The following is a 72089-nucleotide window of genomic DNA, read 5'->3' as shown; positions in this document are numbered from 1 at the left end:
CATTGAGCTGGCTTTTTCCCTGCCCCCTGCATAATTCTTCTCTTCCTGGAAAACTCCTACTCATCCTTTAAAAGGCGGCTTGCATATCCCTGCATTCTTTTGCTGTTGTGCTTCCTCAGCATTCTGTGCTTATCTCTGGTACAACATAGATTGCAATACAGTTACAGCTCTGCCTCTTCCACTATGACTTAACCTACCCAAAAGGCAGGCGTTGTCATCTTTAGATTCTCCACCTAGGGTATTGTCTGGCTCATAGGAGGAGCTCAACAATTCATTCTGCAATAAATGAGTATTTTTATTTTAATTTATTCAAGTGTTTCTTTCTAAAACGTTGCTCTATGCTTCACTTAAAGCCAAAAGCAGTTAAAACTAGGGCAGGTGGGCTGGAAGAAATAGGATAGGCAAAAATTTAGATGCTCGACATTTGGGGCTAAGAGGGCACTATTATAACCTGCCATTTATTATATAGCTCAGTAGTTACGTAGATAGTCTTATAAGCCAGAAAAACTTGATACAAATTCTGGCTATGCCATTCTCTAGCAGTGTGACTGTCAGGGAAGGTACTCACAAAACTAAGTTTCCTTAACTTTAAAAGGTAAAAATAGGCCAGGTGTGGTGGCTCACACCTGCAATCCCAGCACTTTGGAAGGCTGAGGTGGGTGGATCACGATGTCAGGAGTTCAAGACCAGCTTGGCCAATATAGTGAAACCCCGTCTCTATGAAAAATACAAAAAATTAGCTGAGCATGGTGGCGAGAACCTGTAATCCCAGCTACTCGGGAGGCTGAGGCAGAGAATTGCTTGAACCCAGGAGGCCAAGGTTGCAGTGAGCCGAGACCGCACCACTGTACTCCAGCCTGGGCAACGCAGCAAGTCTCTGTCTAAAAAAAAAAAAAGTTAAAAAGAATAATGCAAATTGCTTTTTTGAAATGATGAGTACAGTAGTTATCATGGAGTAAGTGATCAATAAATGGTAGATATTATTGTGATTAATAAATCATTTTGTTTCTCTGAACTACATTTCCAAAAATATGACTTCAACTGTAACTACTGAAATCAGATACAGGGACTGTTATAAGTGGTAGTGAATAAATGTGTGATATTTAATTCAAAGTTAATGTTGCATTTTTTAAAATTTAAAAAAATAATGATTATATAAAAGAAATTAGCCTTCCATGCACAGAAAATCTCACGGCTCTGGCCAAAAGCTGGCAATTGGGCAACTCCTGAGGCATTCAGCCTAAGAATACTAAGGTAATAATTTCCTAAATAAAGATGAGGCAAAAACCAGAAGTGGGGGAAGGGCTTGGAATGTGAATCAAGTAAATGTCATTAAGAAAAAGACTTGCCTGGAACTCAAACTATTTTTGCCCTTTGACCATTTGGAGAACAGGTATTATCTACTTACTGCCTTTTCTCTAAAGACAAGATAGTACAGCCGGGCGCGGTGGTATGTGCCTGTAGTCCCAGCTACTCGGGAGGCTGAGGTGGGAGGATCGCTTAAGCCCAGGGTTCTGGGCTGTAGTGCGCTATGCCGATTGGTTGTCCGCACTAAGTTCGGCATCAATATGGTGACCTCCCGGGAGCGGCGGACCGCCAGGTTGCCTAAGGAGGAGTGAACCGACTCAGGTTCAGAAACGGAGCTGGTCAAAACTCCCATGCTGATCAGTAGTGGGATGGCGCCTGTGAATAGCCACTGCACTCCAGCCTGGGCAACATAGCAAGACCCTGTCTCTTTATATAAAATTAAAAAAAAAAAAAAAAAAAAAGACAAGGTAGCACAGATCCTCACTTAACATTTCATTGATGTGTAGAGCAAACGTGGAGGCTGTTAGTCCCATGAATTCTATGCATCTAAGAGGATTGGAAGGTAAACCATCTGTTCCTGGGTAGAACTATTTAGCTGCTGTAAGAAAAAAACCAATGATTCTCATATTTGAGGGTTATTGACAAATATGATCAATCCATGAGCACATTAAATAATAAAAACAAGTGGGTCTCTAGTAAATTTTTAAGTGAAATTATGTAACTGATACACTATATGCTTCATTTTCCTTGATGGCTTATACAACTCTTTGCCTTAGCAAGTCATGAGGTTTTAGACTTCATGCACCAGAGGATTTATGAATGTACAGTGAATCTAGGAACACAACGTAATTACCAGGTTGTCTTCCATAAGCCCCAGCTGTGACTCAGCCAGGTAACACAATTGCAGCCTGTGCTCACTAGGAAAATAGGTCAGTGGCTTGCCAAGAGGCAGAGGTTAATGGGGAGCATGGGTGGCAGGGGTATGCGCACAACTACTTTTTCCTTGCAAGGCACATTAGTTGTATTTTCTTTGGAGTCAACTCTCAAACATATTCCTACTAAAAATGAACACTTGATTTGAGATTCTTCTCATTATAAAATAGATTTCACAACAAAAGCAATAGGAGAAATAACTTGATCACCTAAAACTTCTAAACTTATAAAGCAAAAAATACATTAATTGAAAATATTGGCCAGGCACGGTGGCTCTCGCCTGTAATCTCAGCACTACAGGAGGCCGAGGTGGGCAGATCACTTGAGGTCAGGCATTGGAGACCAGCCTGGCCAACATGGAGAAACCCCATTTCTACTAAAAATACAAAAAATTAGCAGGGTGTGATGGTGGGTGCTTGTAATCACAGCTACCCTCCGGGAGGCTGAGGCTGGAGATCTATTTGAGTCCGGGAGGTGGAGGTTGCAGTGAGCCATTGCACTCCAGCCTGGATGACAAATCAAGACTCCATCAGAAAAAAAAAAAATTTGTCAGAAATGCAACACATAATTGGGAATGTCAACATTTCAAAAGTAGAATTGAGTTAGTTCACATGATACAAAGTTAATGAGGGAAACTTAACATATGTGCAAACAACGGCATGGAAGTGAAAAAACAATTCACTTTTTTGCCCAAGGGTATCTTAAACCAAGATTGGCCATGTTCTGAACTACACAATGTGTTAGTCAAAACTCTGTATGCCAAGTATGCAGAAAATAAATCATAAAATTGGAAATAACAATATAAAAATGCTCAATCACACAGAAAACATGGAAAGGAAAACTTAATCTTCACTGAACAATGTCTGTGTGAGAGAGGAAACCCCAAAGTATAGTAAACAGTATTTTAAAATAAAAATAAGCTGGGCATGGTGGCTCACATCTATTATCCCAGCACTTTGAGAGGCTGAGATGGGAGGATTATTTAAGACCAGGAGTTGGAGACCAACCTAGGCAGCATAGTGAGACACCCCATCTCCACAAAAGTTTAAAAATTAGTTGGGAGTGGTCGTGCATTCCTGTAGTCTTAGCTACTTGAGAGGCTGAGGCGGGAGGATTGCTTGAGACCAGGAGTTTGAGTCTGCAGAGTTATGATTGCACCACTGCACTCCAGCCTGGGGGACATAGTGAGACCCTGTTTCTAAATTTTAAAAAAGGAAGAAAGAAGGCTGGGCATGGTGACTCACACCTGTTATCCCAGCACTTTGGGAGGCTGAGGCAGGCAGATCACGTGAGGTAAGGAGCTTGAGACCAGCCTGGCCAATGTGGCGAAACCCAGTGTCTACTACAAATACAAAAATTAGTTGGGCATGTTCGCAGGCACCTGTAATCCAAGGTACTGGGGAGACTGAGGCAGGAAAATCGCTTGGACCCAGGAGGTGGAGGCTGCAATGAGCCAATATCATGCCACTGCACTCCAGCCTGGGTGACAAGAGTGAGTGAGACTCCATCTCAAAATAAAGGGAGGGAGGAAGGGAAGAAGGAAAGGAGAGAGGGAGGGAGGGAGGGAAAGAAGGAAGGAAAATTAATCATGTCTTTGTCTCCCTCTGATCCTTTCATGAACTCAAAACCAAGACATGGCAGAATGAGAGAGCATCTGTGGGTTTTTAAGTATTTATTTCAGAATGCTTTCAATACATTAAAAACTTTTTTTGAGACGGAGTATTACTGTGTTGCCCAGGCTGGAGTGCATTGGCGCAGTCTTGGCTCACTGCAACTTCCATCTCCTGGGTTCAATCAGATTCTTCTGCCTCAGCCTCCTGAATAGCTGCGATTACAGGCACCCACCATGACCAGTTAATTTTTGTGTTTTTAGTAGAGATGGGGTTTTACCATGTTGGCCAAGCTGGTCTCAGACTCCTGACCTCAAGTGATCCGCCTGCCTCGGCCTTCCAAAGTGCTGGGATTACAGGTGTGAGCCACGGCACCTGGCCTACATTAAAAACTTTCGAAAAATACAAAGAAAAAGGAAACAAAATACTACCAAGTATCACTTTGCGATGAGACACCCTTATTTAAGAAACCACTACTATTTACCTAAGATACTTGTGTGACCAGGAGAAAGGAGAATAAGAAAGCTCAGCACGGAAAGGATTTGTGGAGCTTGATGCCAGATACGGAGGGGGGAGCCATCCAAGGTTGTGGACAAGGACTTCTTGCTGAGATCTGCATCTCTTAATTCTAATGAAACATTATCACTACCCTAGGTTGTTTCCTCTCCTTAATCCCCGGAGGAAATCCCTTTACTTTTCAGAGATAAAAAGTTAGCAGAACAAAGAGAAAGTCAGGGGAAGCGCCTGGGCCTTTTGCTACAGAATTCCACTGAAGCCTTTCCAAGCCCAGAGGATAGAACCCGAGGGCTATACTATTTATTTCCACACCTGGATTGAATATCAAGGTCTGTGAGAAGATAAATCATTTAGAAACCTGATGTTCTTACAGGGGGCTGTTGCTTTTTCAGAACTCTAATAACTGTGTCAAAGGCAAAAATCACATGAAAAGTTCAAAGTTGTTAAATCCCCCTTCTGCACCACTTTCAGCAAGCCAGAGTCGGAGAGTCTCACAACTGTTGATGTTGATCATTCCTTCTCTGAAAAGGACAGATTAAAGATGCAACATCTAGGTGGGAGGAAAAGAATCAACCGCTTGAAGTGGCAGTTCTTACTCAAGAGAACACCTGTGTAAGACTTTCACTATGTACACTTCAAACAGAGTGATTTAGGCAAAAGACACAGGCCTTGATTTTGAATCATATGTGATCCTGAAAAATACATTTAAAAAGAGTTGAGGAGGGTCCTGATTTAGTAGTTTCCAATCCAGTACAGACTTATTCAAGACAGCACGTCAAAGCTCAGCCCATTCCCAAGGGCATTTCATTTTTGGAATCAGCAATAGGAAGTAATTATAATGTGAATATAAAGAAAAACAGATGATAAAAATCCTAGGCAGCCTGATGCCTCCAGCTTTGTTCTTTTTTTCTTAGGATTGTCTTGGCTATACGAGTTCTTTTTTGGTTCTATATGAAATTTAAAGTATTTTTTTCTAAATCTGTGAAGAAAATCTATGGTAGCTTGATGGGAATAGCATTAAATCTATAAATTACTTTGGGCAGTATGGCCATTTTCACGATATTGATTCTTCCTATCCATGAGCATGGAATGTTTTTCCATTTGTTTGTGTCCTCTCTTATTTCCTTGAGCAGTGGTTTGTAGTTCTCCTTGAAGAGGTCCTTCCCATTCCTTGTAAGTTGTATTCCTAGGTATGTTATTCTCTCTGCAGCAATTGTGAATGGAAGTTTGCTCATGATTTGGCTGTTTGTCTATTATTGGTGTATAGGAATGCTTGTGATTTTTGCACATTGATTTTGTAATCTGAGACTTTGCCAAAGTTGCTTATCAGCTTAAGGAGTTCTTGGGCTGAGAAAATGGGATTTTCTTTTTTCTTTTTTTAGACAGGATTTTGCTCTTGCTGCCCAGGCTCACTGCAACCTCCTAGGTTCAAGCGATTCTCCCTGCCTCAGCCTCTCGAGTAGCTGAGACTACAGGGGCCCACCACCATGCCTGGCCAAGAAGTATGTTTTCTTAGGTCTCCCATTTCTGGGTCTGCAAAAGCATGAGAACTATGCCTTTGAGACACACAAATCACATTGTTTAGATACTGATTCAACAAAGCAGAACAGGTAAACTGGAGGTTATTGCAATGGGAAACTGTATGCCTGACATATAATAATATGATATGTAATACATGATATATAAGATAATATGAGGTTTTCCAATTTTTCAACTGAAACTAGAAATCTAGGCCAGGAGCAGTGGCTCAAACCTGTAATCCCAGCACTTTGGAAAGCCAAGGTGGGCAGATCACAAGGTCAGGAGTTCGAGACCAGCCTGGCCAATTTGGTGAAACCCCGTCTCTACTAAAAATACAAAAAAATTAGCCAGATGTGGTGGCACATGCTGGTAGTCCCAGCTACTTGGGAGGCTGAGGCCGAAGAATCGCTTAAACCCATGAGGCAGAGGTTGCAGTGTGCCAAGATCGCTCATTGCACTCCAGCTGGGTGACAGAGTGAGACTGTCTAGAAAAATAAAATAAATAAAAAATCCTTCTTTATTTTGAGGAAATGTAAATACTGCGATGGACTGGTGCTAGAACCCAGACAACAAGCACCGTCTCTTTATTCTCAAGCCAGTCGCCTCTCCACTGCTCTATGCCGCCTCCTTTAGTTTACGTTTTATTTCAAAATGGTAAACATCTTTCCAAAACCATAGATCCTTAAGTTAATCATATATCAAGTGGAGAAGAAGAAAGAAAAGATCACACTCTATGTGCAATATGATTAGAACAGTATTCAAAGGGTGTATCGGGAAGTCTTTGAATAGCAGCGTTTGGGAATCATTTCCTTCTGTTTTCTAAACTTTCTCTAAAAAATGTGTATTAACTTTTGTAATAAAGTAAAACTCTATTTTTAAAGATTCTAAACACATTAAAACAGACACTTTGCCTAGTCATGGCAATCCACTTCCCTTTGCCAGACACTCACTTCCCTGCCTCCCTTGCAACTCAGCTTGGCCATGTGCCTCTGCCTTGTCTAATGAGACGTGGGGGGAAGTCTGCTGGTGCCTCAGGATTTCCAGGACTTTCAGTCTTGAACATAGTTATGTGAAAATGTCAAGCAGAATTGTAACATCAAGTGAAGAAAACAATAAAAAAAAACCACCACCACCACTCAAAACCTGCACTCTCTCGCTCCTTTTTTTTTTTTGAAGGATAGGATCTCACTCTGCTGCCCAGGCTGGAGTGCAGTGGCACAATCATATCTCACTACACCCTCAAATTCTTGGGCTTAATCAAGGGATCCTCCCATCTCAGCCTCCCAAGTATCTGGGACTACTGATGTGTGGCACCACACCTGGCTAATATTTAAAATTTTTTGCAGAGGCAAGGTCTCACCATGTTGCTCATGCTGATCTGGAACTCCTAGGCTCAAGCCATCCTCCCACCTTGGCCTCCCAAAGTGCAGAATTACAGATGTAAGCCACCGCCCCTTGCTCTGCACTCATTTTTAGATATCTCGTTAAATAATATCCTTATGGCTTAAGCAACTGTTCGGGTTTTTTAAATTACTTGCGGCCAAAAAATAGCTATACAAAAGAGCATTTACTTTTTTTTTTCAGATATTAAATGTAAAAACATTAGCTGGAGTTTAGGATTTTCTGGTTTTTTTGAGACGGAGTCTCACTGTCACCCAGGTTGGAGTACAGTGGTGCTATCTTGACTCACTGCAACCTCTGCCTCCTGGGTTCAAGCAATTCTCTTGTCTCAGCCTCCTGAGTAGCTGAGACTACAGGTGCACACCACCACACTTGGCTAATTTTTTGTATTTTTTAGTACAGACAGAGTTTCACCCTGTTGCCTAGGCTGCTTGCAAACTCCTGAGCTCAGGCAACCTACCTGTCTCGGCCTCCCAAAGTGCTAGGATTACAGGCGTGAGCCACTGCACCCAGTCTGAGGGTAGGCTTTAAGAGGTCACTCATACCCCAAAGTGACTATAAAAAATTTCAAACTCAGTATACTTTGAGGGTTGATTTCAGAGAGTACCAAGCACTAGATGTTGAAGAGAAGGCTCGAGATTCCCAGCTGTCATTACTTTTTTGAATTGAGGCATACAAAACCTCAAGTTAAAAATGTATGTGTGTTGGGGCCAGGCGTGGTGGCTCACAACTATAATCCCAGCACTTTGGGAGGCCTAGGTCAGTGGACACTTGAAGTCAGGAGTTCGAAACCAGCCTGGCCAACATGATGAAACCCCATCTCTACCAAAAATACAAAAATTAGCCAGGTATGGTGGTGGGTGTCTATAATCTCAGCTACTCGGGAGGCTGAGGCAGGAGAATTGCTTGAACCTGGGAGGTGGAGGTTGCAGTGAGCTGAGATTGAGATACTGTATTCTAGCCTGGGTGACAGAGCAAGACTGCATCTTAAAAAAAAACCCAAAAAACAAAAATGTATGTGTGTTGGCCAGGTGCGGATAGCTCACGCCTGTAATCCCATCACTGTGGGAGGCGGAGGCAGGTAATTCATTTGAGGTCAGGAGTTCCAGACCAGCCTGGCCCCAACACACATACATTTTAACATGGGGAAACCCTATCTCTACTAAAAATACAAAAATTAGCCAGGTGTTTGGGAGGAGGCTGAGGCATGAGAATTGCTTGAACCTGGGAGGCAGAGGTTGCAGTGAGCCAAGATTGTGCCACTGCACTCCAGCCTGGGTGACAGAGCAAGACCTTGTCTCAAAAAAAAAAAAAAAAAGTAAGTATGTCCATGGAATACTATACAAACATAAAAAAGAATGAGATTACGTCTTTTGTGGGAACATGAATGGAGCTGGAGGCCATTATTCTCAGCAAACCAATGCAGGAACAGAAAACCAAATACCACATGTTCTGACTTACAAGTTGGAGCTAATGATAAGAACTTATGAACACAAAGAAGGAGACAACAGACACTGGGGTCTTCTTGTGGGGGGGGTAGAGTGAGAGGAAGGAGAGAAGCAGAAAAGGTAACTATTGGGTACTGGGCTTAATACCCGGGTGACAAAATCTGTCCAACAACTTCCTGTGACATGAGTTTACCTATGTAACAAACCTTCACATGTACCCCGAACCTAAAAAAAAGCTTAAAAAGTTGTGTCTGTGTGTGTGTGTGTGTGTGTGTGTGTGTGTATTTGTGATAATACATCTTGTCATATAGTAATTAATTAAATAGGCAATAGTCTAATCACAGGGGGCTGATGACTTCAAGAAGGACAATAGGAGAACAGCTGCAGGAATAACTCGTTACAGTAATTTTCAGTAATTTTTGGATCTTTTCTTCTGGGACAGTGTTTTGGGGGATGAGAGGGTAGGGAGAAATAAAAAAGAGAAGGAAGGAGAGAGATAACACTTAACTGGACACCTGCTGTGGAACAGGCACTGGCCACTTCCCAGGCTTCCTATGGTGAGCAGACCTGAGCACCAGAATCTCGCATCTCCTCGGGTTGATAAATGAGTGATGGCTCACTTTCCACACTAGTGGTAGTCACATGAAAGCACTGTACTTGTGACATTAACTGTTTCTTGGGAAAAAAGAGAAAGTTTGTTCATTGTTTGCATTAGGTTAACCTAATGCTCCAGTGTTAACCTAGGACTGTAGTTTTCTTGATTACAGCATGGCTGACCCATGCAAAGTTACTTACAAATACTTTAATTCACTAATGCTATTTGGAAATTACTGCCAAGTGTCATAATGACACATTGTTCAGTTCTTAGGACTTTGTGAGGGCCCATCTTGAGAAGGATTTGACTTCAAAAGATTGAGATTAAGGCTTAAAGAAAATAACCTTTGGAATTCAACCTCTGGTGAGGGAGCTGGCAAGCAATCTTTGTTGGATATTTTCTTCAGAAGTGTCCTGAATGTAGGTGAACAGTAACCAGTGTGCTCCAGAGCCAGGGCTCACAGGAAATCTGGGTGAGTCTAAAGAAAAAGAAAAATCTAATTGTGAGAAAGCATGGGAATTAAAAAAAAAAAAATGAAAAAGGCAACACAATACACTGTTATTCTTTTTTTTTTTTTTTTTTTAGATGGAGTCTCACTCTGTCCCTCAGGCTGCAGTGCAGTCGCAGTGGCGCCAAGTCAGCTCACTGCAGCCTCTGCCTCCCAGTTTCAACCTCTGCCTCAGCCTCCTCAGTAGCTGGGACTACAGGTATGTGCCACCATGCCCAGCTAATTTTTTGTATTTTTGGTAGAGACAGGGTTTCACTGTGTTAGCCAGGATGGTCTCGATGTCCTGATGTCATGATCTGCCCGCCTCGGCCTCCCAAAGTGCTGGGATTACAGGCATGAGCCACCTCACCCTGCCAGTACACTGTATTCTTATCATTTCCTCAGTTCTCCGTCTCCGCCTCTGGCCCTGCCCTCCCCATTCCACTCTAGGAGAGGACTATATTTAAAGGGCTCCTTCCTTGCCCAGGACAGGTAAGCAGGGTAAAGAATGGTGCAATGCCCTGCTGGCTTCCATTCCACATTGTGGAGGACATTCAGATGAAGAACATTCTGATTTCCTCCTCAACATCCATTGTATAGCCACCATGTATGGATGGGACCCTAGAAGCCATCAGGATGAGCGCAGATGGGTGTAAGCCAACAGAACAATCCTATTTTTCTTGATCCAGTAATTGAATCAGGGGTGGTACAACCAGAGTGGACAAAATACAAATACATTCTTTCCCTCACTATGAAGGGAGAAGCCTTAGATCCAGTTGCCTGCTGCTCACGGCATCTGAAAATTCACAAGGGAAGTCACTCTGAGGATAAAGCTGACCCACACACAAGAAGGCAGAGCTGTGAGAACAACAGACGACTTGAGCCAGGTGACTGCGTCGTGCCTGAGCCTTATTACCTTTAGGTGTTTCCCTTCGGCATCCTAAGGGGTTCAGTTCATGCAGCTTTCTGGAGGAAGTAAACCTGGAGAACACAAGTGTCACTGGATGTTATGTGGCAGGTGTGAAGGTGGGCCAGGGGAGTGTTTCATGCTAAAAATGTTTGCAAAGTACGGAATCAGACAAAATGAAGTAGGCTAATTTAGAGCCATTTATAAAATCTAATACATAGTACACATTTCCAGGAAGGAACTACAGAGTGAAGCATTATACAGACATATTTAACCCAAGAGCCAGATGGGTTGTCTGCTTTTGTATTCATTTGTTTTCTGGGAACACATTAGTGTTGAGGAACACAATTTGGGAAACTACACTAAGTTATTATCAGGTATTTACACCTTCATGTGTGAAATGGCGAGACAGAAAAGAGAGTGGGCGCAGGACTTGAAATGTGAGAGAAAAACAAGGACAGGAAGCAGAATTTCCTCCTTCCCAAGCCTACTCCAGAGCTCCTGGAACTGGGAGCACTCGATTCAAGGTTGGTTTGCCATGCTGGCTATGTACCACAATAATCTTTGAAGCTTCAGATTCATATTCAGCAAGTCTGTAGGATCCCAGATGAATTATATGCATATGCATAGATAAGATATCAATAAATGGGCCAGGCATGGTGGCTCATGCCTATAATCATAGTGCTTTGGGAGGCTGAGGCAGGAGGTTCACTTGAGGCCAGGAGTTTATGACCAGCCTGGGCAGCATAGTGAAACCCCCATCACTAAAAAAAAAAATTTTTTTTATTAGCCATGTGTGAGGGAATGCACCTGCAGTCCCAACTACTTGGGAGGCTGAGGCAGGAGAATTGCTTGAGCCCAGGAGCTCAAGGCTGCAGTGAGCTATGATCACAGCACTGCACTCCAGCTGGGTTGCAGAACAAGATTCTGTCTCAAAAAAAAAAAAGATTATTTGCTTATATCTTATATATGTATATCTATCTACAGATATACGTATTTTCAACTTGTTTTATGGAGATAGCATTATCATTTTAATAGTAATGGTAAATAAGTAACCTAATGACTCTTGCTTCATGAGGCATTTCAATAGTTCTCTTTTTTTAACTTTTTATTTTGAAAAGAATTTCAAACTTATAGAAAAGATGACACAGTAACACGAAGAACTGCCATATACCTTTTACCCAGGTTCCCCAATTGTTAACATTTTGTCACTTTATTATTAGCTATGTATCTTATCTATTTTCTGAAACAGTTGAAAGTTGGAGACATAATACTCCAGCCCCACTAGGAATGTCAGTGTGAATTTCTTAAAAGACAAGTGCATTCTCCTATGTAGCCACAGTTGTCAAGAGCAGGAAGTTGAGATTTCCACAGTATCACCATCTAGTAACACAATCTCATCCACTCATCCCATCCTAATTAACCTATTGTTTCAATAGGTACAGACATTTTTTTCTCCTGTTTTTGAATCCAATCCATGATCATGCGATACATTTACTTTTGATGTTTCTTCAGTCTTCTTCAATCTAGAATAATTCTTCAATCTTTCCTTATCTTTTGTGATCTCAGTATTTTTGAAGATTTCATGCCAGTTATTTTGTAGGACTCTCAGTTTGGGTTTGGGTAATGTTTCCTATTGTTGGCCAGAAATACCTCAGATATCACCTTGTGGTGCTGTGTTCCTCTCAAAGAATAAATTAGTCCCATTATTTGTAATGTTCACTTTGATCTCTGGTCAGAATCAGGCAGGTATATTGAAAACAAACTTGAGGTTAAACGCCACCATTTGGAGTATGAGGGTTGCTTTTGCTCCATCTCTGCATGAGAAGATGAAAAAAAAGAAGACTGGTGAAAAGAAAAGTGAAATAAAGTGTATAACTGAGGGCACACTGTTTTCTCAGTTTAATAATTTCCTTGATTGTGAACAGGAAGTAAAAATATGATTTTTTTTCTCTCTTCTAACAGAAAAGGGTATGCTAATGACAGACACATTCAGGAAGTATCAAGTTTGCTATTGAACAGATTATGAAACACGTTTATGCAGTATCAAATCATAAGATTATTCTAGGTCATGTTTCTTTTTTCTTTGTTTTTGTTTTTGAGATGGAGTCTCGCTCTTACGCCAGGCTGGAGTGCAGTGGCACAATCTTGGCTCACTGCAGCCTCCACCTCCTGGGTTCAAGCGATTCTTCTGCCTCAGCCTCCTGAGTGACAGGGACCTACAGGTACGCGCCACCACGTCCAGCTAATTTTTGTATTTTTAGTAGAGATGGGGTTTCACCATGTTGGCTAGGATAGTCTCGATGTCTTGACCTTGAGATCTGCTCACCTGGGACTCCCAAAGTGCTGGGATTACAGGCGTGAGCCACCGCACCTGGGCTGTAGGTCATGTTTCTACTGCCTACTTGGGTATCCATTTGCATGAATTTATTTTAACCTCCAAAGTTATCTACTGTAATCCAAACATTAATAGTGCATGAATTGCAAACAGATCAGAGAAATGCCAACTTGCAGCTAGAAATTCACATTCTGGAGAAGCCATTTCAAAGGAAGTGGCATGTTGTGGAAACAGGCAGATGATAGCCAGGACACTTTTTAAACTTCAGTTATACATGACAAAGTAGCAACATTCTCAAAATATGATTTCATATAGTACTGAGACAATGTCAATTGTATGTATCGAAGAATAGTGGCAGTGGTTTTTTTTTTTTTTTCTGTTTTTTATTTTTATTTATTTATTTTTTTTGGGATGGAGTCTTGCTCTGTCTCCCAGCCTGGAGTGCAGTGACACAATCTCAGCTCACTGCAACCTCTGCCTCCCATGTTCAAGTGATTCTTCTACCTCAGCCTACCGAGTAGCAGGTACTACAGGCACGCACCACCATGCCCAGCTAATTTTTTTCTATTTTTAATAGAGACAGGGTTTCACTATGTTGGCCAGGCTGGTCTTGAACTCCTGATCTCAAGTGATCTGCCCACCTTGGCCAGTATTGTTTTTATTTATAGCAAATGGCCTAAATTTTATAGCCAAAAGACAATTATAGGCTTCTTTCTGGTAAATTTTGGTAGTTTCCTCTAACAGGCCAGTGGGTGTTATTTGAATCAAACCAGTTGGTGGGTCACAATCCAAGTAAGTCCCAGAACAAATAGGGCAAGCATATAAACACATGTCGGCAGGAAGGCAGTTACCAGCACTCATCATGTCTCTGGACTGCTCCCTCTGTGCTGCTGTGTATGCCAATCAGTATCTTACAGGAAAGACACAGTCCCAAACGGACCTGTGGACATATGGCAGGATTGTAAAAGTGACATTGAAGTTGGATCATGCAAGAGGATCCTCTTTGGAGTGAAGGGACCCGGGGCTAAGAGACCCCACACCTGAATGAGTGTGTGTTGCTGGACTTGCCCAACTCATAATCTTGCCCATGCAAGGGCAATGGGTTCTGTCTCACCACTGCCAGCTCACAACACTGCCAGCTCACGACTTACGCATCAAAAATCCTTTCCGATATTTATGCTAACCGACTACCTTCAAGTGTTGCTTTATATAAGTGTGGTGCATTCTGCATATGCTAAGTAACCAGCTGTAAAAAGTTGATTTAGATTTGGCTGCTTCATATGCTAACTAATTATTCCTTGAGTTGTTGATTAGAGTTAATGCCTACACACACAAACTACTTACATTAAAGTAGTTTAAAATAAATTATCACATATAAAATATCACATTATTTTTAGTTGGAGTGGTTTTAGTGGTAATGGTGGGGCTGACAGTAATGAGAGCTTTCCCATGCATTACCAGGGTTTGCTTTAGTTTTTAGGAAGCTCAGAGCAGGCTGAGGCAGTACACAAAACATAAACATTGTGGACAAGCTTTTAGTGTCGTTTTTTCACTACAAATTTCTCATTCTGATTACTATAGAAAAATCAAAATGCGGTAAACAAAAAGAATGGGCAGTCCCTAACCTATCCCAAGGATTACCAATTTTAAACACACAGAAACATATTAATCAATACAGATAGACATACAAATGAATTATTTTACAAACCTGGGGACTTTTCTTCTAAATGTATGAGTAATAGCTTCCAATATCAACATATACACCAAATACATTGGAAAGGCTGCACCAATTAAGAAATGGGTTAAATATAACCAATCTACTACTGTGAGGCTCTTAGATTTGTTTCTAACTGCCTGCTCTTACAAACAGTCCAGCCAGTGAACATTCAGGCAAAGTTCCTTAGTCACTTCCTTAAAAAAAAATCCCAGAAGTGGCGTTGCCAAGTGAAAGATTGTGCATATTTAAGTTTTCACTCTTTACTGATTTCCTTGCCCTTAAGTTACATGTTCTGGCCAGGTGCGGCAGCTCACTTTGGGAAGCCGAGGTAGACTGACTTGAGATCAGGAGTTTGAGATCAGCCTGGCCAACATGGCAAAACCCCGTCTTTACTAAACATACAAAAATTAGCCAGGTGTGGTGGTGCGCACCTGTAATCTCAGCTACTCGGGAGGCTGAGGCAGGAGAGTTGCTTGAACCTGGGAGGCAGAGGTTGCAGTGAGCTGAGATGATGTCGCTGCACTCCAGCCTGGGCAACAGAGCCAGATTCCATTTCAAAAAAAAAAAAAATTATACCTATTCATCTCTTTCATATTTCCTAATAATCATATACCATTTCCCTACTCAGCTCATTCTTTTACTCTTTCAGGACATCAGCAATGCCCACTCCGCTGATGGCATTGCTTCCTATTTTGGTGAGAAAATAGATGCCACTGGAAGTTTTTGAAATCTCCCCCAACCCTTCTACCCAACTTCCAGTATCTACGGCCCTATACCTTGCCTCCCTTTCTCTTGACATTGAAGAACTGCTTCATTTTGGGCACTGGATCCCGGCCCCTTTTGCCTATCCAAGGACGTAGCTCCAGCAAGTCTCTTTTTAATTTAATTTTATTTTGGTGAATTTCTCTTTCTTGCACTATCAAGTTTTTCTTCTTTTTCTTCTGTGGTACATTGTCATCAGCATACAGCCTTAATTTTTTCCATCTACAAATAGGCAAGCTGGGCTTAGTGGCTGTCACCTTTAGTCCCAGCTATTTGGGAGGCTGAGGCAGGAAGATTACTTGAGTACAAGAATTCAAGACCAACATGGGCAACACAGCGAGACCCCATGCCAAAACAAACACAAAACCTGAATAGACAAAACCCTTCTCTAAGCCCCATTTCCATTTTCAGCTACAGATTCATGTCTCTTCTCTTTGCAGAAAAACCCCTAGAAAGTGCTGTCTCCAGTTTCACCCATTCTTTGTTAAACTCACTCCAATCAGACTTTCACCTGCATACTCCACCAAAACCTTTTTTATCAAGGTCACCAGTGTCCTCCCACTTGCTGTAGCTAATGGACAACTTTCAGTCTCAAGTTACATAACTAACCAGCAGCAGTTGACACAGATCATCAACCCTCTTCCTCAGATTTGTTTCACTGGGTTGCAGAGCACTACAAGCTGGGGATTGTCCTTTTCCTTCACCTTCTTTCTCAGCACCCTTGCTGACTCTCCCTCATCTGCGTGGTCTTAACTCTAGAGTGCTCCAAGCAGCCGGCTTTGCACACTTCACTGTCTAAACCCAGTCTTTCAGTTATCTCCTCCAGATTCTTGGCTAAATATCATAGCTACATTAACAAACTCCCGAATGCAACTCTACAGCCCTGACCTTCTTGTCTGCCTTCTTTTTCCTATATTAACATGTATTTTTGTTGTTGTTGTTGCAGTAATTTTATTTTATTTTGTTTTGCTTTCTTTGAGACAATGTCTCACTCTGTCTCCCAGGCTGGGGTGCAGTGGTACAATCTTGGCTCACTGAAACCTCTGCCTCCTGGGCTCTGGCGATCCTCCTGCCTCAGCCTCTGGTGCAACTGGGACCACAGGCATGTGCCACCACACTCAGCACTTTTTGTATTTTTTATAGAAACAGGATTTCATGATGTTGGCCAGGCTGGTCTCGAACCGCTGACCCCAAGTGACCCTCCTGCCTTGGCCTCCCCAAGTGCTGGAATTACAAACGTGAGCCACCACATCTGCCCTAGAGTCATTTTATACATAGTTTTTAAGCCTACTTTAAATTTTTTGTATATACATGCAGTTTAGACTTTAAATGCACACACCCTAAATAACCTTTCAGAAATACCATATTACATCTTGACGGCAGTGTATAAGAGTCAAATTTTGATTCCCCAGTACATGGCCATATCAGATTATTTTTGGTATATAAACCAAACAAAGCATATTAAGTTAGAATCTGACCTTGATATCTTTCTTTCTTTGTTTTTTTGAGATGGAGTCTCACTCTGTCACCCAGGCTGGAGTGCAGTGGCACGATCTCAGCTCGCTGCAATCTCTGCCTCCTGGATTCAAGCAATTCTTCTGCCTCAGCCTCCTGAGTACCTGGGACTACAGGCCCGTGCCACCATAACTTTTTGTATTTTTAGTAGAGACAGGGTTTTACCATGTTAGCCAGGATGGTCTCGATTTCCTGACCTCATGATTTGCCTGCCTCAGCCTCCCAAAGTGCTGGGATTACAGGCATGGGCCACCACGCCTGGCCTTTTTTTTTTTTTTTTTTTTTTTTTTTTTTTTTTTTTTTTTGGCAGTGAGCAACCTCTACCTCCTGGGTTCATGCAATTCTTCTGTCTCAGCCTCCCAGGTAGCTGGGATTATAGGCACCCACCATCATGCCCAGCTAATTTTTGTATTTTTAGTAGATAAGGGATTTCACCATGTTGGCCAGGCTGGTCTCGAACTCCTGACCTCATGATTTGTCCGCCTCAGCCTCCCAAAGTGCTGGGATTTCAGGCATGAGCCACCATGCCCAGCATGATCTTGAAATCTTTCTTAGCAGACTTTATTTTCAGCATCTTCCCAAATTCCCCTGTCACCTTGATCATTTGTCAGTACCCACCACCACACACACACACAAACACATACGCACACACACACAAACACATCTCCTTTTCCTTTAATAACTGCAGGGATTCAAGATAATGAAAATCTCTTCTGAAAATTATTGAATGATCTTGCTAGAGAAAATTTCTGGAATCTGAGAAGCCAGCTTGTTAAAACCAAGCAATCCTAATTGTTTGAATTAGGATTCGCAAATTGGCCAAATGTAGACACAAGCCGCCATTCCCTGTGGATATTTAGAGGATTGTCATGAACTGTTTCTGCCCCATATAGTCAACTGGTTGTGCACTGTATGACTCCAGGGGAAACAACGTTTACACGCAGATGACAATGAGAAGTCTCTCTCTGGTGCTGGGCAGTGTGACAACCCCCCAAAATGTCTGGCTGGATTAATTCAATTTTATGAATCATTTCTAGGATATTTTCTTTTTCTGGCTCTACTCTTCTCCCTCCCCATATATTAAGCATTTGTCTAAGAAAAGAAGACTCTAGGCCGGGCATGATGGCTCATGCCTATAATCCCAGCACTTTAGGAGGCGGAGGCAGGTGGATTACCTGAGGTCGGGAGTTCAAGACCAGCCTGAACAACATGGAGAAGTCCTGTCTCTACTGAAAATACAAAATTAGCTGGGAGTAGTGGTGTATGCCTGTGATCCCAGCCTTGGGAGGCTGAGGCAGAATTGCTTGAACCTGGGAGACGGAGGTTGCTGTGAGTCAAGAGCATGCTATCACACTCTAGCCTGGGCAACGAGAGCGAAACTCTGTCTCAAAAAAAGAAAAAAGAAAAAGAAAAGACTCTGTTGTGATAGTCAATTTTTAAAAATTATTCATTCATCCCTCTCTCCTACAGAGTGGGGATGCAAGTCATTTGGTCTACGAAAATGACTAAACATGCCGTAGAATGAGTTTGCTGACAGGACTCTACAGAGGAAGCTTTAAAGGAAAGCAAACAGCTGACCTTTGAAACCCATGGCACCTGTGGTAGAACAGGCAGCATCTGCTGTGCCTCTTCAGATTCTTCTGCCTTGCCTGTTTACTCTCTCCCCCAGATGACCTGCTCACACTGCATGATGTATGTGATGGGCCTTACGTATTTGAATCTAATTGTTTCTTATTATTGTTAGAACTTTTCAAACTTTTTTTTAAACCTGAGAATCTCTTTCTTACAAATAAGGAATACAACAAACTGTCACATAAAATGTTAAAGCATATCAAGGCACAGCCGCTCTGTTAGCCTTTTGGAATCTGAATTAAAAACCTTGAACTTCTATGGAACACACACAGCAGCCCCATCCTCGCCTCTGGTAGATTCTCCCAGAGAGGAGAGTGAGGCCCTTGCCTAGGCTACAAAATTTTAGAGGGAAGCAGGGGGGAAGTGGCACCAAAAAAACTCAGTAACTAAGATAAAGACTATTTTAATGCATTTATTTATTTATTTATTTTTCAAGATGGAGTCTTGCTCTCTTGCCCAGGCTGGAGTGCAGTGGCATGATCTCGGCTCACTGCAACCTCCGCCTCTTGGGTTCAAGCGATTCTCCTGCCTCAGCCTCCCAAGTAGTTGGGATTAAAGGCACGTGCCACCACACCCAGCTAATTTTTGTATTTTTAGTAGAGAGTTGGTTTCACCATGTTGGCCAGGCTGTCTTGAACTCATGACCTCAGGTGATCCGCCCACCTCGACCTCCCAAAGTGCTGGGATTACAGGCATGAGCCACCTTGCCCGGCCTGCAATATTTATTAAATAATCAAAATTAATACAAAAAAATGCACGTGAATAAATTATTAAAATGTTAATGACAGGATCAGCAATAGTGTCTTACCGAGCCATACTGGAAGCTGAGCCTAAAGAAAAAAATTAGTAATGCTGATGATACTGTCTTTATCTTGATAACATTCTTTGATTACTGAGTTTTTGGTGTCCCTTTAAATTTGGGGCTCAAAGTGAGTGCCTCACTCTCCTTAACTGAACTTTGGCTCTCACCCTATCCTATCCTTTACATTCATCATTCTGCGTTGTTGTGTAGCTGAATATTTCTAGTCTCTCATTCCTTCTCAGAATGCTTGCTCCCTGAGTGCGAGGACCATGTCCTCATTTTTGCATCTCCAGCACATGTAACTTCTCTGGCTTCAGTTTGCTCATCTGTGAAATGAAAAAATGGGTAATCTTGAATGTCCTTCTCTCTCTCTCTATAGAAGTCTATCTATAGAAGTTCAAGTCACCCCAAACTTTCTCTGCCTGGTGGTTGATGGTATCAATGACGCAGCCACAAGGGTGCTGGTATTTTGCAACAGATTAGAGAGCTGTGTTCAGTAAAGCTAAGGGGTTATCTGTAAAATGCACTCGTGGATGGCTAATTGCTTTAAACTTCCATTTTGCTGGGACTATACTTGAAAAGCCATTTCTTGGGTTATCTCTCCAGTAATGCTGCCCTGGTTGGGAAATTCAGGCATTGGCCTTTAATTAAGTCAAATATGTGAAGAAATGCTTTCCCTCTTCTTTTTCCTTTCCTGTTGGCCTTGTTGTCTTTAAATGTGGGGAAAGGCCATGAAGTATTGGAGAAGATTTTATATTTCCTTATCATCCTTTGTGTGTAATTAAGAGGGAAGAAATGTCTGAAAAGAGGGAAGCAGATTATTGCAGGTATAAAAAGAAATGCAGCGAGCACCTACTGTGCACCTACTATGTCCAGCCCTCTGTGGGAACGACAGCCTATCAAACAAGGTTTCTGTTCTTCATGAGTTTTCAAGACCCTGCTGGGAATACAAACATGAACATAGAAAAGCCAGAAGTTGGTTTTATGGCCAATTGCCAAGATGGTAAGAACATGGAGTCAGAATTGTGGAGGAAAAGGAAAAAGCAAATTGCCTTTAGGTGCCTACCGTGTGAGGACTCAGAAACATTGCATGTCTGGCCAGGCGTGGTGGCTCACACCTATAACCTCAGCACTTTGGGAGGCCAAGGTAGGCAGATCACCTGAGGTCAGGAGTTCAAGACCAGCCTGGCCAACATGGTGAATCCCTGTCCTTAAAACAAAAAATAAAGACATTGCATGTCTTTTATATGAAGACATGCCCTCACTGTCTTTTGAGTTAAGTGCTAATATTAATATCTCTGATAGACTAATAAGGACACAGGGGCTTGGAGTTAAGATCATTCATGAATATTATTTGCTTTCCCAAAGTATTTGCATAAAGTTCTTCTAATATGTTTGAAATGGATAACTGGATCTGAGTACTATTTAGTTTGACTAAATTAGGAAGTGTTGCTCGTCTTTCTTCCTCCTCCGTGGCACAGCCTTGGGTTTGGAAGTGGCTGTTACTTAGCCATCTCCTCCATGTGGGGTTTGCTTGTTAGGACACCAGTGACCAGAGTTTGGAAACTCTAGTTGGGGAATTTAAAATAGGCCATCAATTTCATTTTCACACTCAAATGTGATTTAGGCCCTGCTACTGGGTTATCAGAAACAAAGTACCCATGTATTTTATTTGTAAGTTCTAAAAGCTTTGTGTTCAATGACCAGCTTTTCCCAGCTGGCTTCATGCTCCAAATTGTCCTTTCTTCTTTCCAAAGGTAGGCTAGATTCTGGCTGTTTCCATTAAGGAGGACTCAGGTGAAAGCTGCTTCCTCCATAAGTTTAAAGCCATAACTTTGAAATGATGGCTTTGGAGCAACAGAGCCTGTGAAACTGGCTTAGTACTTTTTTTCCTATCTTTTTTTTGTTTGTTTTCAGTTTACCCTGTTGTTCTACCTCTCCTCCCTCCTCCACCCCTGACCCCAGGCAGTGGGGGAGGGACTGGGATTTAACTATCCATGAAAGATGTGGCAGCCTTGAAATGTGGATGTGTATTTACCTAGGGGCCAAATATGAGGCTGGAAACAAAGCACACATACCCACTCTCAACCTTAACCTGGATCAGATCTTCTCATTGCAAAGCAGAGGAACTCAACAAAACTCTCTGAGGCTCCTGAGGGCCACTAAGTATTTCCACCGCTAATGAAAGTCACGTGACTCAAGGGAGGACAGTGAGGTGCCCAGCAGTGGCAACTTTTGAGTCAGTGACCACATCAATAAAAGTATCCACCACATCAATTTTAAGATCTGAATTTTAAAAATGATTTCTCTTTCTGTGAGATGAGTAGAAAATCCATTCCATACAGTACTTGCTTAGCGACTTTTGAAATTATCCAATGAAATCGTAATAGAAATATTGGCACAGAGCTCATTGAATGTCAAATTTAAATCACCAACCAAAGGCTAAGAACATGAAATAGTGGAAGGATGGCATGTTGGCATATGAAGGGCTTGTGGAACTTCTGGGTAGGTGGTTTGGGTGGTTTCTTACCACAGGCAGTACATACATGCTTTGAGTCAGACCTGCGTGTCTTCCTGGGTCTATCCTGACAGCTGATAAAAGGCTTGCAGCTGAGAGCCTTACACATCTTCCCATGGCCACACAGTCTTGTTAACACACGGTGGGCAGAGTGGCTGGGAGGTGGTCAGTGAGTCAGCAATGTGCTTCTTAGAATGGTGAAACACACTCTTTAAAAATTTCTGGGGATTGTAACAGACCCAAGGGGGAACAGGCAAAATAAATAGAAAGCATGGTCCCTGCGAGAGCTTGTAATTCAATTCTAGGAAAATAACTCAAACACAGGGAACTTCTCATGAAGTGAAAGTCATGAATATACCCAAGCATGCCATGGGACACAGGGCCATCTCAACGATTCATGGATTAATGGATTACACTACCTACCATCTGTGCCTCCTCCACCTTCCTTTACTCGAAAACCCAGCTCAGTCATCAGCTTTTCCAGGAACCCTTCTGACACCCTAGAGGATGAATGACTTGTCCTCATACTTCTGCACACCTATTTTGACCATTGCCCTTATCACAGTTTATTAGGATGTTTTTTTCATGTGAACTGTGACCTCCATGAAGGCAGTGATGAGGGTTTACTCATCAGTGTAGCCCCAGAACCAAGCCTAATGCCAGGCACAAGTGAACACACCACCTTAGTGAGCAAATCAATCAACAATAATTGCTGAGGGTTTATAGTGACAAGGAATGATCGTAAGGTTATCAGGCATAGCTCAGATGAGTTGAGCTTTGAATAAAGTTTGAAGGAAGTAGAACTAATTGGATTGTTAGGAAGAAGATTGTGCATATCATTTACGGGAAATGTCAGTAGCTGCCTTGAGCTGGCTCTCATGGAACATTGTACAGGGGATTTTAATGAGAAATGGAATTAATAAAAGAGTAAAGAGGATAGTCGGAGGACTGAAAGCACTTTGTATTCTAGACTTGATAGGCAGACTGTAATTCTTTCCACTACTGTAGATGAGAGGGTGAGCCAATGCCAGCAGTGCCCTGATCAAATCCTCACCAGAGAACCTATATTCGGCTTATTTAAATCCCAAACTGCTTTTAGTTTAATGCAGCATTTCCTTCATTTCCTGTTTGAAATCCTTACACATATTTCAGTGGTAGCTGTGGGTTATTTCCACAAACTACAATAAACCTGCCCCCGCAGAGGTCCAAGCCAACTCAAGTTTTTCCTTAAGGCTGCAACTTTCTTATCTTCAAGTGACTTTAATCTCACATTTATTATGACTTGAGCATCATTTCTCATGTATTCTCATGTGGTGAAAAGCTCTTACTTGAGTTCTGCAGCACCATTAGGAAGAGGAAATGAGCAGAGCTGTTAACCAGAATGTGCTGTACCTTTTTAAACATTAACCATTGTTCAGGTCTGTGTACCGGGCTGCTGAAAGCAATGGTGGGAATCAGGAACTACCTGCAAAAAATCCACCAATGGAAAATTTTAGCATTCCCTTAATCTGTCTTGGTCCCCAAAGTTATATGGGCTTTTATTTTTAAAGACATAGACGTGTAGTTAAGCTGACTTATCTCTTATCTAAAAATAGCTGTATCTGACCCATGTCATGTTCAGAAGAGGACAGTCATGCTGTCTGACAGCATTTAAGTTGGTTTGACCTCACGCTATTAGAATATCACTATAGAAGTAGTTTGTGTTCTATAAGGAACTTTGCCTTAGCAATAAGAAGGAACTTAATAATTTTTGCTATTTGCTGGCATAGCCTAGACATATAGTGTGTTAGCAATGATTCTTATAATTCATGAAAAACTTTTTGTTGCTGTCTTGATTTTGTTTTTCTATAAATGAGAATCATGGAAACCAGCATTTAAATGATTCTATTAGAAATATGGTGGCTGGCTGGGTCCAGTGGCTTACGCCTGTAATCCTAGCAATTTGGGAGGCCAAGGCGAGCAATCACCTGAGGTCAGGAGTTCGAGACCAGCCTGGTCAACATGGTGAAACACCATCTCTCCTAAAAATACAAAAATCAGCTGGGCATGGTGACACATGCCTGTAATTCCAGCTACCCAGCAGGCTGAGGCAGGAGAATCGCTGGAACCGGGAGGCAGAGGATGCAATGAGCTGAGATCGTGCCACTGCACTCCAGCCTGGGCAACAGAGCAAGACTCCATCTCAAAAAAAAAAAAAAAAAATGGTGGCTATAGTCATCATCATTGCCATCATTTTGTTACTAGGCACTTACTGTATACTATATACTACTACTATAAGCCAAGTACAGAACAAATGATTTCTGTACAGTAGATCCTGGTACCTCTATTGTAGTACTTCTCAAGGTGAACTTAGAGGTGTGGTATAAGTATCTATCTCTGCTATATGAGTACAGTCTCCAGAGTACAGGTCTATGTTTTATTCTGTTAGATATTCTAGCATTCTGCATATATCAAGGCACTCATTAAACATCTGTTACATAAATAGAAACAACTTGAAATTTAAAAAAATGATACCACTTTCAGGATCTTTAAACACTTTTATTAGGGTAGTACTGTCGACACAATAGTATTTCTAATAACAAATTCTGGAAACAAACTAAATCTTAACTCTAGGTAAATAGTTGAATGTAAGCAACAATATAACTACTCTATGTAGTATTAGGGTGCTGGTAGAAATGAAAGTTTTTGAAAAGAAAACTTGTAACCCTGCAAAAGTTTGTGATGATTTCAGGCAAAAGTATCACAATGCTAAATTGTATATCCAGTTTGGTTGCTGCCATGTTAAAGGAGGAATGTTATTCATAGAGACAAAAAAGAACCTAAGGAAAAAAAAAATACCAAAATTTTGATAGTAGTTAAGGTGGAATAATTATGGACTTTTTTCTTCTTTTCCATTTCCCACATTTTCTAGGTCACTTTTATATTGAAAATGTAAACATAATGTTGAAAGAAAAAGAAAACAGCAATGTTTATAGCATTATCCTTGGTTAATGAGGTAATGGGCGATATTTATTTAGATGGTTCTTACTTTCAGCATTTTCTGCCATAAACATGTATAACACTTTTTGTTAAAAAAAAATTTCTAAATTACATAGCAAAGGGACAGGTGCAGTGGCTCACATCTGTAACACCAGCACTCTGGAAAGCCAAGGCGAGAGGATAGCTTAGCTCACGAGTTTGAGACCAGCCTGGGCAACATGGCAAAACCTCGTCTCTACAAAAAATATACAAAAATTTGCTGGGCATGGTGGTGTGTGCCTGTAGCCCCAGCTACTCGGGAGGCTGAGAGGTGGAAGGATCATGTGGGCCTGGGAGGTCAAGGCTGCGGTGAGCCATGTTTCAGCTACTTTACCCAGCCTGGGCGACAGAGCGAGACCCTGTCTCAATAATAATAGTAATAAAGCAAAGAACATTTGGTAGTAAAACCCTTAAAATTCGTGTTTCCTCACTGACCCCAATGGTACAGAGGACTCCTCAGAAGACTCTGTTGGGTCAAATATGGAAAGATCTCTGTGGAACTCCTCAAACTCACGTTTGGCCCAAATGATGGATTGCTCGACAGTGCCACTGTTATGTAGTGATGCAGACTGTGAATAATGATAATAACAATAACAATAATGAAAGTCAATTGAACTTGAATGCTGATTTAGTTTGCTGAAAGGCAGAAGCTTTCTATGTGGGTTAGATGTAAACTGCACAGTTCGGCAGGCCACACTCTGAGGATAGGCCTAGAATAAGAGATGCCCTTGTTTCACTTATCATGACAAAAATACATTTACTGTGAAGGCAGCTGTCATTCAAAATTATAAAAGGCCTGGATGTTGGGAAATCTTTCCCTTTGATGTCCCTATGAAGGTTTCAGAAACAGCTTTCTCCAGTTTTTTTACTGCTTGACTGTCTCTGTATTGAGGGGTCTCCCTATTTACCCTGCCTGCCTGCCTGCTTGCTCTGTTTTTCTCCTTCTCCTCCCCACCACTCTTAGCTCTCTTAGGCACCTTGCTTCTTGCTTATTTCTCACAATTCTACTAAGATCTCCTGACATCTCTGGCTGCAAGGCATCTATTAGCAGACAGTTCCCATCTTGTTTTAAATAATCCTCTTTAAGTGTCTACTTTGCATAGCTCCTGGGCTCCATTTGCTTTAAATATCCAGCTGGAGAGCCACCTAGACAATTTCTGGTGAGATAAAATTGGACCTTTCCACTGAATAACAACAAAATAATAATAAATAAATTTAAACCCTGAAAGAGCATTACGTTCTTGGTTCTGCACAAATCAGGAGAGATTATTTGCAAACCTCAGGATTAATAATCAATGAATTAGAAGAATTCCTGATCCTATTAGAAATGCTAATCTCGTGAGAACAGAGAGAACGATTTGTGAGAGGGGCTGAGCTGCCAGACTGTGCCTGTCTCCACTGTCCTGCTCTGTGAGAAAGGAAGGAAAGAGCGAAAAGAAAGAACATTTGTTCAATACCTACTGTGTTCTAGACATTGGGCAAAGGACTCTCACACACTCCCTCTAGCTAATCCTCACAGCAATCCTTCAAGGCAGTATTATGATCAGCCTTGTTTCTGATGAAAAACTGGAAGATCAGCAAGATTAAATAGGCTGACCTGGGCCACACATCCAGGAAGTGGCAAATTTGGATGTGGGGGACTTGAATGCAGGACTTTATGAGTCCAAAGTTCATCACTTTCTCATTACAACAGTTGCAGAGCTTGGTTAAGTAGCTGGCAGCAATATCTCAAGTTATTAAAGACCAAAAAGCAAGGTACAGATCATCTCTTAGAGGCTGGCCTCTTGCTGTCATGGCTCCAGGACTCACTCCCACACTGACTGTATCTCATATGCCTGAGAAATCACATTATCCCTGGTTGTCTCCATGAAGCCATGCCCTTAAGTCCCAGAATTGATGGCCGCTGCCCTAATACTAGCTGGCTATCCTGTGTTGTTTAGGTAGGGGCTGACCCAGTGACCAGAATGAGCTTGAGGACAAATGAAATCATCTAACTCTTTCTTTATTGGAAATTCTACCAAAATAAAATCATTCTTCAGCACCCATTTTCTCTCTTCAAAATATCCCATTAAAATACATAAACTCTTACAAAGGTAACACCCAAAACGCTTTTATTATCCATTATCTTAGCGGAAGCTAATTAGACAGTGGCCAGAGGCCAGGTGCTTGAGTGGAGAGCCAGGTAGAGGAGTTCCGGAAGAGAAATTCTCCTTTGTCACATCAGCCCTCACCTTGAGTTCAGCCCTGTCTTTATGTTTCAATTTTCCTCTTGGTAAAATTCCAATAAAAATAGGACGCTGGGAACAGGAATCTAAACTAACCATGATTTGAAACCTGAAATGGATTCAAATTACTTTTGAATTTTGCAGAATCATGAGACTAACTTTTGACGTTTTTTTTGAGACAAGATCTCGCTCTGTTGACCAGGCTGGAGTGTGGTGGCACAATCTGGGCTCACTGCAAGCTCTGCCCCCCAGGCTCAAATCATCCTCCCACCTGAGCCTTTAGAGTAGCTGGGACTACAGGCATGCACCACCATACCCAGCTACGTTTTGCATTTTTTGTAGAGACAGGGTTTTACCATGTTGCACAGGCTGGTCTTAAACACCTGAGCTCATACAATCCTCCTGCCTTGGCCTCCCAGAGGGTTGGGATGATTACAGGCATGATATTTATTTTTTAATAAGCATTTAATTTTAGAATAGATCTGTAGAAAAGTTGTGAAGCTAATATAGAAGGTTTCCATGTATTGCACATCTAGTTTGCTTACTGTTATGTTAATATCCCGTATTATCTATACTTGTCACAATGAAGGACCCAAAATTGATATATTATTATTGACTACAGACCACACTTTATTCAGATTGCCTTGTTCTCTCTCGAATATCCTTTCCTGTTTCAGGAAAGGTCAATAGTAACATATCAATAGGATATTGTGTTACAGTTAGTTGTCATGCCTCTTTAGGCTTCTCTGGACTGTGACAGTTTTTCAGATTTTCCTGGTGTGGGGTGACCTTGAGAACTAGTGAGGTAATCTGTAGAATGTTATTCAATTTAGGTTTATCTAATGTTCTTCCTGTGGTTAGACAGGAGTTATGGGTTTTTGGAAGCACAACTGCAGAGGTAAAGTGCCCTTCTCATCACATTGTATCAAGCATACATGACTTATCACTGTTGATTTAACATTTATTTTTATGGAAAATAAATCATGTGGCAGATAAGCCAGTCTGAATCAGAACTGGACCTGTATGTTTTCTAAAGTGATTAAACTGGCACAAAATCAGATTGCCAAACTCTTGAAACAACAAACTAATGTTTCATTCAGTCTAAGCCCATGGTTGTAAGGTTTATGTAAGCGCCTTTGCAAAAAGTATTTGGAGTTCCTTAGAGAAAACAGCTTCCTGAAATATAGAATGTAGTTAGGATGCCATGTATGAAGAATTTTACTGAACTGAGAGCGAGCAAGTGCTCAGTCATTGCACAATACCAGCTGTAAAACCCCTCCTGTTTCACCTACAGGCCAAAATTCCCCGGAAGACAATATTAGCAATGAACCAGACTTTCACATTTCCTGCCTCCCCTGAATTCATAACATTTCCAAACTGCTGGGCTGCTCCTTAGGAGCCTGTACCATTCATTGCCTTATAGGGAAAGAACTGGCAGAATCACTTTTCATTTGTGTTGCATGAGAACATCTTCATTTCAGTGATTTTACCCTGATTAAATTTAGCCGTCAGCCTTTAAAGTTCTCTGAGAAGCATTCAAATTCAGATAGGGAAGAGGCACACCAGCAGGTTCTCTGCAATCCTTTCCCTCCTACCTTCATGTGAGCTCCTTCCAAGCAGCTGGGTGAGGCCTGGCGTCATTCAGAAAGCAATTCTTTGCCAAGCTTGGAGGTGCTTGGTTTGAATGCACCCTCCCACCCCTGCAGTCCCACTGGGGAAGGCAGTGGGAGCTCCCTGAGCCGCCTGCCACTTTTGCATCGTTCTGGTTTAAATTGCTTCCTTTACTTTCTCGCTTCTCAGATAAATGTGGCTTTTAGTTTTGATTTGATTTTTATTTTTAAAAATTTGGGAGTTCTTTCTATTTTTGCTTTCTTACCAGACCAGCTTGTATTTTTCCACTTCCTGTTTTGGCCCTCCCACCCCCAGCCCTACTGTGTTCGCTGAACACCCAAGGTTAAACACTGGGACTATTTCCGCTCCTGAGTGTCTTTTTGTGTGCTCTCTGCTGCCTTCCTGCTATTCCAGTGTGTGCAGGTGGAGGGGACAGGAATGGGGATGCAGTCACACAGCGTTCCTCCCTGGAGATGGCGCACACATTTCCACAGACCTCCTCTCACACCCCTTTTCATTTGTTCTTTTAACAACCCCAAGGGTGTCATTGATGCAAATTGCATGTTAGAGTTTTCACCTTGTGCTTTCTGTGTGCTCGCCATCCAGAAAACTAAGCAGAATAACTGAATGACCTAAAAACAGGTCCCCAGAATTCTTGAAGTGGGTTATGATAGCACTGCCTTCCGCTTTATTAGTATCCTGAAAAGAGGGGAAGATGGTATTTTGTAATCATGTCCACATGCTCCAGGCTTGATTGATTATCAGGGCCAATCTTAGATGTTACACAATCCCCAGTTACTTTGATCTGCTCTGTCCTAGTCAGTATACCCAGCTGGATAAATAACATTAGTCCAAGCACAGCTTCCTGGACAAATGTTAAAAACTGATAATGTCCTACATTTTCTGGAAGCACAGGTGCTTCAGATCAATAGGGCTAATCTTGTGGAGACAACCAACGCTAAGCCTTTTTATAAGACAAAGAGCTTTTGTGTTTACAGGTTCAGATTTGGGAGGAAAATGTAATTTTCTTGGAGCTAAAATGTTTCCTTTAGAACTAATGGATTATTAACATTGACTGTTGTTTTTTGAACTCAAAAAAAAAAAAAAAAGAGAGAGAGAGAGAAAAAAATAAAACCAACCAAAACCAAAGTAATAAAACCTACACTATTATCATTAGCTTATTACAGTGGTTAAGTTCTTGCTTATGAGTTTTTCAAAGATGACTCCCCTGGAAGCTTCAGATAAATTTATTATTATTAAACAAATATTGCTCCAGGTTTCTCTTTATTAGAACATACCTCATAGAATAGGAGACTCTTACTAGAATATGTTTAGTTTTTAGCCACTTAGAAATGATTATGATTAAATAGACAACCTCCTTCTTGGGTTCATGAGTACAAGTTTGTCAAGATTCCACTTTACGTGGCATGGATATTCTCTACACAAACTCTCAAAAGATATTCTTCTGCAAACCTATAGGTGAATATCAAAAGACTCTTTCCAGCTCTTCTCCAGTTGAGAGAGGCAATGTAGAAGCAAGTCTCATTCTGTTGGTGAAGAGTTAAAGCAGATCCTTAATCCGCTAGGGCCTCTGCTTCCTTCTGTCTAAAATAGGAAGTTCAACTAAGGTCTAACTCTAATAATCTGTGCACCAATTAGAACAGTGGTTACGGAAGAGATTCTGCAGTCAGACAGCCCAACTTTCAAACACTAGTTCTATCACCATGTAGCTATATATTGTTGGGCAAAACAGTTTACCTTTTGGAGCCTCAATTTCCTCATCTGTAAAATGGTTACAATAACAGCACCTACCTTTAAAGGTTGTGATAAACATTATATTAGATAATTACGTGGAACACTTAGCATAGGGATTGGTTTATAATAGATGTTAGATTAATCTTAACTCTCATTAGTAGAGGACACATTATTGTAATAAAGTTTATTTATATGTGGTTTCCACTCTGTTATCACTAAACTGATCATTAAAAAGAGAGAGAGAGACAGTGTCTTGCTCTGTTGCCAAGGCTGAAGTGCAGTGGCACAATCATAGCTAGCTGCAGCCTCAACCTCTTGGGTTCAAGCAATCCTCCCTCTTCAGCCTCCTAAGTAGCTGGGATGACAGACACATGCCACTGTGCCAAGCTAATTTTTTTAAAAGTTTTATAAAGATGAGTTCTCACTGTGTTGCCTGGGCTGGTCTTGAACTCTTGGGCTTAGGCTGATCCTCCACCCTCAGCCTCCCAAAGTCCTGGGATTACAGGCATGAGCCACTATGCCCAGCTTGATCAATTTTTAAAGGAATGGATGAATCAGACAAATATGGTTATGGTTATAAATTCAGGAGTTGCAATTGTTAATATGTCATCAACGTTCCTGCTCCTGGTGTTTTTGATGCCAAGTAATAATTAGGTATGTTGTATCCTCTGTGGATGGCTTCTTGTGCCACAGTGCTGGTCAGAACCAATAGATGCCATTGAAAATACGTTTCTTTTCCTGAATGAGCCAGGCCTGCCACCCAAAAGGCTTACAACTAATGACTGTTGACAAATAATGGTAGCAAATTACAGGGATATATACTTTCTAGGAGTGTGTGTATGTTGGGGGGTATGTTCTGTTTCCCAGAATATCATATTGCTAAAATATCCTGGCTAATCTCAATCAAACCACAGCAGCAGAGCCCTTTGTGATGGACACAAGTGATGACAATGAGGGAGGTGAAAGAGGAGAAGTGAGGCTCATGGTGTTGATCAGGAAAGGGGAAGGCCTGGTTTCTAGTCATACACCTAAGCTAGCTGGGGACATGTGGGCAAGTTGTTGAGCCTCGGTTTTCTCATCTGTAAAATCAGAATAATACCTGCTCAGTCCTCACAGTACCCAAATGAGGTCACATGCACGTAGGGACTGTGTGCAGTCGTACAGCATTTCATAAATGCAAGGGACTCATTAAAAGGTCTCACACAAGACCAAAGAAATGCTGAAATAAATTCATGGAAGTAAAAGCTTCCCTGAAACATTTTCCTTTGAATGTATTTGAAATTGACAGCTTCCTGTTTTGACTGTCCTTGTCTGAAGTGTCCATCTAACTAATTGCTACTTCACACAAGCAACCATTTTCACCTGGAAAGTAAGGACTTCGGAATCCCCTGCCCATATGTTAGACCCAGGCACTCCCTGTGGGCCAAGCAGATCTGAAACAATCATTTGCTTCTGTCTCCTTCCATTAGAATAGAAGCTCCTAGAAGGCAAGGACATTGCCTGTCTAGTTAACCAGTACCTGGTACAGAATACTCAACAAATGTTGTTGAATAAACGAATGCACTGGGCCAGGCACGGTGGCTCACACTTTGGGAGGCTGAGGCGGGCGGATCATCCGAGGTCAGGAGTTCGAGACCAGCCTGGCCAACGTGGTGAAACCCCGTCTCTACTAAAAATATAAAAGTAGCTGGGCGTGGTGGCATGCACCTGTAATCCCAGCTACTCAGGGGGTTGAGGAAGGAGAATCGCTTGAACCTGGAGGCGGAAGTGGCCATGATCTAAGATCGCGCCACTGCACTCCAAACTGAGTGACAAGAGTGAGACTCCATCTAAGAAAAACAAAATACACTGAAGTTGCTTTAGGATACTGGAGTTGCAACTGCAGCAAAACCAAACAAATAATAAAAGATGAAGAGCAGGAGACAGGAGAAAAGGAAGCAGGGGAGGAGGGGAATTGGGAAAGAGGGAGGAGGAGAAGGAGGAGGAGGAGGAGAGGAAGACGACATAATTTCAACAGGTGGAGGGCTCTGGTAAATGATTCAGGAACATCATCTCCTACACATCCCTTCCCCTACTCCCTCCTGCCTCCTAAACTCCATGGGGAGAAGGCTAGTTTTGCTGACAGGATACTTTTCAAACCAAAGCTGAAAATAACTTCGAAGCAAGGTGGCATCCTAGGGATACAAAGTGCCATGCCTAGGACTTGCTGCTTTTTGGTAAAATAAAATACAATTTGGCCCTTTCCGTTGCTGACATGAGGAAACAGTGGTTCCAGCTGACTTTAAAACTGCTGCCTAAATGAAGAAACGAGGATCTTCTGGGAAATGTAGGCTCCTGATGGAGGGTTGTGATTTGAAAAGTTCCCACACAGTGATTTCTTTTTAAAGGCAGCGGCTGCTTCTCCACCATAATCTGTTATTTAATTACTGTGTAACTTTGTCACTGCCTCTTACAAGACAGATTGAAACTTAGCCATCTAGACCAGCACCACTGACACTTTTCTAGAATCTGTGGGGCTCATTGGGATTGCATTAGAAGAATTGGGGAATCTGGTGATTTCAACCAAACTAGTTGCAAGAAAAATGGTCTAGGGCTCCTTTTCCTTCCCAGGCCTGTGCGGCCCTCGCTCTGTAAGGGATGCCATAAAGCCAACTTTTGGGAGAAGAGTGTCTTCAGAAAAATTGAGTTTGATGCCTTAGTAAATGTTTGACACAAATGACTCCTCCCCTACCCTTAAATTTTGACTTTGGCATTGCATATTGGAGCCTGAAGCATCTGAGAAGCTATATTCATCAGAATTCTGTGATGAGGTTAACAGAAGCTGCCTCTGGATAACTTAAGCAAGCAAATGAATTTATCAGAAGGATATGGAGTAGCTCACAGAAGGAGAGGCTGAAGAATCTGCTTTATTCAAGGACAAGAGAAGCTCTAGGAATTCAGGTTTTGTGAATAATGCAGTTTCCGTAGTTTCATTGCCTCCAGGGTAAATGATTTCCAACCATTCTCAGTTTTTGTGTCACTTCTCTCCACATTGAAATTCCAGGTCAAGAGTATCTGATAGGCCTACCTTCAATCAGGGATCCGACCTCCCTTTGGCCAGGATAAGGGAAGGTATTGTGATTGATGGTTGTTTCTCCTATAGGAGAAAAGTGCGTCCCCAAGAAAAAAATCAAGGCTGTCTCTCCCCAGGATGTTGTGGCGCCGTGGCTTCCCTTTGGCAGGGGAAGACGTGACGCTGAGCTAAAGAGAGGCGTGGAGGTGGGTTATACTATTTTTAATTCACTATCTTCCAGTTCGACCTCATATCTTCTCTCTCCTCCAAACTATGAATTAGCAAACCAGGCATTTCCACACCAGGACAGCATATGCTCATTCTCCTCAGGAACAATCTGGAATGTGTGAGCAGTTTAGAATTTTAGAGAAGGTGAAAAAATGGGTAAACGGAGTGCTATTGGAGTCGGCAGGAGTGGGTTTCGTGCCCTCCTTTTGAGGTGTTGAATTGGTTTAAGTTCTTCCCAGAACAACACACTTTTGATATAATTTGATAGAAACTCCATCATATTTCCACTGTAATACCTTGAATTTTCTGTTTGTAACTTTTTAAATGAGAAAACAAAGACACAGTAATAGCCAATAACCAAAAACTCCCTTTTCTAAACAGATCTCTCTAAATGTTATCCCAATATTTTATCCAAATGCAGTCCTACAGTAGAACAAACAATACTCATTAGAGAAGAAATTTAATTAAAATATTATGCCTGTGCAGGTGCTAGTTTGGCAAATATCTAATTTTATTGTTTTAGAAAATATATGGGTTTGTTTCTCCCTTAAGCCCAGTTGTTACATTTATTTAAACTTCTTTGTATTTTATATAGTCAGTAAAAAGTTAATATTTGACTTTGATTCATGTTAGAGCAACTGGGTATGTTCATTCTACTTTTTTCTCGTCTTCCTTTCAGTTCAAATTACCTATGCTAACACTGCAAATTTTCCTCATGCCCCATTTCTATAAGCCACAAAAGCAGAATGAAGCTGACATTCACAGGACATCTGTCAAATGCCAAGCATTATAACAAGTATCTTTGCATATATTATTTCATTTACACTTGTAGTATCTTCCTTGGACTTGTGTTTAACCACAGACCCGGAGAGGTTAAGAAAAAGTATCCAGGGTCACACAGCCATGAACACACTTGGAAGTGTTCATATTGGAACTTTGTCTGATGTCAAAGCACATTCCTTTTATTATATTGCCAAATAAGATAGATATCAGTTCATCCACAACTACTAAGCATTCCAGGAACAAATGCATTTTTAGTCTCACGGCTAAAAAGGGGCTATAGGAGATGGACAAAAGGAAGCAGACTGTGAGGTCTTGTATCTGACATATGGTCTCTTGGCTCTCTCTGCCCCTGCAGGAGTACCCAGAGGCTCGGTGGACTCAGAAGGTGGGTTGCTGCTGAGGTCAGAGTCAAGCTGTTCTACCTCAGGAAGCAGGATCACTGAAGGGTGCGGCTGGGGGACCATAAAGTAGTTTTGGAAGCATAGAGACTAGACCAAACACAGCTTTCATTTATGGGAACATTGATTCATTCTTTGATACAATGAGTACTTATTGTATGTGTCCATGAGAGGCCAGGCATACAAAGATGAATAAGATATGGTTCTTCCTCCAGGGGCTTCAATGTCTATTGAGGAAGAGAGAGAAATTAACAAGCCATTGGAGTAAATACCATAAAATATATTTGCCGCTGAACTTAGATGACCCTTCTGTAATCAACATATCATAGGAAGATGTTGATTTTTGACAACTCAGTAACCATTCCACCTTGATTTCCCTTTGAAGGATTCTGCTGAGTTGTTAAATCTAGGTTCCCTGACCCCTTACTCACCAAGAAACAGCCACCTGACCCAAGCTGGAACAATGTTCACTCCCTGGAGTGAAGAAAGAAGGTGGAAAGATGGAGAAATGGTGGAAGAGCATTCATTCTGGGCAGGGCATTGACAACACTGTTGAATGTTCTAGCCCTACCCATCCCTACAGGACCCATTTTTACCAATTTCTGGTCCATCCTGAGAGAAGACAGAAATCCTCCCAATAAATTCCCACCATTAAACAATGAACAGACAACAAACATTGCTTTGGTGAGATATGGGGAGTTGAAGACTGAAAGCAGGGAGACCAGTTAGTGGCCATTGCAATAAACCAGGTGAGTATGGCAAGAGACTGAACTCCACTACTGGAGAGATGGGTGAAGGGAAGACAGATTCCAGAATCAGAAGAGACAGAGCTAGCTGGGACTTGGTGACTACTGGATGGAGAAAGCCAAGAATATAGAAGAGTAAGATGAGTGGTTTTTCAGAAACAAAACAGGGCAGCTCAGCTCCCCTCATTTCCTTTCTGTTGGTCTAGAAGTTATGTTCTCACTTGGCCTTGATTTTGGCAGCATTTTCTTTCTTGCTAAGGCTAATTTCCTATACCTGTACCTTCCCAGCCCTGAGATGTACACATCACTTCCTCCTAAAAAATTATCTCCATTATCTAGGAAACTTGGCAGGGATACCAAATCCTCTTTTCAGCTTGTGTCCTAGAGCCCAGGATATATGTTCAAGTAGATTCTTGGAAATAGTCCTGGATAGCACATAGTACTCCAACATCAACAAGCACACTTGAATGATGACAGTGTGTCACAGGATGCTCACTAAGTTTGTGATTGCATTTACATGATCAACTACATGACCACAGCCCACGCAGTTCACACAACCTCACCACACCGTCCCTATAGGGATTCTCAGTGTGCACTGTGCTATCAGCTCTGCTATGGAGGAAAGGTGCTCAAGTACTTGTGGTCATGTGGAAAGAATTCAGTAGCACTTGAGCATGCAGAGCTGGACCTGATGGATTGTGCTCTTTACTCAAAAGGCGCACACAGGGCACAAACAGACAGCAACCTCTATGAGTCAGAGCCCACTTGGCCTACTTGTCCTTTGCACCATGTCTTTTGAACCAATAAATACAGTAACACCCATAACTGCAATGTTTTATCTGAAGGAAAATAAGCCAGTAGCAAAGTTGTGCAAGACACTGAACAAGCATCTATAAGAACCAAGGACTCCACCCTCCCTCAAAAGCCCCTAAACTCTGAATTTGGGGAGCTCACCTTTGAGATAGAAAAAATTGTTAATTGATAATGGCTTTGGTTGAGTCGTTCTCTAGTTTCTCATGCTAGGAGATACTCTGGAACATGGGTACTTAAAAATATATTTTAACAAACAAATTCGTAATACTAGAATGTTTCCTGGGTGATCTTTTGAAAGATTAAAAAAAAGTATTGATATGTTCTGGCTGGGATCATTGGCTCACACCTGTAATCCCAGCACTTTGGAAGGCTGAGGCAGGCAGATCATGAGGTCAGCAGATTGAGACTATCCTGGCTAATAAGGTGAAACTCCATCTCTACTAAAAATGCAAAAAATTAGCCAGGTGTGGTGGCATGCGCCTGTCATCCCAGCTACTCAGGAGGCTGAGGCAGGAGAATCGCTTGAACCCAGGAGGTAGAGGTTGCAGTGAGCCAAGATCGCGACACTGCGCTCCAGCTTGGGTGACAGAGAGAGATTTCATCTCAAAAAAAAAAAAAAAAAAAAAGAAATGTATTGATATGTTCTAATAGTTTTTGGAATCCCTGCATTTTAAAAATCATGTGATTGAATAATCCCATTAGGTAGGGTTGTGCAAATAAACAATATGCTATGGACAGTCAGGTTGTAAAGGAAATCTTTTTTTTTCTGAGATGGAGTCTCACTGGGTGTGATCTTGGCTCACTGCAACCTCCACCTCCCAGGTTCAAGTGATTCTCCTGTCTAACCCTCCTGGGATGACAGGCGCACACCGCTATGCCTGGCTAATTTTTTTGTATTTTCAGCAGAGATGGGGATTCACCATGTTCCCCAGGCACGTCTCAAACTCCTGAGCTCAGGCAATCCACGTGCCTGGGCCTCCCAAAGTGTTAGGATTACAGGCATGAGCCGCCGCGCCTGGCCAGGAAATCTTAACATATAATAGAAGAAGGAGAAACAAAAAGGGCTCACAATTTATCCCCTCACTTTTTGCTAGGTGATTAGATCACTGTATTTGTTACAGCTTGATCACCTGTATTTTATTTCAAGTAAATTTTCTTCAGTTTCTTTGCCAGCAAACTATACTGGATAGAAATGCCTCAAAATCAATTTATCCTGCTTCACCAGTTTTATGCATTTTAGACTTAAGGAAACAACAATTAGAATATTTTCAATGATGAAAAGAACTCCATTAAGCTGCCACAAATGTCAAAAGTTCCTGGCTATGCTAACACTTATGTAATTGTTCTGGAAACCCCACGCGCCGGAATAGACCTACAACACCAGGCATGACTCACTGAATATTTCTAAGCACACACTCTCTCTAAAATGATCTCCAGTTGGGATTTACTTTTTCAAAGAAAAAAAAAATAAAAGACAAAATATGGTACATCAAATCCCAAAGTTTTTTCTGTGATTTTTTTTTTTTTTTTGGAAAAATACTGTTGCCTCACACAAGAGCATTAGAAGATGCTGCTGTTTTCATTAATAAAGCAACCAGATGGGCAAGCATTAAAACAGGCTGAAACTTTGAAATTCTTCCTAAAAAAAAAAAAAAAATAAGAGAGAATGTGTGGGTTCTCAAATTTCCAAATGGTCTTCATTGCCTCTTATGATTTTATTTCCAAGTTTGTTTTTTAAAACTCGTGGCTGGCAGTATATGACTAGTGTCCTAATCCCCTGAGCAATGTTAAGGAAAATTACACATGCCATAAAATGCTAATAAGCACAGGAAGGTTTGGGACCACACCACCAAGGCTCATTTGTAGCATATATGCCAATAGCTTTTCCTAAATATCTTCTGTAAGTCCAAATGCTTGGGAGAAATTTACCAAAGTATATGGCATAACCTGCATCCCCAAAAGCTGATGTTAGGCGCTACTTTCAATACCAAAGTAATGCATTTTTCTTTTTTTGAGACTGGGTCTCATTCTATCACCCATGGTGGAGTGCAGTGGTGTGTTCTAGGCTCACTGCAACCTCCACCTCCCAGGTTCAAGTGATTCTCATGCCTCAGCCTCCCAAGTAGCTGGAATTACAGGTGCCCGCCACCATGCCTGGCTAATTTTGTATTTTTATTAGAGACATGGTTTCACCATGTTGGTCAGGCTGGTCTCAAACTCCTTCCTAACCTCAGATGATCTACCCACCTCGGCCTCCCAAAGGGCTGGGATTACAGGCATGAGCCATCGCACCCAGCCATGCATTTTTCACTAGCAATATTCAGAATGGAGTTTAGGAATGCAAACAATGGCAAGCCAAACCAGAAGTGGCAAGGCAGTTCTGCCAGGCAGTGAAACAGGTCCTAGATGGGAATTTGCATCTAGGCAGTAACAGGGGATCTTAGCGCTTGGTTGTCAGTCTGTTTCCACCTGCAGAAAGGCAAAAAGGGCGAATCCAGCAAGCAATAACCATAAATGGACCAAGCAGCCTGGAGTGGGGCCCCAGGGCCAGGGAGGGGACTGAAGTTCCGGGAGGGACTGAGGTTCGGGGAAGGACTAATAAGAAAAGGCAAAATTCCAGTTATAGAGAAACTTAGAGGCAGAATGTCGAAGAAAAAAGCAAGGCAAAAGCCCAGTTATTTGAACTGGAATACAAGGTAGTGCCTGTGACAGGAATCAAGTGGCAACTTCACAGCAGGAGCTCAGAACAGAACCCAGAGCCTGGCTGACCTGATATTGAGTGACATGAGCTACTTACATTTCCTCTAAGAGCAGACTTGGGCCCAGCACCTGGGTAGGACTGAGCTGCAGGTGACTCTCTGTGGCCCCCACTGGGGATTGAACCTAAATTCAGGGGAAGTCGCCAGGCAGAACGGCCAACACCACTCACACCAAAGTCCTCCTGGCTTCAAACCCGTTTTTGTTGTTTTTCCCCACAACTTTATCCCATTTGGCAAGCTGTTCTTGTTATCTAGAATTCTCAAGCCCAAACTCCTCAGGCTGCTCATTCTTCAAGAGCAAGTTCAAAAAGCATCTTTTCTGGGCAGCACGTCCTGGTTCCTCTGGGTTCTAGGAATGCTTTACACATGTCTCCATACACGTGTACTACGCCTTGTCTTGTACTGCTTTAGTTCCGGCCTCTCTCCCTGCCTAGTCTTCACCCTTCTTGCCCAACAAGCCTCAGCATCTCTTGAGCCCAGCATAGTGTCAGTATAGAATAGGACCTTGATAAATGTTGATGATAAATAAATGAATGAAGTGACTGAGTGAACAAATGCTTAAGTGAAAATCATTTATTGAAAATTCATTTACTAAATGAAAATCCATCAATCAATAAGCAGGTTAATCAATACCATAGATCGAACATGGAATACAAAATAATAACAGTAGCCAACATGTATGTATCACTAACTGTCCCAGGCCCTGTGCTCAGTCCTTTACATAGATTATCTTCTTTCATCTTCACAACCCAAGAGGTGAATGCTATTTTAACACCCATTTTACAGATGAGACAATACTGGCAACATATTAGAATCTTTAAGAACTCTGTCTGATCTGGGATTTGTTGGCTCTACTTAGCAATAAGATCCCTCACTTCTGGGGTCTTTCACTTGCCACAAGGGATATAGTGGTTGTTAAGGGGTGATGGTAAGGATGCTATCACACTTCACTGATGTCCCATTCAATCCTATTGCCAGGTCCCATGCAATATTTGCCTTTTCCCTCCTGATGGGAGAGGCCACACTAGAATGGGCCAGAGGCCTCTTCATTCTCCTTAGAGCTCTTTACCCTGCTAGCCTCAGGGTGTGGGATGTGGTAGAAACTGAAGTGAAATTATAAGGAATATGTGTATTCACCTGATATTTGCCTATCTACCGCTTTCCAAAGACCACACAAAGTACTTCATGTATCTTATCCTCTAATCCTTACTTTACCCTGTGAGGAAGTGTCTTTATTGCCTAACTCCAGAGGTTTAGCAACTTGCCTAGCAACTTCCCAGAAGCTGGAAGCAGAGCCAGGATTTGAACTGAGTGCCATCTGGCTCCAGTTTGATGCAATTCAACAAATACCCACCAAGCACCTCCTCATGGACATACACATGCCTTTCCCACACAGTATATTGCCACCAGCACCCCTTAGTGTTGAGGACATGGCCATAATCATCTTCTCTGTTGTTCAGGATCTCCTTTAAAAGCATGATTTTAATGGCAACTTTTTGGTGTGCTTATTGGAAAAAGTCACAAAGATCCCATTCATTGGTGTAAAACCTTTGGCTTCACTTTTAGGAACAGACGCTACATAGGATGCTGGGTAAGATACACAGAGCCTCCACTTGGAAAATCCAGAATCCTCCTGACTTCTGCTGTGTTCTTTCTCTTTAGCAACTCATATGCTTATGTTTACATGTGGCCATTTTTGTTGACCTGTTCATGAAGGACGATAATCTGTGAAATGATGCACCAGCCTGACAGACGGACGGTCCCAGAGTCCACACCCTGTGCTGTTTGCTTTGTGAAATTCCAGACTGTTTAGTCTGCTCTATCTCATCCTAATAACTCCAGATTCCACTTTTCTTAATGACTTTCCCCTCCTTAAATGCCTACAGAGTTATCTTTGAAGAAGGGGAAAAAGAATAGATGAATCATTTGCAGGAAACGGGGGGAGAGACGTGTGGTTGGAATGGCAGATGGCTGAGCGTGTGGGCACATAGCTGTCTCTGTTGTTCCTTCCACCACCCTGTGGAAACGAGTCCTTTGGAAGTGTACATTCATTCCAAGGTGGGGGCTGTGCCCGCTTTCAGGTACTAACACGTAAATCCACATCCGCTCAGAGTCATCTTAGACATCCAAACTCCAGGCTCAAACCCAGACTGGACTGTGTATTCTCTCCTTGAAGTTTTGGCATTAGACCTTCTAAAGATAAAGTGATAAACTACTTTCAATTAGTGGCAGCAGAATTTGTCACACTGTCTCCCTTCTCCTGCAGGATATGAAGTATCTGAATATTCTTCATGTGCCATAGTGCAAGCTGCCTGACCTCATAAGGGACTAGCAAATGCCTAGAGGGAAGAGAGAGGAGGGAGAATGTACATTCAGATAAAAATACTGGTTAAGCAGGTAAACACTTGATTGTTCTTACTGCGGCTTTTTGTGGTGAGGGTGTGGAAAGGACATAAAGATACTACAACCTCAGGGACAAGGGCTCATGTGTAGCTCCTCAAAGTTAACTTCCTGCTCATTATATGGAGATGACATTAACTGGTCATTTCACCTAAATAACTGAAGTAAGTTTCTAGAATCCAAGAGTACATAAAGTTTAAGACTGACTTTTTCGGAAGGCTTCATTTAGCCCTTCTGTTACTTCTATGCAAATTTCCAAATGTCATCTGGATGTGTATGCTAGGATAACCATTTGTTATTATTTTATTTTTAGATGTATGAAGCTTGTTTTATCAAGACTCTCTTTCATTGCGTTTTTGTTCCTACTTCCATCACCACCATCTGCCCCCCTTCCCTTAGACCTATACCACAGCACATGCATGTGCAGAAAGATTGGAACTTGTCATTTTTTTCCTTAGTACAATAGGTGTTTTGGTAAAATATGCATCTAGAAGTTGAGATTCGTGTTTTAGCACATATTAGTCTACATCATTTGGAAACAAAGCCTTGTGGTTAAGAGCGTTTTTTATTAATGGACACTCGTTAAAAATCAACTTTAATAATAAACATCATCTGATTAAGCATGAGTAAGGTCAGTCCAGAAATGGATCTGAGTAATCATAAAAATATTTCAGCAATCATAAATCTTGTTAATAATAGAATTTTCACCTCCATATCTATTATGATTTGGTTTGGTGACTCTTTTACTGAAAGTCATTCATATTAATCTCCACCAAAGCACTAATTATTCATGGATTTCTTAAAAGACTTGAAAATTATTCTTTACAATTTTACATCATGACTATACCAGAACAATTTTTGTGTCTCTCAAGATTCCCCAGCCTCACCTGACCCTCAAGCCTTAGCCTCTTCTTGAATGGACATCTGGGGGTTTGCTGTGTCAGCCTCCTGGGGAAGAAGCTGGGGCTTTGGGAAGATCACATCTCACCTGTTGCAACAGGAACCTCAGTGGCTCCAGGACATGGATCTCACCTGATTGGACTCTGTGCATCCTACTTTATGGCTGCTCTCCTCCCACCTCTTCCAGGCAGTTTAGTGGGATGTGGAATCTGGCTTACCCAACAGCTCCCTTAAGTCACTGAGTTAAAATTTGAATCAAAGGATGAGAGGTCAAAAAGATAAATTCCTTTTTCTCCCCTCATTGATCCTCCCCCCCCCACCTGATGAATTGTTTAAAGGTGATGTGCAGGACCCAGCAACCAGCTTTGTTCTTTGTGAAGTTATGTCCAGTTCCTTAACACATCATCTAGTATTTGCATTCCTTCCTTTCCTGCCTCACCTTTTTCTCCCTCCCTTTTATGTCCCTGAAATTGCACCACCCAACAAAATAGACTTAGCAAGTAATCTTTGCCTCAGTTTTATTTTCTAGAGAATTTGGCAAAGGCAATGAGTTTAAAAAAAATCTCAAGTTATATCTTCAATTTGGCCTACAAATTTGACCTAAAGTCTATTTTCTTCTAAATAAGAAGGAAAAATGGAGTTTCATAATCCCCTTAAGATTAATAAGAATTGCTCCAATGAAGTATGCATGGGTTGAGAACATGTTCTCTAAACCTCATCTAACTGTCTTGTGAATTTAACCTCACCACAATATGATTGGATGCTAGCAGTTATATTTCTGGATTGGTTGCTTCTGCCCAGTTTGGTATGATAGCTTTTCCTATATACATCCAACCTACAGGTATTTGCAAACCTACTTCCTGATCTCCACCTTATTATTGTTGTTGCTATCTTCATCATCTGTGAGCCCCTACCACCCATTTTGTTTTCAGTGAATTCCAGATATAACCTGAGATAAAGCCAGTTCAAATAAATATTCAATATACCTTTGATTCAGGATATTCTGTTTTGTGTAAAATATGTATCTTTTAATCAGCAGCTAAAGAATATCAGCTGCCAAAAGCAATATGGTATTTGGGAATTGTAAACAGGCACATTAAACCATTCCCATTCTGATAAAGAAAGAAGCAAGGGACTTTTCCACTTCTTTATTTAATAAGCAAGATAATAAGGTAATAATTGCTCCTCCCCCCTTCTCCCCCTCCTTCTCCTTCTCCTCTTACTCCTTCTCCTCCTCCTTCCTTCTTCTTCAAAACAGGGTTGGCTGAGTGTGATGGCTCATGCCTGTAATCCCACCGCTTTGGTAGGCCAAGGCAGGTGGATCACTTGAGGTCAGGATTTTGAGACCAGCCTGGCCAACATGGTGAAACTCCCGTCTCTACTAAAAATATAAAAATGAGCCAGGCATGGTGGTGGGCACCTGTAATTCCAGCTACTTGGGAGGCTGGGGCATGAGAATTACTTGAACCCGGGAGGCAGAGGTTGCAGTGAGCCAAGGTTGCACCTGCCCTCCAATCTGAGTGACAGAGTGAGACCTTGTCTCAAAAAAAAAAAAAAAGAGACATGGTCTTACTCTGTCTCCTAGGCTAGAGCACAGTGACCTGATAATAGCTGACTGTGACCTCAAACTCCTGAGCTCAAGTGATCCTCCCACTTCAGCCTCCTGAGTAGTTAGGAATTACAGGTGCCCGTGACACCTGGCTATTTTTTTATTCTTTATTTTTGTAGAGATAGGGTCTCACTATGTTGCCCAGGCTGGTCTTGAACCCTGAGTGTCAAGTGATCCTCCCACCCTGGCCTCCCAAAGCACTGGAATTACAGGTGTGAGCCACTATGCCCGGCCCAGGCAAGATAGTATCTTCCTGTGGAGGGGCTGGGATAAGGATAAAGGGTGTTGAATATTTAATAGTATCACTCTGTCTTCTCTGCTCATGCAGAAGGCAGGGACTGTGGTGCTAGATGAGTATATGAAGGCTGTTATTTAATGAGTTAAAATTTATCAGAGAGTGGCTGGGCATGGTGGCTCACACCTGTAATCCCAGCCCTTTGGGTGGCCGAGGTGGGCAGATAACCTGAGGTCAGGAGTTTGAGATAAACCTGACCAACGTGGAGAAACCCCATCTCTACTAAAAATACAAAATTAGATGGGTGTGGTGGCAAATGCCTGTAATCCCAGCTACTCAGGAGGCTGAGGCAGGAGAATCACTTGAACCCAGGAGGCAGAGGTTGCCATGAGCCAAATTCATATAATTTTACTCCAGCCTTCGGCAATAAGAGTGAAACTCCATCTCAAAAAAGTAAAAAATAAATAAATAAATAATTATCAGAGAGTTTGCATGGATAATCTATTGCTGAAACAGAGCTTAAGAAAAGCAACTCTCCTGGGATTAAAATAAAACAAATAAAACCCAGGACTCTTTGACCCTAACTGGGCCTAAGGAATAAGGACAGTTCCCATTACAATTTGAAATGAAAAGTGAGGTGAGAAGGAAAAATCAGGCATCGATGAGTTATGTTTCAAAACGTGTTTTAGGATTAAGTGGCTCTACTTAAGTTTATTTAGCTAGTGAACTCAAATACCATGTCAATCATGAGTCCAAATTTTTGTTTAATTAAGAAATTTTTTTTTTTAATTTGAGCTCATGATTGACAAATCGTATTTGAGTTCACTAGCTAAAATGAACTTAACATTATGGTCGCAAAATAAGGTATGAAAATAAAAAAGGATCAATAGTCTACTCAAAGAATGAGTAAAGGATATGAATAGACAGTTCATAGAAAAGGAAATTCAAACAGCCTTTAAACATACAAAAATATGCTCAAATTGACTTTTAGTAAGAGAAACGCAAATTAAAGTTACCAATATTCATTCCTCAGGGTGGCAAATGTTTGAGAGCACATTGTGGCAGCTACAGTATGGAGAATTACATTACTGGTGGGAATGCAAATTAGTACAATCTCTGAAGGGGACATTTGGGCGATAATTATCAAAATTATAAATTCATATACTTTTACCAAACAATTCCATATTTAAGAATTTATCTTACAGATATATTCACACACAAGCTGGATGAATGTATAAAACATAATCATTTCAGTCATTGCTTGCAATAGCAAAAAGATTATGAACAATCTCAATATTTATCAATAGAATGGCTAACTAAATAAATTATGCTATGTCCATGCAATAGAATACTATGTAGTTATTAAAAATGAGTCTGCTACAATTGCATAACAATAATAAATGCATATCCTTGTACCTGCATAGACTCCTCTGAGAAAATACACAAAATACTAGTTTAAAGTGGTTAGCACTAGGGAGAGCAACTGGGTGGCTAGGAGAGACTAACTTACTCTAAGCCATATCCTTCCTTTTATATTTTGTTCCATGCGCAAATGTCACCTGTCCAAAAATAAGTCAACAATGGCTTTTATTTTTTTGAGACGGAGTCTCGCTCTGTTGCCCAGGCTGGAGTGCAGTGGTGCAATCTTGGCTCACTGCAACCTCCGCCTCCTAGGTTCAGGCAATTCTCCTGCCTCAGCCTCCCAAGTAGCTGGGACTACAGACACGTGCCGCCACACTGGGCTAATTTTTTGTATTTTTAGTAGAGGTGGGGTTTCACTGTGTTAGCCAGGATGGTCTCGATCTCCTGACCTCGTGATCTGCCTGCCTTGGCCTCCCAAAGTGCCAGGATTATAGGCGTGAGCCACCGAGCCCAGCCAACAATGGCTTATTTTTTAAGAGAAGAAAAAAAACAGAATAATATGTGCAGACATTTTAAAAGGGGCTTTCATCTAATTTGTGAGTAAACTATGCTGTGTAGTTCCCAGTCACTTGGCAACAGCACAGACTTTTAAAAATATATGCAAATAAGTCACCTTTAAAGACTAAATCAGAAATTAGAATTATCAAATGGCTGCCCACACTACTTTATTAATAAATGAATAAATCTTCATTCATTTCCCTTTATAACTGACTCTTGTCAGCATAGCCATGGTTTGTTTCTAGTTGTTTTCCTTGAGCTCTTTGCAGTAAAGGAATCTAACAAGTAAATGAAAGAGCGTATGCAAAAGCAGGCTGTGATATTGTGAGATTTAAACTGTCCTTAAAATAAGAACTAATTTGTGTAAGGATTTAAAAGGCTTATTCTTCTGTACTTTTTAATCTCCTAATTGCTTTGTGACAACTTTGCCAGTACGTTTTCCAAGAAAATGCATGTTAAGAGTGAACAAATGAATCAGAATAATTTACTGTACTAGAGAAAACATTTCCATTTGAAAGAGCTAATCATTCATTACTTACGTAAATGTACTTTAGAAAGGAGCATATATTATCTTCTCCTTATGTATTCCTGATATGTCTTCTTATTATATCACTCAATAACCATTTGGTTTTCATATGTAAAATGAAGTACTTTGGGTTTCCTAATTGTAAGTTCAAATCATCCCATTCCAGCTGGAAGGACTCCACGTCATTGAACACCACCATCCTTTTGAATCCTGAAAGTTGATACTGTTCTAAAAAAAGCACTGAATGCTACCCCTCATGACTTCTTCATTAGGTCACAGTCCTACCTGTTAGTTTCTTGAGGGTAGTGTCCCTATGTGATTTATCTTTTTATCCCTCGGAATATCTTATACCAACTCAGCACATATAGAGAGCATGGATTATTTTTTTTTAAGGTAGTAGACACAGTCATTTTGGCAAAACTTAAAGCAGTTTCCATCTGTCACACACCCTGTGATAGATATCAGTGATGCTTTCCCTAAAACAGGAAAGAATTCTAATGTGGTCCAGGGTGCTAAATGGAGACCTAGTATGGAAGGGGCCCAGCAGCAGATAGAAAAGGTGTGACTACGTGCCTCTTGCTACAAGTGCAGACTCCAGACCCCAAAGGGTAAAACACAACCTGAAAGCATGTAGACGACTGTGTATAACTCCTTTAAATATGCCCCCCTAGCTCCATCTCAGCCATAGAAATGATAAGAGCATCATTCCTTACACTTTTGTTTGTAATGGGAAACAATGGGGAAATGGGCCTTTCTTTATAAAATCTCATGTTACAGAACACTGTAACCAAAATAGGCTGTAATGGCATTCTCATCCTGAAGGCTATGGGCCCTTATATTGGAAATGCCACTTCCTGGGTGGTGAGTACTTGGAATTTCTGCAGAAGCTTCCCTCTAAAGAGTATTTCTGATGCTCTTACTCACTCAACTTTCAACTTTTCTGTAGGTTTGAAATTTTTATAATGAACTGTTATTGGGGAAAAGCAGCATCCCTCCCCGCACTACCCCACAGTAATTACTGCCGCTGGCATTTGGAATAACACTTCCCTCTCTTTCGTGGTTACAATTGCAAGCATCTCTCAGTATCTCCCTGTGTGAGGTAAGATAAGTATTCTGTCATCTTCTATTAATAGGGAGGGATTCTGAGTCACAGGAGAGCTAAGTGATTTTTCTAGCTGCAGAAATAGGAGGAATAAAACTAAGCAGGCTGATGAATACATTATTTTAGGAAGAGGACAATTGCGGTGGTGCTGCATCCTTTTTCTGGACAATTGCAATTGCTTCCTAATTGGTTTTCCTGCCCCCAGTTTCTCTCTCCCTTCCAGTCTACTCGCCCGCTTTGTTACAGAATTATATCCTGAAATCATGTCACACCCCTGTATAAATATCTATGATGACTTCACCTAAAGAAAAATTCAAAACTTCCTATCATGACATCTAAAGCCCATTTCCATCTGGCACTACACTACCTTTCCTGTGTTCTCTGCCAGTCTTTGCCTTCCATACCGTTCATCTGCACTGCACTGGTCACACATGTCCATCCTTCCAAATCTCATCTCGTGTCATCTTTCTTTCTTTCCCAGAGTGCCAGTCTTCTCCTATCCCACAGGATGGGGGAGAATAAGAAATCTGCTTCCTGGGGATCTAACTCAGATGCTGCCTCCCCTGGGACACTTCCCAGCACCACGTCTACCTTCTGCCTCCCGCACTGAGGCAGATGAACCATTTCCTCTTCTTGTTCCCATAGCACTTCCTTTATACTGCAAGGACCACATTTGTTACATCACATTCTAGCTACCTGGACACATGTCTAACCTCCCCAATTAGTCGTTTTTTGTTTTGTTTTGTTTTTTTAATTCAGCAGGGCCCTAACTCTCACTCATTTTCACAAGCTCCAGCAGTAATTTCAGTTTTAGATACACAGTGGGTGCTCAATAAACACATGATGCTGCTACCAAGATAACTTCTGTTCTTTGTAATCTCCCAATTGCTTTGTAACAGTTTTCACCAGTAAATAACTCAGAGTGCATGCTAGTTCAAGAGTTACATTTGCAAGGGCAAGAAGATTAGTTATGCCTGACACAGCATTTTCCTGTTTCGAAGTTCTGGTGTGTGTGCCCAAAGAATACTACTTGGATTATATCTTTTTAGTTACTTCAAGAACATTTCTACAGTTGCTGAACAGACTAGACATGTGAGGAATCTGACTATCTGGAATGTCTCCTGAAGCTTCTCAAAGTTTGGTCCATCTGTATAAGCCACTGCTGGCTGCTGGACTACAGTATAGTTGCCTGAGCCCATCCCTAGATCTCCTGAGTAAGAGTCCCTGTGGGGTAGGCCAGGATATGGACTGACAGCAAATACCTCCAGGTGTTTCTAAACATTTCATTTCTAGACCCGCTGGTCTGGTTGGGAAGCTCTTGTGCTCATTGAAAACCTCTGCCTAGGTAAGGGTCTGTTGGGGGAATGACTGTTGTGAATGCTTCTAAACCAGTTGTTAGTCCAGGTCACATATCAGAATTCCCTAGGCAGCTTTTGAAAAATACCAATGTTGAAATCCACCTTAAATCAATTAAATCAGACTTACTGGTTATGGGACTTGGGCACCTATATTTTTTAAAAAGCTTTTCTTTTAAGCCAGTTTGGCTGTAGAGTACTTGTTAGATTCTTTTGATCAAAACCAGGGGTTAGTGGTTAGAGGTTCCAGATTTAAGTTACATTCCACACCACATACCATCTCACTCTCACTATAAAAGTAAATCTCACAGCAAATTTAATTAGATGTTTTAGCAGATGGGTACAGTCATACAAACTGGGAAAAGCACATTGCATGAAAGGGCCACACTGAAGGCAGCAGTGTTCTAAAGGTGAACCTGCAGGTCATGCCATCTCATGGGGGCAGGATCCTAGGCTCAGTGCTAGAAGGTGCACCGTGACACAGACAGTTGAGCTGTCTGCTCTCTCTTGTATCTTGGTCATGCAACGTCCATAGGTCCTGCCGCACCTCCTCTACCACGTATTGTAAGTGTACCAATTTCAAGAACAGAAATAATTTGTTTTTCATATCCTTTATGCTAAATTTAAAAACCCTCAGGTCATCAAGCTGATTCACATTAAAGAATGCCAGCTAATTATACCTACCTAAAGCATTGGAGTACTACAGCTGGTTACATTGAATTACTTAAAAGTAAATTACTGGAGCTTTGGGACAGCTGAATTCATGGAGGTTCCTGGAGTGTGGTGCACCTGGAAAGGGCATGGAAACTGAAGCCCCTTCCCACATGCCTTGCCCTGTACATCTCTTCATCTGTATTCTTTGTAATAGTCTTTATAATCAGCTGATAAATGGGAATACCCTCTTGGCCTTTAAATTCCAATGGAAACAGCCATAAAGTGGAATAATATGTACCTGAAAAACCCTAGTCAGTATACTGCATCATCGAACTTAATTGGTTAAAGCAAACTTATTATGTAATAACACCAGAGTCCTAGGAGAAAAAAAAATGCATGAGATTATTACATAAAGTGCTTAATACAATGCCTCACAGAAAGTTGCTTCTAAATAAATAATTACAAGGAAAATATAAAAGTTGGAGAATGCAATAATGTCGATGTTAAACTAAAATTTAAAAGATTTAACAGTTGAATACACATCACCACCCTAATCAAGATATAGAACATTCCCCTCACTCCAAAAAGGTCCCCCATTACCCTTTCCAACAAATTACCTGTCTCTTCAGGACAACCACGTGTAGGCAGCATAATGACCTCCCAGATATCCATGCCGTAATGTCTGGAACCTGTGAATATGTTACCTTACATTGCAAAGGAGACTTTGAAGACCTTGAGATGGGTAGACTATCCTGGATTACCTAGGTGGGCCCAGTGTAACCTTAAACTTAGTCCTTAAAGTTAGAAGAGAAAGACAAAAAGCAGGTCAGAGAGATACAGTGGTAGAACAAGCAACAGAGATTTGAGGCACGAAAACCACGTGACCCGCTGTTGTTGGCTTTGAAGACAGAGGAAGGTAGGCACATGCCAAGGAACACAGGTGGCCTCTAGAAATTGGGAACACAGCAAGCAGACAGGGTCCTACACCCATAAGGACTAAATTCAGCCAACAATCTGAATCATCAAGGAAACAGGTTTTCCCCTAGAGCCTCCAAAAAGAAAAGCAGTACTGCTGACACCTTGGGTTCAGCCCAGTGAGACTCCTTTGGCACTTACAACCTACAGAGCTGAAAAATAATAAATTTGTGTTAAGGCAAAAACAAAAGTATATTACCAAACAGAAAATATAACAAAAGGACAGTGAAATCTCATCATAAAGCCTTTTTCCCTGGGAAACTGGTTAGGCAGGGGCATGACCTAGCAAGGGTTTACACTTTTGAGGTTTGGGTAAGGAATCTAAAACTTTTGGTGGTTCCAGAAAAGACTGATGGATTTATACCAAAGGAAATATACTTATCAGATGTTTAATAAAAATAATCTTGGAATCATGTATGTGCAAAAATTAATATAGAAACTGTGCTAAGCAGGTGTCTGTTTACTCAAGCCTCGGTATGCTTCTACAGTGTGGCTTCTAGCACAGCCTTTCTCATCCATCCATGAATGGAAGTTTCCTTCCAGTCATGGGAGAGTGGCTCTCATGCCCAGCCCTGACCCTCTCCTCTTCCCCCTCCCTGTATTCTGAAATGCTTCTGCTGGGCATGAAGTCGGAAGGAGAAAGGAAATTCCCAGAGAATGAGACTTCTTATATGCAGGACTCATAATACAAATATGTGTTTCTTTCAGTTGCCTTGAACCCAGATCACTGAGTGATGATGGCTATGTGGCTCAGGCTAGTAGACTTCCAATTCCCCTCTTGTACAACATGCAGTCCATAGGATCAGCTATGAGCCAGCATCAATGGAGCAGGGAAAGTGCCTGCTACTTCAGCAGGTGAGTCCTAGAGTGATGGGGAACCCCTGGTATGCAGTGTGTTTTCACTGTCCCCAAACTCTCCAGGTATCTTGGCCCATTGAGAAACCTCAATTTCTAGGCTGCTTACACCAGCAACTAAGAGGGGCCATAAAGCAATTGATTCTGTTCTTTGAAGCTTTTTATAAAAATTTGTATGGATTTTTTTTCTCTTCCTGAGAACTAATTAACACTGTAATGTTTTTTGTTATATGATCCCTTTTCAGCAAGGTCAGTAAACATTTATTAAGGGTTGTGGTTGAGCGTGGTGGCTTACATCTGTAATCCCAGCACTTTGGGAGGCTGGTGGATCACTTGAGACTAGGAGTTCAAGACCAGCCTGGGCAACACAGCGAAACCCCGTCTCTACTAAAAATACAAAAATTAGCTGGGCATGGTGGTGCATGTAATCCCAGCTACTCGAGAGCCTGAGGCACAAGAATCGCATGAACCTGTGACGTAGAGGTTGCAGTGAGCCAAGATCGTGCCACTGTACTCCAGCTTGACGACAGAGTAAGACTCTGTCGAAAAAAAAAAAAAAAAAAAAAAAAGAATTGTGTGTGTGTGTGTGTGTGTGTGTGTATGCAACAATAAAAACGGATAGTAGTAGTCAATGAGTTAATTGTTTTAGGACTGTTTCTACCCCCTTTACAAATATAAATCATTGATTGCAATAGCTCTGTGAAAGAGTATTCCCATTTTACAGATAAGGAAACTGAGACTTGGAAAGATGAAATGGTTTCCCTCAGAGTCATAAGGCCAGAAAGTAGGTAAGCCAGGATTAGAATCCAGGTTGGTCTGATTCCACAACTCCTAGTCTCGACCAGCAAGATTAACCTTAACAAATTATGTAGAAGCTGTCATAGTATACCAGGTTGAATTCATTTAGGGCCACTCCTCAAGTTAGGAGCAGTGTGTACTAAGCAGCTTTGAAGGAACTGAGATTCAAATTTGGATTTCAGCATAAATTACCTGACATTTGAGCCCAGGCTTCCCCACCATAAAGTTGTGATAATGGTATGCCTGTTTTGCATGGTTATCACAATGGTTAGATTTAACCTGTACAATGGTTGGTGTAGAAAAAGCTGTAGCTATTATGTTGTTATTTCATGTATATCCAGATATAACTTTTGTAATTAACCCACCAATGGCCTTAAGCAGTGCTGTTTAGACTGGAGTTTGGGGCTCCCTAGGGTTCTATTAATATATTTTTGGGGGATCTGCAAGTTCTTAAGTTTGAAAAACTGAGCTAAAGCATTCCTGTATTGTGGACACACACAGTTACTTCCACTGATTTCTGAAGCAAAAATAAAATAGGAGAAAATACTACCTACTTAGAAAAATAATGAGTTCTCTTACACAACAGCTATATGTACTACTCACACCTGCGTAAATAAAGGAATACAAGATGGAGAGAGAGGTCACCAGAGGAAACACAGCCCACACAAGGAGGCTCAAGGCAAATATTCCACATGTAGATGCAACATGGATAATGCCTCTGACACCACACACATGGTGCTTCATGATAGGACAGGTTTTGGAGAGCCAAATACATATAATCTCTCGCCTCCTTGGCTGGCAATGTAAGCTATGCTTTCCCACTAAGGTTCATCGCTGGGGCTTTGGAAATAGTACAGTGGGAAGCAAGGTACCGTCATCTCCTTTCCAAAAAAAGGTAAATGAGCTTACTCAGAAATGTACTGCAGAAATGCCAACTTCGTGACAGTTTCTTACATATACATTTATATATACTTTTTACATTTCCTGCTTTGTAAAAATAAAAGATAAGAAATAAGAATCAATGAATATTTTCCCAGTGGAAGGGATGGAATTAAAACATCTGAAATAAAAAATTAACACTGCTATCTTTAAATGAATTTCTTTCCTAGGGACTGTCCAGCTTTTAAAAAAATATCCTAGATAAAGTTTCTATGAGAGCCTGAATGTAAATTAATTTGTCTTTCATCAGATGATGGGAAACAGAAATGCAAGAAAGTTGATGAAGATCATGATTTTCAAAAGCTTAGCCAAATTGGCTGAGGTAGACCTAAATTTCACAATAGTTCATATTTTTCTTCAGGTGGGATCATCCTAGCAATGCTCGAATGTGCCATCTCGTTTTAGGGAACCTCCAGTCTTCCCGTAGCTATGCCTGCAGGTGAGTGATTCTGGTGTTGCCGACCAGCTTTTCCTTGAGGTCTAAGCTAGCCTGCCTTTCCCCTTCCCCCGCATTGTTTGGGGAAATCATTAACTTGTGCTCAGTAAGACCTTGAAGTTCCTCATCATGGGACAAGCTGCACGGACTTCCACGTGAGAAGCAGTTTGATTGCAAACCAGGATCTGCAATTCCTAGGGGCTGCCCTCATAGAATTTTAATTGGGGGCTGTTTGAAATTCCCTTTGGCTTTCTCTGTGCACACCCCATCACTGCGCATGAGTTATGTTACCTATAGTCAGTTCCGTAGGCCTCTCGTGTTCCTTAGCTGCTACTGTTGTGATACAACTTCTTGGTATCTTTTTAAAGCACTCATCAGGAAGACCTTAGGGTGAGTTTTGTGCACCCCATATACCTTTTTATTTTAAGCCACACTATTTCAAGTGTATCCTTCAAATACAGTTAAATTCAGTTTTGAAGTTTTAGCTGCACTGAAAGCCACTTCACTTTGAGGGCCTCCCTAGGACCCCTAAATGCATTTGCATTTTAAGTCAAAACTTCCAAAATTCTCCTTATTTGCTGAAAATCTGTGTAACTATTTTCACATGATATGTTAATAAATGTCATTGTATTCATAGAGATTATTCCAAGAAGATTAAAGGTCATGCTAGCCCATTTGGATCTTGTAAATTGCAAGTGCCCTCAAACTCAGAAAAATTGCAGCAAAATTGGAATGTTTCTCAAATGGCCTAGACACAGTTTTTTTAAAAAAATATGTTTTTTAACTAACGTTTTTACAGAAGTTTATAGGGGAAAACACTAGGAGGAATTCAAGCACAAAGCACAGGTATTCGGTGTGTGTGTGAGCGCGCGCGGAAACAAGCATCTATGAAAGTGCCTCTCTGCACTTATGAGAATGGATCACAGATGATCTGCTATCTCCAATCTTTAAAAACAGCCCTCTACATATGAATGTCCTCTGAAGGGCACTGCGCCCTCCGGAATTAAGGAAGCCCATAATTCTTCCAACTACTAGAGCCCTTATCTCCTAAGAGAGCTTTTCCTCAGTGCCTCACAGGAATGGCAGGATCACCACTAACGGCATTCCTTATGCAGTAATGAAGCGGTCATAATTTAAAAATCATCTTCTGAATACCAACTTCATGCCCGACACATCTCACGTGTCATCTCAGTTGTCTCTAACCCTCACAGTCCTTCGAGGGAGGAATATATATTCCCAATTTTACACATTTCTGAATTCCTTTTCTTGCTTTGTTTTTCTGTATAGCACTTTCACTTTCTAATATATAATTATTAGTTTTGTTTATTAGATTGTCCTCATTAGAATGTAAACTTCAGTGAGGCAGTTTATTCTTGTCTGTTTATTCACTGATGCTTTCCTGGAATCTAGACTAAATGAGTGAATGAATGATGTGAGACCCAATTGACTAGTGAGTGGCAGAGGTTTGAACCCAGGCCTATGTGCTGTGCTGACACACTAGATGAGCAATGGTACTTGTGAAGATTAGGATCTAGGGCATACTCTAAGGGAGAGAGAATATGCAACATTTAGTGAATGGTTGACTGATGAAGAGTTGTGTGCAAAGAAACCCACTGATGTGTTAAAGGAGCTGGGAAAGCAGCCTAACTTTTGATCTTTGACCCCATCTAGGGGGAAGGAGGCAACAGAAGGCTGGAGAAGGGCTGGAGGAGGCTGGAGAAAGCCAGGAGGTCAAAATTTAAAATGCTGACCTTGAAATTCTTCACATTTGGGCAGGGGAATACCACATGGAGGTGAGTATAGTGTCCACAGCACTCTGTAATCCGTGCATGTGGGCATCCTTAAGAGTCTGTAAAGGGTTTGGATGCACGTCTTGACACTTTCCGTTGCTACTATCTGACCGTGGGCAAATTCCTTAATCTTTGTAAATGGGGATGATTTACATGGGTTTTCTGAAGACTGTCTGAAATTATGCACGTAAACACAGAAACAAGATGGTACCCATCATGTAGTAAGTGATCAGTACACACTGTTATATATATCTATTATATCAGTTTGCTGTGGCTGGAGAACAGGGTGTTTCAAAGGTGACCGGTAGGGAGAAGTCAGAAATGTAGCTGGGTCCATTCTGATAACATTGCTAAAGGATTTTGATCCTGGACTATGAGAACACCTCCTTTGCTTGACAGCTGTATTAGAACGGATTAAATCGGTTAGGATAGCACCTTGGAGGGCTTTGCTGCAGATGAGCCAGTCCAGGCGTGCTGTGAGGCAAGCCTCAAGGGGCATCTGTGGAATGCCAAAACCGTCCCCCCAACCGAGGCCTTTTCACAGGTTCTCAATTCAGAAGGATAAAAAATTAACTCACAACAGCTAATAGCACCCCACCACCATTTTAGGACATTTCATCGTACCCATTTTGTCGTCACAGGGACCATGAAGCAGATAGTTTTATATTAATTATGTCGACGTGGAAGACTGCAACTTAGAACCGCTAGATGATTTAACTAAGGGCGCACACCTAGATAGAAGCTGGATACATAATTCAAACGACTGCCGTCTCACTCCAGAAGCCCTTTACGCAGCATTTCTAGGACTGAGCGGTCAGAACGCCACTTTAGTCAATATGCCAGGGAAGATTGGCATTCCCCTGGCGATAGAGTTCAGAAGCATGGGTAAAACTAGTTTCGATGTGTCCTCCTGAATCTACAGTCATACTCAGGTGGCTGCACTTTTAAAGCAGGCAAAGTGGAAACCCAGCTTCCCTCCCTTTCTCTTCTGTTGGAGGTCCTGGGCTGCACCTCCAAAAGGTTTGCTCTTCCCAGTTCCGCTGCAGGACACCCTGCCTCTTCCCTCACTGTCCCCAGGTCCCAATGACTGAAACGCCTCGGGGTGGGAACTTCTGTGACAGATCGGGGAGGATAGGGGGAGTCAGCTTCAGCGCAGGCCTCCCCCGGCTGAAACTAGAAGATATCCAGTGAAATACAGGAGTTTAGTTCCAAGGGCTGCCCAAAAAAGGTGCGGAGAGGAGCGCGGCAATCCCCACCTTCGTCGAACATGCTCCTCCCGGCGCGGCCTGCCTGCAGCAGAGCTCCAAAATTGGCAACCCGGGCCTCGCAGCCGCCTTTTTTTAGCCTACATTTCCCAAACCAGGGAAGAGGCGGCTGACTAAAAATGCAAATTGCAGCAGGGGCGTCAGCAGGCATGCCCGTGGGTGCGGGGCGTCGGGCGAGGGGAGACCCCGCGACCTTAGGCGCCCTCGCGGTGTTCTCGGTAGGCGCAAAGCGCAGCGAGGGACGCTACCCAAAGCCGCACCCCGCCGGGCGGCTGCCCCCGCTTCCGCCTCCCAGGCAGCGGCGGGACAAAGCGCAGCCTCTTTTCCGCCGGAGTTAGGGAGGGGATGCCGGATTAGGGCCCGCGCCTTCCGGCCGCAGCCCTCCCGCGCCGAGCCGGCTGCTCGCAGGTGGTTTTCCGCTCGGGAGGGTCAGGCCTCGGCACTTTTATATAACAATAGAGCTCTGCGCGCCGGGAACGCGCCTCTCCGCCGCCGCGGCCCCCACCCGGCCACGCCTCCATCCGGCTTCCAGTCCATCCGCCCCGCGGCGCCTGAGCCAAGCGCCGCGCGCTGGCCTGGCCAGTACCTCCCCAAGTTACCTGCTGGCTCTGCAGGGCGGTAGGAACGTTCCCCGCGACTCCTTGAGAGCCAAGAGCCGGGGGGGGGGGGTCCCGGCAGGCACTCGTCCTTGCTCCCCCCACCACCCGCCCCAGATCTCTATGGAACCTGGAGTCCCCCGCTCAGCCCAGCACCCGTTCACTGGATCCCGCAAAGCCTCGTGCCCGCCAAGCGGGGAGACCGGGGCAGCGGGGCGGTGGCAGGGAGCGCAACGCGCAGGCGCGGCTGGTGCTCTAGGGAGTGCCAGGCGGTGGACAAAGGGAGGGGGCGGCGGCAGGAGGGGGCTGGGGAGGCCCCCTCTGGCATGCCTCCCTGCCAACTGTAACCAATCGCGGACCCCCTCTGCGAGCCCCCGGAGCCTGGAGACCTTGCGGGAGGACTTACCCACGCCTCGCCAATGGCGGGGACTACCGGCCCGACCCGGCCCGGCGTGTCGTGTCCCAGCACACCTCACCCAGGCAGTCCCGCCAGACCGGCTTCTCCGTCAGAAGCCGAGCTCCTTGCCCAGAAATCATTAACCAACGCGACCCCCCAGCAGGCGATGATGGTGGTGGGGCCGGGGGAGAGATTTAGATCTCCGGAACAATGGCTCGTAACTCCCCACGCCGCTGGAGCGGAATACAGTAAAAGTACTGGACTGCTCTAAGAGTTTGTTTCTGTACTCTATATTGTTTTAAAGAAGATAAAATGCTACTTTAAGAAAAAAGGTTTTCTTCTGATTTTGTGGACAACCCAACATTTGTTTGCTTGAAAATGTTTTAACAGAATCCCGGTTTGTTTCGAAAGATGTTGGATTAGCATTTAACACCTCATCGGTCACTAAAGCCCCGTCAGTTCACCAGCCCCAACACAGCCTCGGCAAAAAGAACATCAGAGCAAACAGAGCTGGGACTTTAAAACTGGCAAACAAATACCACACACCGCCTAAAGAAGGGGGGGTTGGGGGCGGGGAGGATTAATGCGAACTTGGGTCCAAATGAGTTTGAAGGGAATACAAAGAACAAAAAGTCAGCACAAGTTTTCCTAAAGCTAGCTCCCGAACGCAAGCGTCGCGAACAAGGGCTTTTGTGCATGCTAATTGCGCCATTGGTGCGCGAAAGTTCCGACGCGAAGTGTGAACTCTCAACAGAAGGAAACATGAGACAACTGAAGTGCCCTGGCTTATGTGCCCTGCTCCTCCTCTGCTGCCGCCTCCCCTTCTTTCTCCTTCCTCCCGCGGAGCCCGCTGTTGCAGCTTGTTTGCACTGGGGCTTATCCGGAGCGGAAATTCCTTTCCGTTTTTGTGAATGACAAACTCATTAACAATTCATCAACACAACCTGTTCCAGCCGGCCCGTCCCCACGGCAACAGCCCCTTCCGCAGCTCGCTCATTGGCTGACCCGGAGAATGTATCCATTGAGACGCTCGCTGTTTGTATCCATTGAGGAGCAGCCTCGCGCTGGGGGTGTGCGAGGCTGAGTCCCAGGGATAGTGAGCAAATCGAGTCTTAAATAATCCGAGGAGAAAGACGCCCGGGTAGATTTGAGTTGCAGCCTTGGAGGGAGGGATTAGGAGCCGCTAGACTTTTTTTCCTTCCCTCTCAGTAACACGGAGTCCGAATTAATTGGATTTCATTCACTGGGGAGGAACAAAACTGTCTGGGCAGCTTCATTGAGAGAGATTCATTGACACTAAGAGCCAGCGGCTGCAGCTGGGTGCAGAGAACCTCCGGCTTCACTTCTGTCTCTTCTTCCCCAATCGCCAGCCTCGGCTTGGGTAAGGCGAGGCGGACTTAAACCCGCTCTGAGAGCGGCAGCTTCGCGCGCAGTGCGCTCGGCCTATGCCTGCCCTGAGGGGCGTCTGGTAGGCACCTCGCCCTCTCTCACAGCTCGACCCCCATGATAGATACGCTCAGACCCGTGCCCTTCGCGTCGGAAATGGCGATCAGCAAGACGGTGGCGTGGCTCAACGAGCAGCTGGAGCTGGGCAACGAGCGGCTGCTGCTGATGGACTGCCGGCCGCAGGAGCTGTACGAGTCGTCGCACATCGAGTCGGCCATCAACGTGGCCATCCCGGGCATCATGCTGCGGCGCCTGCAGAAGGGCAACCTGCCCGTGCGCGCGCTCTTTACGCGCGGCGAGGACCGGGACCGCTTCACCCGGCGCTGCGGCACCGACACAGTAGTGCTCTACGACGAGAGCAGCAGCGACTGGAACGAGAATACGGGCGGCGAGTCGGTGCTCGGGCTGCTGCTCAAGAAGCTCAAGGACGAGGGCTGCCGGGCGTTCTACCTGGAAGGTACGCGCCCGGGGAACTGCGCTCGCGGGGCAGGGCGCAGGGCTACGGGCGGGGTGCGTGGACTAAAAATACTTCTGCCGCTGGCGCTTCATAGCCGCGCAGCTTGCCCAGGGGCCGGCCGCCGGCGAGGTAGGGGCCGCGACCCGCGCTTTCCGCACCGGAGAACCGGGCAGGGGCAGAATCCACCCGCTTCCGGCCGCAGTTACCGGCCGTTTCTTTCTAACGGGTTCTGCATCTTCTTACCCAGAACATCCTCTACCATCACCCTGTTTTCTATTGTTCGATTTTGAATTAAGATTTGCAGGACCGGAGAGGTTGTTGGGGGTGCAGATTGGCACATCCTAGCTTCTCAAAATATTCCCAAAAGTTGCCATTTTGTATGTTTCCGGATTTAAACGAATAAGGGTTCCCTGGCGAGGCGGGCCCGTTCGTTCCGTTCCCAAGGGTGCACATTTAAAGTGTGTTTCTCTCATTATGTGTGTAGGGGGATATGTAGGGTGCTTGTGGTGTTTCTTACGCCGGGCTGGTTCTTACAAGCTGTGAAAACTACTACGACTTCTCGGGTTACACGATTGCTTTTCTCGTTCTGGCAGGTGGCTTCAGTAAGTTCCAAGCCGAGTTCGCCCTGCATTGCGAGACCAATCTAGACGGTTTGTGTAGCAGCAGCTCGCCGCCGTTGCCAGTGCTGGGGCTCGGAGGCCTGCGGATCAGCTCTGACTCTTCCTCGGACATTGAATCTGACCTTGACCGAGACCCCAATAGTGCAACAGACTCGGATGGTAGCCCGCTGTCCAACAGCCAGCCTTCCTTCCCAGTGGAGATCTTGCCCTTCCTCTACTTGGGCTGTGCCAAAGACTCCACCAACTTGGACGTGTTGGAGGAATTCGGCATCAAATACATCTTGAATGTCACCCCCAATTTGCCGAATCTCTTTGAAAACGCAGGAGAGTTTAAATACAAGCAAATCCCCATCTCGGATCATTGGAGCCAAAACCTGTCCCAGTTTTTCCCTGAGGCCATTTCTTTCATAGGTGAGACTAATTAGTAGTCGTTGCTCTGACATTTAAATGCAAAATTCCCAGCCATTCATAGAGTTTAAGCTGTTAATCGTTCTTGCTGCTTGCTAATTTGTCGGACTGAAGGTCTCTAATGTTTCTAGAGCATCCTTAATTCTGTTTTATCTTCTTGCTAAGGGAAGAAAACCTGCCTTTTGACATGGCTGCAGATCACCTATTTGAAATGCTGTTTCTTGGATCTTTGAATTCAGTCATTTGACGGGGGTTGGGGTCGTTCATAATCGGAAAACAGATTTTTCCCACAGTCTTTGGACTCAGGGGAAGGGTCAAATAGAAGTACTCACTATAGACAGGAATTCCAGCATTGCTTTATAATTTAAAAACCTAGAAGTTATATTAGGACGTCAAGTTAGTTGTTGGAAAGCAGTATGAATGCTAAATGTTATCCAGTTGAATGATACTGTGATACTGGTAACAGTGAGACAGTGGGTAACCTGAGCCCAGCAGGAAGAACTGTGGGCTGGAAGCCTGGGAGAAGTGAATCTCCAGGCATTGTAATGCATTTCCTATTACAAAGGAACTCATTTTCAAGCCATGTCGACATCCTGTTCCTCCTAATGGGCTGTCCCCTGTGACTTCCCTCTCTCTTTTAAAATGCCTGAATACCTCCATTGTTAACTGCACAACATTTGGAGAATAATTTAATAGACCCTTGCAGTCTGCTTGTCTGTATAAAAGGCATTCACGAACATATTGCAGGGTTTCTGGTATTCACATGCTGAGGCAAAGAATGCACCCATTAAGGAGTTTTTTGTTGGCAGAAACTTAATACAAAAGCTCTCTTTTTAGAAAATATCTGAAATATGTAATTGTGTCCAGTGTACATATTTTATTTCAGTGATGCATTTTCCGTTGCCCGTATGGCTCAACAGCCACACACAATTATTATTATTATTATTAAAGTTCAGTTTTTAGACTGATCATTCACAAAGTGTGGTTTTCAATACACTGAGATCTTGCTTTTCTTTTTGTGTTCACAGATGAAGCCCGGGGCAAGAACTGTGGTGTCTTGGTACATTGCTTGGCTGGCATTAGCCGCTCAGTCACTGTGACTGTGGCTTACCTTATGCAGAAGCTCAATCTGTCGATGAATGATGCCTATGACATTGTCAAGATGAAGAAATCCAACATATCCCCTAACTTCAACTTCATGGGTCAGCTGCTGGACTTCGAGAGGACGCTGGGACTCAGTAGCCCCTGTGACAACCGGGTTCCAGCACAGCAGCTGTATTTTACCACCCCTTCCAACCAGAATGTCTACCAGGTGGACTCCCTGCAATCCACGTGAAAGACCCCACACCCCTCCTTGCTGGAATGTGTCTGGTCCTTCAGCAGTTTCTCTTGGCAGCATCAGCTGGGCTGCTTTCTTTGTGTGTGGCCCCAGGTGTCAAAATGACACCAGCTGTCTGTACTAGACAAGGTTACCAAGTGCGGAATTGGTTAATACTAACAGAGAGATTTGCTCCATTCTCTTTGGAATAACAGGACATGCTGTATAGACACAGGCAGTAGGTTTGCTCTGTACCCATGTGTACAGCCTACCCATGCAGGGACTGGGATTCGAGGACTTCCAGGTTTATAGGGTAGGACCAAATGGTAGGGTAGGAGCATGTGTTCTTTAGGGCCTTGTAAGGCCGTTTCCTTTTGCATCTGGAACTGACTATATAATTGTCTTCAATGAAGACTAATTCAATTTTGCATATAGAGGAGCCAAAGAGAGATTTCAGCTCTGTATTTGTGGTATCAGTTTGGAAAATAAAAAATCTGATACTCAATTTGATTACTGTAAATATTTGATCTTAAATCACTTGACAGTGTTTGTTTGAATTGTGTTTGTTTTTTCCTTTGACGGGCTTAAAAGAAATCCAAAGGGAAAAAGAGCAGTATGCCACTTCTTAAAAAAAAAAATAGAAAGAAAGAAAATTGTGCTCTTTTCTAATCCAAAGGGTATATTTGCAGCATGCTTGACTTTACCAATTCTGATGACATCTTTATGGACACTATTATTACTAAGACCTTGTTATGGCAAAATCTTTAGTCTTTTTCATGTATCTTCCTCATTTTTTTTCTCTTTATGTAGTTTGACTATGCCTTACCTTTGTAAATATTTTGGCTTGTGTTGTCTCAAAGGGGATAATCTTGGAAAGACACCAAATCATGGGCTCACTTTTTTTTTTTTTCCTTAAACTTCAGCTGTGCTAAACAGTATATTACCTCTGTATAAAATTCTTCAGGGAGTGTCACCTCAAATGCAATACTTGGGTTGGTATCTTTCCTTCAGAAAAAATTTGTATAAAACTGGAAGTGTGTGTGTGAGCATGGGTACCCATTTGATAAGAGAAATGCATTTGATTGTGAAGAAGGGAGAGTTAAATTGCTCCATTATGTTTGTGGTGTAAAGTTTTGAGCTGGAATTTATTATAAGAATGTAAATCCTTAAATTATTAATAAATAACTATTTTGGCTATTGAATGTGTATTTTTTTTAATCTCTCAGTTATACCTACATGTGAAGTGACACATTGTAGAAATTTTTCATTCAGGGATTGATTTTAACTTGTAGGCATAGCAGGGCAAAGTTCTTAACTTTTTAAGCTTTTCCTAGAATTTTTTCAGGGGCAGTTTATGAAATTCATCCTTTGCCCCAAAAAAGGATGACATCCTAGAATGGACAATCATGTATATGAACAATACCTTTTATGAGTATAGTTCAGGCTTAAGATTTTAATGCCCCTGAAGAAAAATGAAGCTATAGAGCATAACTTGCTGAGGAATAAAATTTGGATATTAGTGAATAGCCACAGAGATGTAGCACAGTAACAAGCTGACAGCCACATATTAACCTCCTCTCTATCCTTCACCATCAGGATTCTTTGCTCAATAATGCTGAAAGATATTAAGGAGAAAGTAGGGATAATTCTTTTTCCAGGCTGTTGTCACTGCCTGGCAATGCTACCTGCAGATATGAGAATGATAAATCCAGAACGATGTCTCCATTTCCCCTAGCATGTGTGTGGCAAGGCATATCTAAGCTTTCTTACTGTCTCAGGATATGGCTTTAGAATTTTACATTGGCACTTAAGAGGAAACTTTGTCATCCTGTTCTAATGTGCTTTTGTGTTTAACTGGTTCAGAATGTGGGTCAGAAACCCCTATTGAAACTTGTGGGGATTATACGGAATAGTTTCTTTTTAAGCTAAAGACTTTATATTTTGTCATTTTCCTTGAGACCTACCCTTTCCTCACCTCAAGTGTAAAAGTATTCAAACCAAAGTAAAAGGCAGGTGTATGGAATCAAAAGAACTAGAACATACTTACATTTGGGGCTCCTTTGCATGAGCTCAGTCCCTTCATCTGAAGTGGGGAGAAGGATGAGCTTTTCACCCACATGGCACATATGTTGACTTCGTCATCTATACTTCAGGAAGCAAATGGCCTTCGTTCTATGGCAGTCATATAAAATTGTCCACAGTGACTTTTAAGCAACTAAGTATACAAAGCAAACAGAAATAGTGCAAAAAATATATATACCAAGTCAGTCTCTCCTATTTGGGTGTCCCAAGTTAGCAAGAGCACAGAAAGGAGAAGTGGATTGCAGTTCGACTTGGCTCGTATTAATCCAGTTCTGAACGGTTTCCGCTCCTGGCATTCCCTAAACTGCCTGTTCAAAGTAGGGATTTGCAAGCAGCGTTAGCAATTTCCTGTCCAGCTGCAGCTCAAGTAGCTGGGTGCTTTTTTCCCCCTTTCTTTTCTCTGATTTCTTTTCTCTTTCTTTTTCTTTCTTTCATTTTTTTTTTTAAATATGGGCTGTGGATAATTTTAGTGCATTTCCTCTTTGTGGATTATTATCTCTTTCCTCCTAGAACCTGCATACATTGAGTTCCTACTGCTTGGCTCAAGCCGACAGCTGGCCTCCCCAGCACTTCCTCTCGTTTCACTGTGGGTTTGTTGTTTGTCAGTCCACTTCTGAAATTAATAAATGTTTTCTGGCGAAGTGCCACAAGCCATTACCACAAAGGGGAAGTAACACATATGAATAGCAGGAAGCCGTGCAGGGTCACAGTGTGAGCTGAACCTGTGGATGGAGCATAATTGAGCCTAGCCCATTCAGCAAGTGTCTGACGGCAATTTGGGGAGAGGGAGCTCACTGCATCTAAGCAGCTCAAGCTGTGAAAAAAAAAAGTTTCCAATAAATTGGGAGCAAATGGTCTTTGTCACCAGTCTGAATAAAGGAGAGAGAGTATGAAGAGTTTAGAGCCTCCATAAAGTTGCAATGTTTGAGGTTTCTGCCCCCCTCTCCTGACATATTGTTTCATAAGGCTGGTGAACAGAGGGGTGCCTGTTTCCCTCTATTCTCACAAAAGGACTCATGTTAAATGGGTGGTTTTTACGGTTCACATAGGCCACAAGATTCAAAGAGCTATTCTCTGTCCTTCTTTTTCTTCTGTGGAAGGTGGAAGGTTGTAACTGACAGCATGGGCCCCCACCTCACTCTGTACCTCTCTTTCTTACAGCTACACCAGGGCTCCTCTGGTCCCTTTGTGCTTGCAGGAGCTGCGTGAAGGCGATCATTTTGCATCTTGGAGTTGGGCTGGCTTCCTGAATGGAGCCCGAACGGTTACTAGGGCAACCTTTGCCAGCAGCTGCAGTTCTACCGCCTCCTTCCTCACCTGCTGTCCCCATTAGTAGCTTCCTCAGGTCTCTGAGAAAGCGCTACCTTTCCTGGCCTTTTGCAGGGGGTGGGGCTTAGCTTTTGGGAAAGGGAGGTTATCTGCAGGTTTCATGGGAGCTGCAGGAGACTTAGAGAATGCAGTGGTTAATGGTATGAACTGGTCTTAGGGTTAAAATAGGAATGAAAAAGGGTTATCTGGGGATAAAAATACCAACACAGTCTTCAAAGGAATGAAAACTGAGACTTGCACCGACCTGACAATTAGGAGACCTGAACTCTAGCTCCTGCTTTCTTGCTAATGAATCAGGTAGCCCTGGGCAGGGCACCCAGTCTTACTGCATTTCTTTTTTCTTGTCTGTAAAAGTGAGGGAGTTTTTACCTCTCATTCTAGGATTCTCTCACAATTCCAGCTTCTGTTCATGGATTGGGGACACTTATTACATGATAAAATGAAGCACAGAGCAGGTGAAACAAATAACTAACATTTATCATGGGTACCAGACACTATACTTTGTATCTCATTTAATCTTCAAAACAGCTCTGTGGGATAGGTCCTATTATTATCTTTATTTTGAAGGGAGGAAACTGAGGCAGAGAAAGGCCAGTAAAGCCTAAAGCCACCTATATGGGGCACCTGACACACAATGACAGAGAAGGTTTGCATATCCAGTGCTTGTTACAGTGGAACTGAACCTTGAACCTTTGGCTCTTCCTGTTGGAAACTGCTTGTCATCAGTATTTGCTCCCCTTTATAAAGTCTCATGATGTCCACTAGGAAATGATGTCCCCATTATACAGCTGAGGAAGTGGAGGAAGCAGAGGTTAAAAGACCAGTCAAATTCCATGTGAATTCCACAGCCACATGGGAGGCCCCAGCTGGTGTTGTCAGAGAGGTGTCAACCGGGGATAAACCTCCATCCTCCTTCTCCGCAGAGAAGTTGCTCTTCATTGGTTCCATTGGCACTTAAATTATGAAACTACTTTTCCTAAGAGTCTCTAAAGTGGCTACCAGCCAGCATAGGGCCTGGCCCTGACCCTTGTCCATACTGCCCTTTCAGGATGACACAAGTAAACTGGCCCCAAAGGAGTTCCCTTCCTCACTCTGATCCCTCCTAGAGGCAAACTGGGAGAGGGAGATGGGTCGGGGGGAGGGGGAAGGGTGTAAAGAAGAAAGAAGGAGAAGCAGAAGACATACATATGGTGCAGGTCTGCAAAAGAAGAGAAGCAAATTGACCAGCAAATAAGCAAATAATGGAGATGGGGGCTTTTAGGACACAGCCAGGGCAGATCACGTGGTAGCTGGCTGTAAGAAAATATCCTTGAAATGTCCTCTTTACAAAATCAGTCTTCAGACTTTCAGCTGCTTCAAAAGGATTACTTTGGGTGTAAATTTATATGCAGTTCCTCACACAGCCATAATCGTTTTCGGAAAGATCCTGCAAGACTTTCAAATACCCTTGTTCCTCCTGTGTTCTCATTGCTCACTTAGCAATTGGCCCTGAATCAGTGTAGTTACGGTGAACGAATTTTCAAACTTTATTTAAAGTCCAAAATTGATTTCCCGAGAATGTTGAAGGGCACAGAACAAAGTTCAAACAATTCACAAATATTTATCCAGGCCTTGGTGTGCATTGCACTGGTTCGATGAAACAAGTTAAAAATAAAAGGTAACGAAAGACCTCACAGGAGCCCTCAAAGGCTGAAGGCAATGACCTGTTTCTAAATGGAACCGCTAAAGTGGCCAAATCAAAGAGAAGCCCTGAGGGAACGATCGGACAAGCTCTTATATTTCCCTATCTGTTTCCAACTAACATTTTGGACCCCACATTTTATTTTTTATAGAGGAAAGGGTTCATAGCCCACATGTATGCAATTTGACGCACTCACTTTCTTACTTTGTCATGGAAAACACCACTAGAGAAGGCATGCATATCCACTGGCTATCACTGATTTGATAAAAACATGTTAAACCACCATACCTTCAAAAATGAACTCTCAGACACACAAAGGAAAAGTGAGGAAATTATCATTTACTCTTTGATAATGACCTCCAAGAAAGTATGAGGCAAGTCTGGAAAAGGTTGCTAATTCTAAAGAATTCTGTTTCCTACTTTTGGGGACAATCTAAGTATTTATTACATTAAGTATTTTTCATCGGGTCCAGTTTAATTCCTATTGCAAATACGAACAGAAAGAGGGAAGAAAGAACAGAAGGGGCAGCAGGGGATCTTCGGGTGTACCTAGCTCTTCAAAAAATTGTAGCAGGAATATCCTTTTATCTTATGTTCTAGTTATTTATTGCTATATTACAAAGTGCCCCAAAACTTAGTGGCTTCAAACAACAGTCATTTATTTTGTTCCTAAGTCTGCACTTGGGCAGAGCTCAGCAGGGGAAGCTGGCCTCTGATCAGTACAGTTTTATCAGGGGCAGCTCAACTGCAGGCCAGAAGATCCATTTCTAAGATGGTTCACTCACTTTGCTGGCGAGTTGGTTTTGGCTGCCCACCTCGAACTCAGCCAGGAGCTGGGGCTGGGAACTTTGGTTCTCCATGTGGCCTAAATTTCCACACTGTATGGTAGCTGGGTGAAATTCTCAGAGAGAGAGAGAGAGAGAGAGAGAGAGAGAGCATGGTGGAAACTATATTGATTTTTATGACCTGTTCAAAACTCACTTCTGTTGTATACAAAGTTTAAGGAGAAGGGACGTACAAATCTACCTTTTGATGGAGGAGGGGCAAGATTCTGAAAAAGCATAAGAGGTGGAAAATATTGTTGCAAGTCGTTCTTGGAAAATACAATGTGCCACATCCATCTTGCTTGCATGGAAGCTGTTTCAATGTGGGACTATGAAAGTAATAGATAATACCCACTGAGATAGATTAAAAAACTGCTTAGGCATATTAGTTTCATGGTTCAATCTTGAAAACATTATCGTTTTTAACAACTGCTATAACTGTTCTTTTAATATTATTTTTATATCTGTATCTAATGTTAATAATAGAGTAATGCCATCAAAACATTTTTAGATTGACTCATAAAATAAAACAGTTTTTATAAAAGAGTATTAATTTTTTTTATTTTGTCAGAGAAAACATAATGTTTGAGATTGAATCACTCAAGTTATTGAGTGTAGCTATGGTACATTATTTTCATGCAAAATAGTGTTCCATTTTATTACATTATGGTAGGTAATCTTACATTGGTAGAATTGGGTTTTTTTCCCCCTAATTTTGACTATTATGAACGATACTGCTAAGGACACTTTTATGCATGCACCCTAATACACATGTGTACACATTTCCCTTTAGTTTACAGAGGAGTAGAATAAGCATAGTGTATGTAGAACCTCAATTTCAATTAAAATTGTTTTTGAAGTGAATAATTCCAATTTATATTCCCACCAATGGTATTTAACTTTTCATATTCTTCCAAAATTTTTAATAAATACTTATGTTCAAACTTTTTAGTCTTCACCAATCTAGCAGGTGTGAAATGGTAGTTTATTGTGATTCTAATTTCCATTACTATGATTCCTAATGAGGTTGGATCCTTTTCTTGTGTTCATTGGCCATAAGATATTTTATTTTGTCAAATGCCTGTTCAGATCTGTTACCAAGTTTCAGTTGTGTTACTTCTTTTTTTTTTTTTTTTTTGTATTGATATCAGAGGTGCTTGGATACTCTAAATACTAGTCCTTTATTGATTATATGCATTAAAAATGTTAGTACAATGCTTTTTAAAGTTTGTTTCTCAGGGAAGGACCAGGATGCATTTGGAGGCAGGATGTACATTGCACAGCTCTGCAGGGTATCAGTTAGAAAGAGAACACAAATGGCCATGCCCAACCTGTATAACCCTACATGGAGTTCTTGGGGACTCATATGGGACTTGTGTCTAAAAATATTTGAAATCCACTAATTGAATCTATTTAACAAATGTGGAAACAGAGACACAGAGATTGAGTTGAAAGAATAGATACTTTTGGTTATCTAGATTTAAGTGGGGCTGGCCAAAAGTGTTTTTGGTTATACTAAATCTTAAACTGAGTTTTGAAGGGGGGTAGTTTTTCACATAGATGTGGAAAAGATGTGACAGTTGTGAGTAATGAATTACACTCAGCTTTGCTAGCAGTAAAAGACAAACTTCCTTGTAAGACCTGGCAAAAATATTTTTCAAGATGTATAACAGAGATAAAAAATCAGGATGCTTAGAGATATGAGAGATAAAACTTAAAGAGAAGCTGCAAAGTACAGAAATAACTATGTTTTTTGTCTGCCTAGTCTCCCTTCCCAGATACATGTAGTTACAGAGTTCTACTGTATCAGAGAGGACTAGGTTCAGAAGTCTGCAACAGAGAAAGAAAACTGAAAATTATCAAAACTCATGAGGGTTTATTCTCAGCTGTAAAAGGCAGGAGTGGGAAATTTCAGCCTGGTAGGGCAATTTCATGAGATCATTTGAGACTCAAGCTTCTTCTGTCTTTGATCTTGAATCACAAGACAGAGATTTCCTGTCCAGTCACAATCATATTCTGTCACCGAAGGAAGGAAAGAGAAAAAACAAAAAAGAGTTTACTTTCTTGCAGAGTCAATTCTCTTAAAGACACCTGCTAGAAATCCTACAGCAGACTTGTACTCCATGTTCTTAATGGCCGGAATTAGCCACATGGCCATAGCTAGAGAGGTTGGGGATACAGAATTTTTGTTGGGCACAACCTTCCCTTGATATTAGGCTGGTGCAAAAGTAATTGTGGTTTTTGCCATTAAAATCATTGTAAAAACTGCTATTACTTTTGTACCAATATAACTGAGATTCTGTTTCTCAGGAAGTAGGGGACACTGAAAGTTAGTCATCTACTTTCTTTTCTGGAGAAAACTCCATTCCCATCATAGGGAAGGGGGTACGTGACCCAGTCCAGGCCAAAAAAAGGCCTCATTTTCTGGTTTCAGTGATTGCTTCAAGGGTGGGACATGATTCCATTTCAGCCAATTAGATTATACCTTGGATTCATCTATGGAAAAGATTTTCTCTTAGGGTTGCTAAGCCCCAGACGTACTGAATCAGAATCATTGGAAATGAAGCCTGGGAATCTGTTTTTTACAAACGGTCCTCAGGTGATTCTTTTGATTGTCCTGTTTCAGAATTACCAGATCTGCCATGTGTAGTAAACCAATATTTAATCTAGTATCTCCTCTCCTTGGGCCTTCAAAAAACAACAGTGTGAAAGGGAGCTTGCTAGATGTCTTTCTTTCCAAAGATGGATATCAAAAGGCTGAACATATAGTGTAGGTATAACTGCACCATAACTATCATGGGCTCACTATAGACTTTCTTAGAGTTATGATTTTTTTCTAGTTTATTACTTGCCCTATAAAGTAGCATTTGAAAATATAAATAGCCTAAGAGTACTTTAATTTTACCAGGGCTTCTAGGTCTGCTTTGCTGGGATTTGGTATCACAATCTGTATCAGTATTTTTTGTGATTTTATCAACCTGACCCACCAGCTCTCAAGTTTTGTCTTTCCAGGTTGAAGTGTTTTAAAGTCTATTTGGTTTCTTTTCAAACCCTAATCATTTTAAGGGACCTCCTTCAAGTAAGTTCCAGTTTCATTATGCCATTTCTGAGGTTTGGTGACTGGAACTACGCCCAGTATTTCTGGAGCCAGTGAATTCTGGTGTCTCCCTGTGTGTATGTGTGTGCGTGTGTGGAAACGCTCATAAGATTGTGCTTTCTATTTTGTTTTTGACATCCTTCCTGATGATGCTTGCTTTTGTGACTTCCACAATACATTGGGCCGACCCCTTCAGGGAATGGTCGGCAATGATGCCATCATCCTTTTCCTGGATCACGTCTGCACTTGGGGCCCTTGGTCTTCTGAGCATAAGGTGGGTTCTCTTTTCCTGCAGCTATTCCTGTGCAACCAACTGCACTGAGCACAACTATTTACTGGCCACTCACACGTCTCTGTGATACCTTCCTGACTTTCATTATTGTCACAGTGATGTTGCAATTGTTAAAAAAATATCAGTGTCATCTATAGATTTGGATTTTCATTTTACTGATGTATAAATCACGTTTGAAAAATGATAGGTATAATTGGGTTACATACAGTTTCATGCAATACATATTTTTAATATATCCTCCAACAGAAGAGTGATGACTCCTTTAATCTGCCCTTATAATATCCATCAGCAGCCCACAATAATAGAATCCAATTGAAAAAATGGCGAGCCTCATATGAAAATGTAGCTTTATGATAATTTCAAAAATTCTTATCCCTCTCCCCCA

The 72089-nt window shown here is 42.3% G+C and overlaps 1 protein-coding gene and 1 long non-coding RNA gene across 2 annotated transcripts; one reads left to right on the top strand and one right to left on the bottom strand.

Moving 5' to 3' along the window:
- Window positions 1-39956: 39956 nt before the first annotated feature.
- LOC116564309 lies at window positions 39957-52281 on the bottom strand. Its single transcript, XR_004274841.1, has 2 exons — window positions 50398-52281; window positions 39957-41737 (listed from the first exon to the last, which is right to left on the bottom strand). It is a non-coding gene; the product is annotated as an uncharacterized LOC116564309 (long non-coding RNA).
- Window positions 52282-58018: 5737 nt separating this feature from the next.
- On the top strand, window positions 58019-63598 carry DUSP6 (dual specificity phosphatase 6). Its single transcript, XM_032297296.1, has 3 exons — window positions 58019-60053; window positions 60647-61084; window positions 62110-63598. The coding sequence occupies exons 1-3, from the start codon at window positions 59654-59656 to the stop codon at window positions 62415-62417; spliced, it is 1146 nt and encodes a 381-aa protein (XP_032153187.1). The 5' UTR covers window positions 58019-59653; the 3' UTR covers window positions 62418-63598.
- The last annotated feature ends 8491 nt before the right edge of the window (window positions 63599-72089 follow it).

Source organism: Sapajus apella, unplaced genomic scaffold, assembly GCF_009761245.1.
Source record: "Sapajus apella isolate SASKATOON/1434 unplaced genomic scaffold, GSC_monkey_1.0 scaffold2, whole genome shotgun sequence".
Lineage (NCBI taxonomy): Eukaryota > Metazoa > Chordata > Mammalia > Primates > Cebidae > Sapajus > Sapajus apella.
Note: the sequence above shows the minus strand (reverse complement) of the source record. Positions and strands in the feature narration are given on the sequence as shown.

Bases quoted from the DNA above. Each gene is read 5' to 3' on its own strand.
- DUSP6 (XM_032297296.1), top strand. From the start codon at position 59,654: ATGATAGATACGCTCAGACCCGTGCCCTTCGCGTCGGAAATGGCGATC. The intron at 60,054-60,646 runs GTACGCGCCCGG...TCGTTCTGGCAG, and splicing joins CCGGGCGTTCTACCTGGAAG to GTGGCTTCAGTAAGTTCCAA. The intron at 61,085-62,109 runs GTGAGACTAATT...TTGTGTTCACAG, and splicing joins TGAGGCCATTTCTTTCATAG to ATGAAGCCCGGGGCAAGAAC.